The sequence below is a fragment of the Microtus pennsylvanicus genome, chromosome 6 (assembly GCF_037038515.1).
Source record: "Microtus pennsylvanicus isolate mMicPen1 chromosome 6, mMicPen1.hap1, whole genome shotgun sequence".
NCBI lineage: Eukaryota > Metazoa > Chordata > Mammalia > Rodentia > Cricetidae > Microtus > Microtus pennsylvanicus.
The window spans coordinates 70,292,306-70,364,394 of NC_134584.1; the positions used below are offsets into that span (position 1 = coordinate 70,292,306).

General features: G+C 43.5%; 2 protein-coding genes across 3 annotated transcripts; one reads left to right on the forward strand and one right to left on the reverse strand.

Moving 5' to 3' along the window:
• Positions 1–20,031: 20,031 nt before the first annotated feature.
• Positions 20,032–48,514, reverse strand: LOC142852063 (uncharacterized). Its single transcript, XM_075976413.1, has 3 exons — positions 47,730–48,514; positions 21,311–21,475; positions 20,032–20,133 (listed from the first exon to the last, which is right to left on the reverse strand). Exon 1 carries the CDS (start codon positions 48,512–48,514, stop codon positions 47,801–47,803), a length of 714 nt encoding a protein of 237 aa, XP_075832528.1. The 3' UTR covers positions 20,032–20,133; positions 21,311–21,475; positions 47,730–47,800.
• Nr2f1 (nuclear receptor subfamily 2 group F member 1) lies at positions 48,499–58,433 on the forward strand. 2 transcript variants are annotated; one of them, XM_075976411.1, is made up of 3 exons: positions 48,499–49,430; positions 51,860–52,387; positions 57,395–58,433. In XM_075976411.1, the coding sequence occupies exons 1-3, from the start codon at positions 48,977–48,979 to the stop codon at positions 57,673–57,675; spliced, it is 1,263 nt and encodes a 420-aa protein (XP_075832526.1). In that variant the 5' UTR covers positions 48,499–48,976; the 3' UTR covers positions 57,676–58,433. The 2 variants fall into 2 exon arrangements, with proteins under 2 accessions (XP_075832526.1, XP_075832527.1); XM_075976412.1 differs by lacking the exon at positions 48,499–49,430 and adding an exon at positions 49,507–51,186.
• Positions 58,434–72,089: the final 13,656 nt, after the last annotated feature.

The following is a 72,089-nucleotide window of genomic DNA, read 5'->3' on the forward strand; positions in this document are numbered from 1 at the left end:
AAATTTTGTACCTTTCTTGTATTTCATCCAGCAGTAGTAACAACAGCTTTCCCAAATGTCATTTATATTATTGAGAAATCAATAATCCTTAGCATTACAAATCCAGCATGTACACACACACACAGAGTATAATTTCTTCTTCATGACTTTCTAATTTGAACTACATTCAATCAGTAGTAAGAATTGTCCTTTTATAATGTTTATTTCTATTAATGATTGTAGTTTTATGATAATTAGACATAGCTATACTCTTTAAATTTATGAGCAAGCCGTATACAATATTGGAAAATCATACTATTGAGTTGTTCCTTAATTAATGGGTAATTAGAAAACATAAAATACAAAACATTTGTAAGTATTATCACCCCATCTGATTATTGATAAAGTATTGTGACACTTCCAAATGCTTACTTTATAATTTTCATTGTTCTTTTTGTAAGAATATAAACATCATTTTTAAAAAAACTTGGAATTTGTAGAAGCATTATTTTATTTATTAAAATTTTTATTTTTACTTTTACTTTATGTATATGAATACTACGCCTACATATGTGTATGTGTAACACTTGTATATCTGATGCCTGTGGGGGTCAGAAGAGGGTGTTAAATTCCCTGGAACTCTAGTTACAGATGGTTGTGAGTTGCCATGTGGATATTGGGAACCAAACTTGGATCCTCTACAAGATCAACAAGTGCTCTTTACTGAACACTCTCTCCAGCCCCAGAACCATTATTTTATACTTTCGCAAGTTATCTGCATATCTTCTTTATTTTGAATGAATAAGGAGAATCTTAATTCAAAAGAATTAATGTTGCATCTGTTTTGCTTGACCTCATTAAAACTTCAGTGATTTTTGTATTGTCAAGGAACTTGTGATGTTGTCAACATGTAATGTAGAAGGAGTGGTGGGCTGCGTTTCCGGCGCATGGCCGCCTGCATGGCTAGCTTTACACCCGAAATAACAACACACAAATTGTATTCTTTAAAACACTGATTGGCCCATTAGCTCTAATCTTTTATTGGCTAACTCTCACATCTTGATTAACCCATTTTTATTAATCTGTGTAGGACCACGAGATGGTGGCTTACCAGGAAGGATCTTAACCTGTGTCCATCTTGGAGAGGAGAGCTATAGTGTCTGTCCCATTTTCCTTTTTTCCAGCATTCTGTTTGGTCTACTCCACCTATCTAAATTTTGCCCTATCAGGCCAAGCAGTTTTCTTTATTAATTAACCAATGAAAGCAACAGATAGACAAATGACCCTCCTCTATCAATGTAAAAAGGAAACAGGGCAGATCTAGGTGGATAGCAGGTGGGGAGCAACTGGGACGAGTAGAGGGAGGAGAAACTGTATTCAGATATAAAAAGAATAATGAAGCCCATTGGAATGGCCAACTAACCCATGGCTGCCTCCCCAGTACAGACTGAACAGAATCAAGTAGCAAACTGTGCCTTGGTTCCATTCTAACAGGCAAACTGTGCCTGCCTCGGTTCCACCCTAACAACAGGCAAACTGTGCCTGCCTCGGTTCCACCCTAACAGGCAACCTGTGCCTGCCTCGGTTCCACCCTAACAACAGGCAAACTGTGCCTGCCTCGGTTCCACCCTAACAGGTAAACCGAACTTCCTATTGAAATGAGTTTATTTTCCATTCAGCTGGGTGATCTCTTTATAATTGATTGCTAACATTAAAGGAGTGTACTCATAGTAAAAGTGACTGATGCCTCATATTTTGTGTGGAGATATGGATCCTTAACCACCCTTTCACGGTCTTTCACCTCATCATTTTCTCCTTAAGAAATGTACAGCCAGGAGTTCACACCTGTATCCCCAGAATTCTGTATTGAAACAAAAAGATTGTGAGTTTCTAGCTAGCCTAGGGTACTTGGTCAACAAACAAAAAACAAAAATCCTTTTTTCTGGTGTAACAAGTCATTATTAAAAGATGACCACAGATCCAGGTGTGAAAGTATGCCAAAACTAACCAAAATAGAAGTTGCGACTGTAGAAATCTACAAACATATGAGAGAAAATAAACCAATTGGCCTATTGAACAGCCACCTAACTAAAGCAGCCTTTGAGACAAGCACTAACATCGGAGAAGGAACACAGAGTACTTAGTTGGATTGTCTGTTTCTCCTGCTCTTAAAATGCATGCCTACACAAAACAAAATTAACAACAGCAATAACGATATAGAAAGGAAAAGAACCTCTAAGGAATCGTACTTATCCTTCTTCCTTCTAAGTCACACCAAATCGTGGCAGTCAACATATACTAATAAATGACCTCCTAAGAACCATATGAATAATAAATAATAATTAAAATTTTAATTAATTAATTAATTAACATGTCTCAGTAGATTGTTCAACTGCCTCTAGTAGCATATGTGAGCACAGGGAGAATTCAGTTTTAAGAACCTTACAATTAACACAATAACATTTTTTCCATTGTTTTTAATCTTCTTTATTGTTTTAATATAGTTACTATTTTTCCAAAATGTCTTTTTCCATCAATTTTTCAAGAATATATCATCAGAAATCCAATTTCAGGAACTCTGTTTCTAAAAGAAAAGCCTCTCTAAACTTATTTTATACAATAGCCAAATTGACTTGGTTATTTCATTTACATAGGTGGTCTGTATAACACTCCTTGTATTTTTATAAATTTCCAAAGGCAAGACAGAGAGAGAGAAAAGCAAAGGAGAGGATTTTTGTGACAGGATCCTGCCTAAGCCAACTGTCAGTAGTCTGTTGGCAGAAGGCCTTTGTGTGAACTGTTTCCAAGAGCTCAGCCTGAAAGGCAGCCAAAGGCCCTGCAAGAAAATAGACCCCAAATAGCTTGCTACCTTTCACCTTTGACCCTTGACCCAGCTGTCTCATACTCTGAAAACTCGTAGCCTTGTGAGACAAGGCGTAGCAATTCTGTTTACAAACACTGTGTTTATTTCTGCAGAACAGCTTGGCAAGACGTATTCAAGTCACCTGGGCCTGAGTTGTCACAGAAACCATAGGCCACAGACTTCTTACAGCTGAGCCAACACTGCCACATTTTGACTGGTTGGAATCAGCCTTGGATTATTCAGCAATCCCCAACCATTTAATTTGCTGTATAGTTCACCCAAGTACTAACCCATAGAAAATGACAGCAATCTGCTGACTGCCAAGTGGTATAAGTTATGGTTTCTTGCATGAAAGAGAGAAAAAGCAACAATTTTCAACATGAGTATTAAAATTCAATCTTGGAGTGAGAGAGTTGTCTCAGCGGTTAAGAGCATGTGCTGCCCTTTCAGAGAATCCGAGTTCAGTTCCTGACATTGTCATGGTAGCGCACATCCTTTTGTAACTTCAGGTCGAGGGGATCATTTGACAGTCTCTTCTGACTGAGAGCACAAAGTATGAACATGGCAAGCATACATACGTGGAGGCAAAAGACTCATACACTTAAATAAAAATGTGTAAAATTTGAAGTCAATGTCAACTGCTACATTGTCCTACATCTTAATAAGTTGTTACTATGCAGCAAACTCATACAAATGTTTTACCTATTTGCATTTTCTAAACTCTGTTCTTTTAGTTAGATAGTATATTATGTATATATCAAAAAATTACTTGACTAAATCAATTATTTCTAGCACATACAAACTGATCCCTCACAGTTGCAGCTTTAGTCATTTCTTTGTTAATTTAAAATGAATCAATTAATTAATGCTCACAAAGTATTAATAAGCTCAGTGTAGCCCGATTTCCTTTTTACACTGTGAAAGGTTATTCTAAGCATGGGCAATAAGTAGTTCCTATACAGCCAGTCAAGGAAGTACTTACCATATAAGCATGAAGACCTATGTCTAGATTTGCAGGACCCACATAAAACACCAGGTATGCACTGTATCTGTAATAGCAGAAATAGGGAAGCAGAGATAGAAGGATCCCCGGATCTCACTGGCCTGGCTAAATCTGTGGTCTGTGAGTTCAGTGAGAGATACTGTGTCAAGGAAATAAGCTGGGAAGTAATTAAGGACGGTAGCAATGTGTTTCTCTAGCCTTCAACTTCATGCACATGCATGAACACTTGACCTTGATCTTCATGCATACATAAGTATAAGCACTTTCACTTGGTGTACCCATGGTTACATAAGCACTCCTTACCTTCATCCACATACACATGTATGAGCACTTCAATTTCATGTACACATGCATCCATGTGCGTTGTCACATACATGTACATATATTACTCAACCAACATCCACACATACAACAAATAAAACAGTGAGTGAACACATTCCAAAGCTATTTACTGAGTAACTAATTTATTATCTGAATTTCTTCACAGAGATCACATATCAAATTTTACCAAAATAATATGTACACTTTATCAAAACTACTAGTTGAGAGGTTGAAGGTAAATCCCTATAGCTGAAGAAACCACACACTTCAAATACAGGGCCCAGAGTCCCCTTTGCCAGAACTGACTTAAATGCCCCCTCCTTGAAGACCGCCATTCATGGTACCAGACAGGGCCATGAAGGCTTCCATAAGAGGGAAGCAACCAACAGTCCTGAACATTTTTGATTCCTGTGAACTACAAAATCCCCATCATGACATGACAACCCTAAAAGTGCTGTAGGGGCATACATATATTAACAGTAAACATCACCCAAATGAACTTAAGGTCCACTCAACAAGAGAGATATCAGGCCTGGCACTGGAATCTAACCAATTACTCAGTGCTCGTAAAGTCATGGGAATCGGAGGAGAACCTGCCAATTGGTACTGTACTAAGTGAGCATAATTCCTACCAACAATCTTTTTTTAATTCTTCTCTCATACAATCCATCCCAACTGTAGTTGTTCCTCCATCCATTCCTTCCAGTGTCCCTACCTCCCCCAGAACCACTTCTCCTCTATTTCTCTTTAGAAAGGAACAGGTCTCCCAAGAATATCAACTGAGCACAGCATAACAAGATACAAAAAGACTAGGTACAAACACTCATATCAAGGCTGGGCAAAGTAACCCAGTAAGAGGAAAAGGGTCCCAAGAGCAGGCAAAAGAGTCAGAGACAGACCCACTCCTACTGTTATTTTTCTTTCTATTAAAAATGGGCTTTTTTCACCCCAGTGCTGCAACAGAACACCACTATACCATCCTTTCCCTCTCTCCATGCCTCCTGTAGATTCCATAAACCAATCCCTCCTCGTATCCCTCCCCTCACTCCTCTTATCATCCCAGCCTCCAATGTCAGCAAGCAATCACTGTGAACAAGCTAGCTGGACAGGTCAGAAGAACAGAAAACACATAGCCATAATAAACTCTGAAAATCTAGAGAGGAAACAGAAACCAAGGAACAAAACAGCCAGCCAATAAAAGAATATTCAAAAATCTGTAACTAGACCTATAGTCACTCCAAACCCATGCACCTAGATGCCAGCATAAAAACATGGTCAATAACAACCAGGGCAATATGTCTCCACCAGAGCCTCACCATGCTACCATAGCAAGCCTTGAATATCTCAATATAACTGAAGCACAAGAAAAAAGACCTTAAAACCAACTACATAAAAATAAAAGCGGTCCTTAAAGAAGAAATGAATAAATACAGGAAAACACAAATAAACAACTGGAGGGAATTAATTAAGCCCTTAAAGATAGGAAAACACAAACGAACAATTGAAGGAAATAAGTAAATCCTTTAAAGGAAGCAAAGAAAACAAACAGGTAATTGAAAGAAATGAAGAAAATTGTTTAGGACATGACAATGAAAATAGAAGCAATAAAGAAAACACAAACTGAGGGAATTTTGAGGTGGAAAATCTGGGTAAGCAAACAGTAACTACAGATGCAAACATCACCCACATATACAAGAGATGAAAGAGAGAATCTAAGGCATTGAAGATATGATAGAGAAAATAAATTAATCTGTCAAAGAAAATGTTGAATCTTAAAAAAATCTTGATGCAAAATATCCAGGAAATCTAGAACACTATGAAAAGACCAAACCTAAGACTATTAGGAACAGAAGGAAAAGAATCCCAGTTCAAAGGCACAGAAAATATATTCAACAAAATCATAGAAGAAAAGTTTCCCAACCTAAAGAAGGAAATTCCTGTAAAGATACAAGAAGTTTTACAGAACATCAAATAGACTGGACCATCTATGACCCTGCACAAAACTTAAGTCCAAGTGGATCAAAGACATCAACATAAATCCAGTTACACTGAACCTTATAGAGAAAATGAGGAATATCCTGGAATACATTGACAAAGGAGACAACTTCCTGAATAAAGAACACTATCAATACTATAAAGCAGCAGCTTATAGAATGAGAAAATAACTTCACCAACCACACATCTTATAGAGGGACTATTTTCAAAGTATATAAAAAAAACTCAAGAAACTAGTCATCACAAAACCAAATAATGCAGATCTAAACTGAGAATTTTCAAGAGAAGAATCTCAAATAGTCAATGATACACTTAAAGAAATGTTCAACATCCTTAGACATGAGGGAAATGCAAATTAAAAGTACCATCTTAAACCTATCAGAATGGCTAAGATCAAAATCAGAAATGACAGCTCATGCTAGTGAGGATGTAGAACAAGAGGAGTACTCCACAAAAATGGAAATCAATCTAGCTCAAGACCCAGACATACCACTTTTGGACTTATACACAAAGGATGCACAATCATAATACAAAAGACACTTGCTCAACTATGTTCATAGCAGCTTTATTCATAATAGCCAGAACTTGGGAACAACCTAGATGCTCCTCAACCAAAGAATGAATAAAGAAAATGTGGTACATTTAAACAGAGGAATCTTCAGCAGTTAAAAATAATGGCATCTCACTCAAAACAATGTTTTGTAGCTCCATCCATTTTCCTGCAAAATTCAAGATGTCATTATTTTTTTCTGATGTGTAGTACTCCATGTGTAAATGTACAACAATCCCAGAGAATTTAGACAACAATGAGGACACTAAAAGAGACATACATAGAACTAATCTACATGGGAAGTAGAAAAAGACAAGATCTCCTGAGTAAATTGGGAGCATGAGGACCTTGGGGAATGGTTGAAGAGGGGAGGGGAGAGACAGGGAGGGGAGCAGAGAAAAATGTAGAGCTCAATAAAAAAAAATCAATTAAATAAATAAATAAAGGCATCATGAAATATTCAGTCAAATGTTTGGAACTTGAAAAAAATTAACCTGATTGCAGTAACCTAAATCCAGAAAGCAAACATAGTATGTACTCACTTCTAAGTGGATATTAGCTGTAAAGGATAACCGTGCTACAATCCACAGACCCAGAGATGGTAGGTAACAAGGAGGACCCAAGGTGAGATGTATGGATTTCCCTGCAATGTGGAACTAGAGGAGATCCTATTGGTGGCCTGGGGACAGGTGGGAATATGAGGAATCAGAGTGTAGGAATAGATGCAAGGGGAGTACTGAAAGATATGACTGGAAAAAAGAGTGGATATGTGAGGGTCAGGTAGAAACCTGGTGCAAGAGAAACCCCCAGGAATCTACAATGATGACCTAAGATTCTTAGCAAGAGCAGATATGTAGCCTGAATTGTCCATCTCCTGTGACCAGGTCAGACTTTCAATGGAGGGATTGGGACACTCACCAGCCATACAATCTTTGACTTACAGCTGGTCCTTCGTAATGGGAGATGCTGGGGTAAGGGTGGCCGACAGATTGTGGGAGTGGCCAACCAATGGCTGGTCCAGCCTGAGACCCATGCCATTAAAGTAAGCCCACCCCTGACACTGCCTGTAGTGCTGGTACTCAGAGGATGGATGCCCTAGAGACCTAGGATAGAACCAAACATGCTTGGGGAAAAAATGTCAATGTAAAATGATGTCCAATGAAATTCTGATATACTCATAGATTTTTGACTACCCCAATTGTCATCAGAGAGCCTTTATTTGGTAACTTATGGAAACAGATGCAGAGACCCACAGTAAAACATTAGGCTGTTCCTGGAACATCCTTCTGAAGAGAGGTGGAAAGGATTGTAGGAGCCAGAGAGGTCAAGGACATCACAAGAAAACACACAGAAACAACTAACCTGGGCTCACAGCAGCACACAGATACTTAACAGACAACCAGGGAGACTACATGGGACCAACCAAGGCTGTGTGTGTGTGTGTGTGTGTGTGTGTGTGTGTGTGTGTGAGAGAGAGAGAGAGAGAGAGAGAGACAACCAGGGAGACTACATGGGACCAACCAAGGCTGTGTGTGTGTGTGTGTGTGTGTGTGTGTGTGTGTGTGTGTGTGTGTGTGTGTGTATGTGAGAGAGAGAGAGAGAGAGAGAGAGAGAGAGAGAGAGAGAGAGAGAGAGAGAACCAGGGAGAATACATGGGACCAACCAAGGCTGTGTGTGTGTGTGTGTGTGTGTGTGAGAGAGAGAGAGAGAGAGAGAGAGAGAGAGAGAGAGAGAGAGAGAGAGAGAGAGAGAGAGAGAAGAGGGGGGTAATACTTTGGTCTACTTGTGGGACTCCTAACACTGGGAGTGGGGTGGATTCCTAATGCTGCCCGTTGTACTTTGGCTGGCTTTGGCGGCACTATTACTCATACTGGGTTGCCTTGCCCAGCCGTAATACAAGGGGAGATGCTTAGTCTTACTGCAACTTGATATACAATGCTTTGTTGATATCCATGGGAGGCCTGCCTTCTGAACAGAAACACAGGAGGAGTGGGTTTAGGGTGGGAACAGAAGAAAGGTGAGGAGAGGGAATGAAAGGAGAGGAGAAATGAGAAACTGTGATTGAGATGTAAAATAAATACATTTCATTTTTTTAAAACAAATAACATCATGAAATTTGCAGTCAAGTGGACAGATTGGAAACAATCATCCCGAGTGAGATAAGACAGGCCTCAAAAGTCAAATATGATAATGTATTCATTTATACATGGACATTAGCTGTTAAGTAAATAACCAGTCAACAATCTGTAGACCTAGAGAGATAGGTCAAAAAGAGGGCTCTAAGGGGTGAGGCATGAATGTTCTTGTGAAAGGAAAATATATTTTGCTATTTGGACTGGGAACTGGTGAGAATGGGAGCAGGGTGGATCAGGTTGTGGGGAGAGATGGTGTGGAGGCAGAGAGTGTAGGGAGAGGCAACTGGAAATGGGGGAATTTGGGAAGCAGTGTGGAAACTTCCAGAAATCTATAAGGGTGACACCAGTGATGATTTCTAGTAATGGGAGATATGGAGTCTGAACTGGTCATCTATTGTAGCCAGGCAGGACTCCCATTGGTGGGACTGAGATGCATTCAATTGAGTTGTTAGCCACGGGGGTCCTTTGGAGATCACTAAACAACCAGGGCTGAAGCTAGGACAGAGAGGTGCTGTCTGCAAACTGAGAGCCCTTTGCGGGTGACAACTCCCACACAGTTCACTAAATGTGAAGAATTCAAGTTGGTACAGGAAGGTACTTTGAAGGCTACCAAAAGGGAAACATGGACATCAACCCAGTCATAAAACCTTTGACCTACAGTGTATCCTACCTACAATGCCCTGGGACAATTGCAGTGCAGAATTGGTGAGAGTGGCCAACCAATGTCTGATTTAACTTGAGGCCCACCCCACAAGAGGGAGCCTGTGCCCTATTCTGTCTGGATGGCCAGGAACCAGAGACTGGATAATCCAGACCCCTAGATAAAATCAAAAGTGACTAGTCTAGGGCTGCAGAGATGGCTCAGCGGTTAAGAGCATTGCCTGCTCTTCCAAAGGTCCTGAGTTCAATTCCTGGCAACCACATGGTGGCTCACAACCACCTGTAATGAGGTCTGGTGCTCTCTTCTGGCCTGCAGACATACACAGACAGAATATTGTGTACATAATAAATAAATAAATATTTTTTAAAAAGTGACTAGTCTAAAAAATTCCTAAAAATGTTCTGCTATACTCACAGATCATGGATCTAGATCGGTACCTTGTACAGTCAACATCATAGAGGCTTCCTCCAGTAGCAGATGGGAGTGCAGAGACCCACAACCAGACATTATGTTGAGAGAGAGTCTAAACTGGAGGTTTATCTCTCCCCTCAGAGCTCAGGGAATCCCACAGAAGAGGTGGAGGAAAGATTTCGGGAGTCAGAGGGGATGGAGGACACCAGGAGAACATGGCCCAGTGAATCAACTAAACAGGGCCTGAAACAGCAAGCACAGGGCCTGCATGGGTCTTCACCAGGTCCTCTGCATATGTGATATTAGCTTGATGCTTTTGTGGAACCCCTAGCTGGTGTTTCCTTGACTCTTTTGTCTGCTCTTGGACTCGCCTCCTCCTGCTGGGATGCCATGTCCAGCCTCCATGAGCTCTCATGAAATTGAAAACCTAATGCAAGGCAAAGGATACCACCATTCACACAAAGTAGCAGCCTACAGAATGGAAAAGATTCTTACCACCTACACATCTGATAGAGAGCTAATATTTAAAGTATATAAAGAACTTCAAAAAACTGGACATCATGAAAACAAATAATGCAATTATTGTCCTACTATATATTTCCTACTACAATGACACTTGCTCAGCCACGTTTATTGCTGCTCTATTCATAATAGCCAGAAACTGGAAACAACCTAGATGTGCAGTAACCGATGAATAGGTAGTGAAAATGTGGTACATTTATACAATGGAATGTCACTCAACTATTTAAAAAATCAAAATCATGAAATTATCAGGTAACTAGACAGAGCTAGAAAAAAATCAACCTTAGTGAGGTAACGCAGACCCAAAAAGATAAACATGGTATTATTCACTTACATGTGGAAGTTAGCTGTTAAATCTTTGATAAGCAGGCTATACAATCCCCAAATATTAACTATAGAGTAAAGCACTGGGGGAGAGAAAGATCTCTCTAGGAAAAGGAAAAAGAATGTATATTATAGATGCATGGAACGAGGGAGAGTGGAACAGGAGAATTACAGAGGGGGAAAGAAGATGTGGAGAAGAGAGAAAATGTGGGGAGAATAAGACTAAGGGCCATTGAGAGGTCTATGAAACACACTACAGTAGAAGCTTCTTAAAATATATACAACTGTAACGGAAATATAAATGGAATCACCAAATAGCAGGGAGACATAGTCCCAGAGAGACATCTCTCACCATCAACTGAAACCTCCAGTGCCAGACATGGGTCACATCTAACTGAGTTGTTGGCCAAAGGGGCCCATGGAAACCCTAACCAACTCAGGCTATTGGGTTGCTCTCTACAAACTAATGTAAGGCCCTGTAGCTGAAGACAAAGCTGCATAATTCACTGAACATGAGAAGTTAATCTGGGGCACAGTTTCCATGGTACTCCACACACCACCAGAGGAGAAAGGGCAGCACCAACCCAGCTACAACTCTCCTCTGGGTTCTCAGGGAGCTGGTAAGAGTCAGTGGGGATGGTTAACACCAAGGAAACAAGGTCTTCTGGACAAAACAGGACTTACACACACACATGAACTCACAGACTGTGGCAGCATGCACAGGCCCAGCACAGGTCTAAGGCAGATGAGGTCAGCTCTGAGAGAAGAAGTGGACACAGTCCTATCCCTGAATCAGCTGCCTGCAATGGACAACTGACCACAAAAGAAAGTCAGTTTTCTCCAATGGAGTCTCACTGGGTACGCAAAACACACTGAAAGGCAGGCCCATGTCCAGCAGTAGTCGATCAACACAATGTGAACCCAACTGTATTTTTAGAGTTTTTTTTTCTTCTCCAAAGTTGTCTGGGCATGTTTTTAACCTTACAGTTCTCTTGCTTATATATTATGGTTTCGGATACTGTTTTATAGGTTTCGTATGTATGGATATGTGAGTCTCTTTTGCTTTTTCTTTAGCTCATTTTTCCTGTTGGTTTGCTTGTTTTGTCCTATTATGATTTGTTTGTTTATTATTTTTATATGTTATCTGTTACTTTTTAATAAGAAAGAATTTGGGTGAGTAGGAGATGGGTAAGATCTGGGAATATTTGGGGTGGAGAGACTGCAATCAGAAAATATCATATGAAAAAAATCTCTTTTTCAATGAATAAAGTGTGTGTCTGTGCATGTGTGTGCAGTGTGTGTAAATGTGTCTGTGCATGTGTGTGCAGTGTGTATAAATGTGTATGTGCATGTGTGTTTGTGTATGTGGGGGGGTATGTGTGTTTGTGTGTGTATTATGTGTGAATGTGTTGTCTGTGTGCAGGGATACACGTGCCATGGTGTAAGTTTCAGGCATGAGTTTTCTTCTTCCACCATGAACTCCTAGGATATAACTCAGATTTTAAGGCTTTAAGTATCTTTACCCACTGGGCCATCTTGCCAGCTGGCATTACCTAACATTCTAAATGTTCTTTTTAAAAGCTTAAACACACACACACAATTGTTTTTACTTTATAAACATTTGTACCATATCAAGATTTTTTTTTCTTGGGCTGGAGAGATGGCTCAGTGGTTAAGAGCACTGGCTGCTCTTCCAGAGGGTCTGAGTTCAATTCCCAGCAACCACATGAGGGCTCACAACCATCTGTAGTGAGATCTGATGCCCTCTTCTTACCTGCAGATGTAAATGCAGACAGAACACTGTATACATAATTAATAAATAAATAAATAAGTAAGTAAATAAGTAAATAAATCTTTAAAAAAAATATTTTTTTCTTTTTTTATTCACTTTTCCATACAATTTATTTTGATAGCATTTTTCCCCTTTCCCAGCTCCTCCCAGATCCTACTCCATCTTCCTACCTATCCAACTTTATGTTCTTTCCATATTTCAGAAAACAAAACAGAAACAGAAACTAACACAACAGTGGAAAGCAGAGAGAGAGAGAGAGAGAGAGAGAGAGAGAGAGAGAGAGAGAGAGAACAAAAGAGTCTCTCCTGATCACGGGGCCATCCCGAGAGTGTAATTGATGTACCCAGTGTCATTCTGCTGGAGAAAATACATATTCCCTCTGCAACAGGTATGGATTGCAGAGAGAATTTTTGGTTGGGGTGGGACTTTAAGCCCACTTTCCCTTCTCTCCAGTGTGGTTTTTTTCTGACTTGAACTGTGCAGGTCTTGTGTATTCTGTCATCATCTCTGTGAGTTCATATGAGCCTCAGTTCTGTTAAGGCATATTAAATCTAATTACAGCTATTTTAATTAGCTTATTTACATACCTCAGTGAACAGGAAGAAGATGAGCTGTGCCTACTTCAAGTTGTCACTCCTGCTGACTAGTGTTCATGGTGCTGAAGGTACTCTGCATGCTACCAGAAGACAAAGATAAACACCAACTCTGTTACAAATCCTTAGATTTGCAATGGTGACCTGTTCACATGATATGCTCCTTCAATGGTGTCACAAATGTGGGAATAACCAACCACTCTCTGATCAGGAACTCAGGTTCACTCCATTACATAGTACCCACATCAGGCTCAGGTGGCCAAGAACCTGAGCTAGACATTGATCTAGATTTTAAAAAAATACTACCATTCTGCTAAACGGACATAGCAATAAAATGATTCCTAATTATATTTTGTTCTACCCTTAGGATAGCATCTCACTCGGCCATCTATGGAGAAGCTTCCTCCTGTAGTAGATGAGAACCTATATAGAGTTCAACAAATGGATGGTGTGCTGAGGCTGAGAGACCTTGGAACAGTCAACCCTAAATGGAACGGCTTCATCAAACCCCTCCAATCAGAGCTCAGGGAACTAGGACAAAGATGAGGGGAAAAGAGCCAGAGGGAATGGAGGATGTCAAGGAAGCATGCCTTCCAGACTCAATAGATCTGAAGCACATACATACTGCCAGAATCTTGGACAGCATGCACAGAACCAGAGGAAGTCCAAGCTAGAGGGGAACTAAACACTAGCTCCCATTCCTAACTCAGAAGCCATCTCCAACTGACAACTGCTCACAAAAGATAATTCATTTTTCTCTACTGGAGTCTTACAGGGCATATAAGTAGATATAAGTAGATACACTCTTTCTCTTTGGGTTGTTTGGATGTGTGGAGTTAAACATACAATGTGAACATTGTTGCAAAGAACTTTTCTGCCAGCATCCTTCTGTACAAAGAATTACTAAAAGTCAAAAGAGAACAGATATATTTGAAAGTACAATTGACCTTATTGGTTCGGTTTTACAAATGTAAAAACTCAAGATTCATGTCACTGGGAATCTTTTGCCCTATTCAGAAAGAGACCCTCCCTATTAACCATTAAAATATTCCCTCTTTTTAAATTTGCAGTATCATGATATCTTTACAAATTCAACATTTACGGGAAACTACACTTCCATTAGCAAAAGAATTTCTTAATGCCAGAGTTCTTCCCTGTGCATTTTCTTTGATATTAAGAAAGAAAAACAAAAACCAGGTAGTGGTGGACCAAGCCTTAAATCACAGCACTCAGGAGGCAGAGGCTGGTGGATCTCTATGAGGTCAAAGCCAGCCTGCTCTACAAAGCAAGTTCCAGGACAGGCTCCAAAGATACACAAAGAAACTCTGTCTCAAAAAGAAAAAAAGAAAGAATGGAAGAAAGAAAGAAAGAAAGAAAGAAAGAAAGAAAGAAAGAAAGAAAGAAAAGAAAAGAAAAGAAAAGAAAAGAAAAGAAAAGAAAAGGAAAACAACTTATTTTTACAGCCTGGGTTTAGGCAACTGCCCAAACGGCCTATAGAACTGATACCATTTTATAGAAATTGTATGAATATTAACAAATCACCCTAATGATTTCTTTATCTGAAAAGATAAGTTCATCATCATAAATTCACTTTGAAATGCAAAAGCAGAAATTATACTGTTGTTAGAATTTTTCAAAACAGCGCTTCATTTTTTAAGTCAATTTACTTTTTCTGAAATAAAGAGTTGATTGTACATCTTATTCTATTAGAAAATTTGATATATCACAAAGTAAAATTACAGCATGTACAACAATTGATCGGGTAAAATGAATCTGAGACATAATTCCTTCTAAGAATGTCTAGTTAGCCAGTCGAGTGATCTGTAATCATAAAGACTGCCGGAAATTGAATGAATTCTGGGCCCAGTAAGACCCTCTGATTTTTCCTCCTAGTACTGTATTTCATTATACCTTTCATTGTTATTTTTGAACACTGTTTCTTAACAACTAAAATTAGAACACACATATTTACTTAAAAGTTTTTTTAGCTATAAACTAGGCTAAAGGATATAAAAGTTGAATGCCCTAAGCATATAATATCTTCCTACAAAATTAAGTCTTAGTATTTTTGCTTAAGCAAGTTTCCTTATTTTTAAACCATTTCCCCATTGATTTTTAAATTAACTGGTGAATATGTAGTTCAGAAAAGTTCATTTCAGTTTTGTATAACTCATTAAGTTACTTCTATATACTCTAAAGTATGTCATTTAATATAATATAATTTTTATATTACATTAAGCTTCCTTTTAACGTCATTATTGTACATTCTTTCTTCAGTCAGGATTATAACATAACCAGATGCTAAAAAGAATATTTAACCATTAATTAATATACACTTGTTCAATTATAATAGAGACAAAATACAAAGCCAATGTAAAACTTCACATATTGGTAATAGAATAATGTGATAAAATGGTGGTTTTAAAATGTAAAACTATTGAATCATGCAAACTGTGTCATTTTAGTAATTCTAGACATAATAGTCACTTAATCAAGACTGCATAATATCAGGATGGCAACTTTAAAGCAAATGAAACTTTCAATGTGATAACAAATGGGACGTCCTTCAACTTCTCTTTTATAATTTTCAAACAGAAATGTCCTTTCCCAACTTGAATTGATTAATACCCAAGCATTTGGAAACCTTATTCAGAAAAACAATAGCGTTAAGGTCTACAATCTTTAAAACCTAATATCTATTAAGAAAATTAGCTACTGAAGTGGAACACGACAGATGGGGGAGGGACGCGAATCAAATAATCCCACGCTAGCTCCAAATAGGGTATACTAAGTTTTTTCTTTATTTTAATAAAAACTCACAGAACAGTAATGGGGGTCCAACATCCAGGTGTGAAGCACGGGAAGAGAGGGGCAAGCGGGCGAGAGCAGCGGCTTTTTTGGTACCGAAACTGAGCTTTGGGACCTTAAATTTGTTGGCCATTTTTCAATCACAAATAGTTGTTCAAAACTGCCAAGTTCTGTGCAAGGAGTCCAAGATGCTAGTATGACTGTAGCGAGACCTTGGGAGCACAGTTTTTACACACTGACGACTCAGAAGAACCTTCACAGCTCCCTTCGGAATCCGTGGTACACACTTCATCGCAGCAATTGGTGCTCCCTTCTCTTTTCTAGAGAGAACATCCAGACTTTAATTCAACAGCTGTTCATTAAACATCCTATGTCATGGATCACACCAAAGATGAAAATGCAAAAACCCATAACAAGTGACTTTTGTGCTTACCTTTAAAAAAATCTAGTCCAGCAAAAAAAAAAAAAAAGGCATACAGCTATGAACAATAAACTACAATTTCTGCAACAGACTTGTGAACTGGAAATCTCAGTGATAAAAGTCATCAAGAAAACTTGCTGGATGAAAAGTTGCTATTTACGACTGGGAGCTGCTTAGTTTTCCTGGAATTAGCTAGTATGCAAGGACTGCCGGTGATGTGAAATGATAAAACAAAGGGTTGTCAGAGTGAGGCTGGAGCAATCTGTAGTGACTTATAGCAGAAAAGCCAAATGAAGACTAAAAGGAATGGAATTCATATATTTTTATTTTTGCCAATTTTTTATTTCTTTTTTTATTGATTTTTATTGAGCTCTACATTTTTCTCTGTTCCCCTCCCTACCTCCCCTCCCTCAACCCTTCCCCCAAGGTTCCCATGCTCCCCATTTACTCAGAACATCTTGTCTTTTTTCTATTTCCCATGTAGATTAGATCTTTGTAAGTCTCTCTTAGTGACCTCATTGGAATTGTGGATTGTAAACTGGTTTTCTTTGCTTTATGTTTAAAAACCACCTATGAGTGAGTACATATGATAATTGTCTTTCTGTGCCTGGGTTATCTCACTCAAAATAATGTTTTCTAGCTCCATCCATTTGCCTGCAAAATTCAAGATGTCGTTATTTTTTTTCTGCTGTGTAGTATTCCATTGTGTAAATGTACCACATTTTCCTTATCCATTCTTTGGTCAAGGGGCATTTAGGTTGTTCCCAGGTTCTGGCTATGACAAACAAAGCTGCTATGAATATAGTTGAGCATATGTCCTTGTGGCACAATTGAGCATCATTTGGGAAAGGAAACACTTCTTCCTTGCTGGTGGGAATGCAAGCTGGTACAACTCCTTTGAATGTCAGTGTGGCGATTTCTCAGAAAATTAGGAAACAACCTTCCTCAAGACCCAGTAATGCCACTTTGGGGTATATATCCAAAGGAATCCATATATTTTATGAACAAGAAAAGTTATCAAAAAAAACTTTTAGTATGAAAATCACAGAAACCTGGGCCCATATTTGAGGCAGAGCACTATCCTTGCATGTGCAAGACCCAGGATTCAATACACATAACCACAAATGAATAAATAAACCTGGGCCATATTTGAGGCAGAGCACTATCCTAGCATGTGCAAGACCCAGGATTCAATACACATAACCACAAATGAATAAATAAACGTTACAGAAATACAAGTTTCAAAAATTTCTAAACAAGTATGTACATTTTGTTGACAATAGTTGTGCTGGCTAATTTTATGTCAACTTGACAGAGGCTAGAGTCATATGACAAGAGGGAATCCCAATTGAGAAAATGCCTCTGTAAGATGGGCTGTAGGCAAGCATGTAGAGCATTTTCTTAATTAGTGATTGATGTGGGGGGTCTCAGCCCACTGTGGGTGTGACCATCCATGGGCTGGTAGTGGCCCTGGGTTCTATAAGAAAACAATCTGAGAAAGCCATGGGGAGGAAGCCAGTAAGCAGCATCCCTCCATGGCCTCGGCATCAGCTCCTGTCTCCAGGTTCCCAACCTGTTTGAGTTTCTGTCCTAAATTTCTTCAAGGATAGACTATTGGAATCCACAATGTGGAAGTGTAAGTCCAAGAAAACATTTCTTCCCCAACTCCTTTTGGTCATGGTGTTTCATCATAGCACTAGTAACCCAAACTAAGACAATGGTCAAACATTTCATATTTCATGATATATCTGCTAGGTTACCATCTAAGTGGCTACCATTTAGATGACCTGTTATAATTTTTATTTTTTTATTAATTTTACATACCAACCACAGTTCTCCCTACTCTTGTCCCCCTCCTCCCAACCCCATTAACCACATCTCAAAAAGGGTAAGGCCACTCATGAGGAGTCAACAATGTCTGGCACATTCAGATGAGGCTGGGACCTGTCTTATATTTAAATGTATTTCCCATAATCCTAATCTCAGCCTCGAGAAAACTTGAGAATTAACTACTTGTTCTACTACTTGAAGACTACTCTTAAATATACAAAGGAGATACCATGAAGGTTCTGCTTAAAGAATTCTAGCCAGAAACTGACTTGAACTCAATAGTCCTATCCATAGCTAGTCATGATGCCTATGAACCACAAAAATAATCAGCATGATAGAATACCCTACCTTGTTTGTGACCAACAGCTCTCTAAGAGGACTTTAGACCCACTCAACAAGATGTAAGCCATGCCTAGTACTGGGAACCTAGCCAACTCCCCATACCTAGTGAAGTCATAACTGTTACTTTCCTAAACCAGCATACTCCCTCACCACATTCTAAATGTTTAGAATTATATCCACAGATAAGTAGTCATCACCACTCATAAATGAAACTTCTCTTTTCAATAGATGGAGACTGCCACAGAAAACCATAACCAATCAAATGCAAAGCTTCATGGATGCAACTATAGAAAAACTCCCCTACCTAAGACTCAGGGAGCCACGTGGAAGAGGAAGCCCAAAGATTGGAAAAGTTACAATCAGAGAGTTTGCTGTGAGATTGTATCTCCTACTGGTATAAGAAGCTACACACATAAAATATCACTAACATGATTACCTAAACATGAGCCTAATGAGAACAGCTGTAGATCTACTAGACAGGAGAAGACCACAGGCCTCAGCATAGACAAAGAACTATAAGTAACTAAGGAATGCAGAAGATGGTAGAAATAGTCTGGTCCAGTGAGAGCAATCCTACTGGTCATCCAACACCAAACGGGCAGCCCAGAAAACAGACATACAAATAGCATTATGGAGACTGAACAGGTTGTTCTTATATATTTAAGAGTATGGATTTAGACCAGTTGGTGTGGCTCATGCCTTAAATCCCAGCACAAAGGAGGCAGAGGCAGGTGAATCTCTATGAGTTCAAAGCCAGCCTAGTCTGGAGTGTGAGTTCCAGGACAGCTAGGGCTACAGAGAAACCCTGTCTCAGAACAAAAAGAAAAACAAACAACAACAAAAAATAATACAGATGTATATACGTGTGTGTGTATAAAACCCATTTTGCAAAGGTTGATAAGCAGTCCTCAGTCACTCTCCATCTAATTCCTCTTCAAATTTGTGATTTTATTTATCCATATGTGTCTGAGTATTTGCCTGAATATGTCTGTGCACAATGTATGTGCAATGTCCATAGAAGACAGAAGAAGGCATTAGGTGCCCTGGGATTGGAGTTACAGGTAGTTGTTGACTGCTATGTGGCTGCTGTAAGTGGAACCTGTGTCTTCTGGGAAATCCGTCAGTGCTCTTAACCACTTTGTCACCATTCCAACATTTTACCTTACTAAGAGATGGGTTCTCTTAGTGAACCTGAGGCTCCCCATTTTGACTAGTCACTGACCAGTTAGTCCCCATCCAATATCAGTACTGTGTTTCTAGACATATCACCACATCTGGCTTCCTGTGACATCTCAGATCTGTGCCACAAATAGTCTCAGTTTATCCACTGGGCACCTGCCTGGGCCCCACTTCTTTCTTTTTCAGTCTTACTTTGATTGCTTACACTCAACTGATGAAGCTCATACATCAACATCCCAACAGTGCATTGAGCGGAGTAATGTTCATAGCATTTCTGATGGATGAATGAGGCTCTGACTCACCATCCATAGGGATGAGTTTCCAGCTGCTTTCCACAGTAGAAATGGACCTGCTAGTTGGTTACTTCTATTGTCAAAGCTCCTTTCTCAACAACAGCCTATTATCTGTAAGATGAGCATTGCCAATGTCACAGAAAAAAAGACAAAATAATTACTATAAGAATAAAAGTCACCTTTGATTCCAAACTATTATATTCTAATAAACTAAAAAATAACAGAAATGTTTAAAATGTGTCTAAGAAATAAAAATTTACAGTTGTGTTTATTCTGAAACATTTGTTATACTCTAAGATATCATTGATACAGATATGGAATAATCAACCCTGACCACTATCCCCATCTGAAAATGTTATCAGCTGTCTTAAAAAGAAAGATTGTCTCTGACACGTAGAATCTTGCTCAAAACATGGATGTATGCCAACTTCACATCCCTCATCACCAGTAGCAATAACTGGGAAAATTACAGAAAATTTTTGTTAATGTTAGCAATATTCTCAATAGCATTAAATGCAATATGACTGTAGCCAAAATTACTTAGACATTTCCCAGAATTCTGAAAAATATCACAACTTTTTATGAAGAAAAAATACTTTAATTTTTCTACTGTATTTATTCTGCTTAATACAGAAGTTGTGTTATAAAGTGCTCCTATCAATTCTTGAAATTGAATATTACCAGTTTCTAGTTGACTCTGCTTCATGGGGGTTGGGGAGAGAATTAGACATTATTGAAAAACGTTGCAAGTAAAATTAATGTTATGCCTCTATATTACATAAAAGAATAATATATTCGAGTGAAAACTGTTTTTAAAAATCCTTAAGAGCAGTTAACAAATACAACTCGAAATCCTGATGCTAAAATCATAGCACTGTTGAGAATTCTGTGAACAAGGGGGTTTGCTGGACAACTTCAGAACAGTAGCAGTATAGATATTACTAAAAGATTTGTCTCAAAAAAAAAACTTTGAAAAAATCAGATGAACAAATCCCAAGTCTGTCATTAGCACAAGTGAAATCAAATATACTCTTACAGGCAGGAACTGAATTTATACTGAATTTATATGTTCTTAAGAGTTTGAAATAGTTGATATTTGTAGTAGACAAATATATTGTATGTATTTTACTAATGTAACCATGCAGGAGAACATTAAAAAAGACTTGCCTTTGATCAAAAGAATGACACCTGTGAATCTTAGGAGAACCCATAGCTTTAAAATATATAATTTAAAAATTAATAAAAAATGTAGGTTGAAAAAACTTCTCAGCTATGTATAGCTACTTACAAAAATAAAAGACCAAATTATAGCCAAGCTTCTCAGCTTGCACAGGAAGAGTTCAGTGGGAAAGTAGAGTGTCATACTAGAAGATAACAATGACCATAGATCAAGTCTGGGGTTCCTCTTGACTGCACCCATCTGCTGCAACCCGCGATGCAAATCCATAGCCACCTGTAAACAAATCAACTCTGTTAGCATTAAAGCACTGTAAAAATATGCACAGTAACAGTTGCATATTTAAAAGATTTCCAGTTATCTTCTCTTTATCAATGAAGTCTTCTAAATGCCCTTCTCCACCATCCTCCAGGTCATAGAAACTGGGAGTCCCCTACTAGGGTACAAACTCTGAATGCAGTTCTTCATTTGGTTTCCAATTTCTACAATATCTGGAAGAACACTAAACAAAAGAGTCTATAAGATCAAAATATATCATATTCATGTTTGCATTAAATTCTCAAAGAACAAATTAAACATGTTATTTTTTTAAAGTCCAGTAAGAACAAAAAATATGAAAACAGGATACTATATCATCATATAATCAGTTCCAAGGCAAGTTTTATACATAATACTATAGATACTAAAAGAAAGAAAATCTGGCCTACAAATCTTCAGAGGGAAAATATCACTTGAAACAAATACTAAGAAAGTGCGAGCTGGAATCAAGAGTGCCAAAAGGCCTTCTTGGTGGAGGAAGAAGCAAAAGGTGTGGCAGTGAAAAAGACTGCACAGTACCTGAAAATGTCACCTACCTTTGGGAGAGTAGAAGATGGGATGAGAAAGACATGAGAAGGGTTGCGGAAGTGCGCAACAGACCAAAAAGCTAGACCTCTGTCCGCATAGAGCAGTTAAGCCAGGAGAACAATGTGATCACTAAAATGTCGGGCAGAGGCCTGAAAGTAAGAGGGACCAGACGGATGGCAAAGAACTCAGTCCCACAAGGCAAGGCTAACTTGATGCTTGAAAATACAGTGACACAACCCACCACCAATGACCATCAGGTTAATGACCCAATGGATATTAAGTTCGGATATATATTTAGAGTACTATGGAATATAACTTATTTTAGAAAATTGTGTGTAATATAATCTTCAATGAAAAATGTGTCAAGAACTTGACAAGTATTATATGATGATTCAGAAATATTAATAACATCTATCTTTGAGGTATGTGTCACGCTTTTTCTGGTTAAAGACATGATACAACTACTAAATGTAATGATTTCATTGTGGATGTATGAATTGAGTCGAAGCTCCACAACTCTGTATTTTGTTTGCTTGTGATTTTCTGTAATGGTCTCCATAGGTTGCAAAGAGAAGTTTCCTTGATGTGGGGCAAGAACTACACTTACTATGGGTATAAGGAGAAACATTTAGAATGTAGTTAGGGACGGTACTAGTTTAGAAAAGTGGCAGTGGTAGGTTCTCCTTCAAGACACGTGATTTCCCTAGCCCTGAGTAGTTGCCTAGGTTTCCCTCTTGTTGAGTGGGCCTTCAGTCCAATTAGAGACCTTTGGTTACCTTTGGTTAACAACAAGAAATATACTTAGCATTAGCATGCAACTCTAGACAATGTTACAGTTTATAAGTGTCATAGCTGAGTGCAGACAGGACTGTTCTTTGCTCTCCTCCTTTGGAAATGTGTGGCACTTTCAGATACCATGCAAGCTAGTCTTCAGGGAAGGGACTTTCAGGTTGCAGGCAGCTTGGCTCCTCTGGTTCTGTGTCTGATATGTTTGACGTGTTCAACAATAGGAACTTACTTTCTGCCTTTGGGGATACACAAAGGCAATATAATGACTTATAATGTTTTGGGAGTCTCTTTGAAAACAGTGGCCAAGCATTCAAAAAAGAGATTCTCATACCTGGTGATGGGTTTTTGTTAGTCTATGGCTCCTGAGGAAATTGTCAGTCAAAGTGGAAAAATCTTCTTTTAAATTATGCGTGCATAGAGTTTTTCTAAGAACATTCAAGTCCTGTCTCCAGAACAAATATTCATATGTGATTCATCAATTGGCACACACTCATATAATTATACCAATGTTTCGACAAACTTCAAGCTTACATATAAAGCCACTACCAATGAATTTTCAAGGGTACCATCTCATAAATATTACATACTGTTAATGGATTGAATTTTATCCTCTCAAAAGATGATGCTGCCGTAACCTCTAGTTCCTGTGAACGTGCCCTTAACTGGAAATAGAGTCTTTGCAAATGATCAAATTCCAATGAAGTCGTAAGAGTGGCTTCTATTCTAATAACACTTAGATGTTTATAAATAAGGAAATAGGGACACAGAGGCAAACATGTACATGAAGGGAAAGCATGTGAAAATGAAGGCAGAGACCAAAGTAACACATCTACAAGCCAAAAGTACCAAAGCTTCCCAAACAGACTCCAGGAAGGAGCCAAGAACAGAGTCTCTGGGGCAGCTTTAGAATAAGCCAATCAACTGACATCCTGACCCTGTATTTCTTTTTTTATTGATTTTTATTGAGCTCTACATTTTTCTCTGCTCTGCTCCCCTCCCTGCCTCTCTCCTGCCCTTCAACCCTCTCCCAAGGTCCCCATGCTCCCAATTTACTCAGGACATCTTGTCTTTTTCTACTTCCCATGTAGATTAGATCAATGTATATCTCTCTTAGGATCCTCATTGTTGTCTGGGATTGTGGTTTGTAGGCCGATTTTCTTTGCTTTATGTTTAAAAAACCATCTTATGGGGCTGGAGAGATGGCTCGGAGGTTAAGAGCATTGCCTGCTCTTTCAAAGGACCTGAGTTCAATTCCCAGCAACCACATGGTGGCTCACAACCATCTGTAATGGGGTATGGTGCCCTCTTCTGGTCTGCAGGCATACACACAGACAGAATATTGTATACATAATAAATTTTAAAAAATTTAAAAAAATCTTATGAGTGAGTACATGTGATAATTGTTTTTCTGTGTCTGGGTCACCTCACTCAAAATGATGTTTTCTAGCTCCATCCATTTGCCTGAAAAATTCAAGATGTTATTTTTTTTCTGCTGTGTAGTACTTCATTGTGTAAATGTACCACATTTTTCTTATCCATTCTTCAGTCGAAGGACATTTAGGTTGTTCCCAGGTTCTGGCTATGACAAACAATGCTGCTATGAACATAGTTGAGCACATGTCCTTGTGACACGATTGAGTATCCTTTGGATATATACACAAAAGTGGTATTACTGGGTCTTGAGGAAGGTTGTTTCCTAGTTTCTGAGAAACCACCACACAGACACTGAGAGAAACGACTAATTAATAGGACCTCCTGAAACTGAAAAGTTTCTGTAAAGCAAAGGTCACAGTCAACAAGACAAAACGACAGCCTACAGAATGGGAAAAGATCTTCACTAATCCCATATCAGACAGAGGTCTGATCTCCAAAATATAAAAAGAACTCAAAAAATTAGTCATCAAAAGAAAAAATAATCCAATAAAAAATGGAGTACAGACCTAAACAGAGAACTCTCAACAGAGGAATCTCAAATGGCTGAAAGACACCTAAGGAAATGCTCAACATCCTTAGTCATCAGATAAATGCAAATCAAAACAACTCTGAGATTCCATCTTACATCCGTAAGAATGGCCAAGATCAAAAACACTGATGCCAGCTTATGCTGGAGAGGTTGTGGGGGAAAGGGAACACTGCTGCATTGCTGGTGGGAATGCAAGCTGCCTCTGCATTTCTATCCTTCAGTACTGAGGACAAAAATAATCGCTGTTGTTTAGCTCACGAAGTCTATGTGACTTTAGCAGCATGAAAAAGATAATTTACTTTTTAGGCCAGACTATGCTTTTACTTTCTGAAAGTCAAGATAGAAAACTAGAAATGAAAAACTTAGGCAGGCAGAATAGAGCAGCGCTTGCAGAGGAGAGAAGGAGAACTAGAGGTGTAGTGGCCTTGACAGGGAGCATAGCTGCAGCGGACAAGGGAATATGTCATTACCTAGTGATGCCGGGAAACTTGGGCCACCACCACTCCCCCTTTACCCTGGAGACACCACTGCTGCTCTTAAAGCTATTGAAGAGAATCCACATTGGGCCACAGCTTATGACCTGCAGTGGCCATGTAGAACACGGTGCACAGATGAGATGAGACCATCAAACCAATGCCCTCTCCAGCCCTCACCATTCAGTCGTGAGCTGCTATGGAGGAGCCAGAGCACTGCCCTGCTGTGAGAAGGAATCTGAAGAGCCCACAGTACCTCCAGAACAACTATGAAAAGGTAGGTCTGATAAGAAGATGCTTTTAAAAAGTAGACTCGCAAAACTGGAAGGAAAGATGTAGACAGCAGCGAAGGGTATGGGAGCCATATGGGAGAGCACAGACATGGTGGACCAAGAACATATCATTACTGAATAGGGCCCACTCTAGGCTCACTGAGCAGCTCCCAGCGTGAAACCTCTGTGACTGCAATCTTTGCTTACCCTGCTGGGAGACAGAAAGCATGGGCCAACAGCACTGCCTACAGCCTACAAGCTCAACAGCCATGCATGCTGAGCCTCGGGAGGTAGGCACCAAGGACAGGGTAGAGTGTGGTAGCCTGAGTTACTCCTACAACTGATAAACACCTTCATCAAAGTGACTGGATACAAGATTAACTTTTAAAAAAGGAATGAGTAGCACTCCTACACACAAACAATAAATGGACTGAGGAAGAAATAATAGAAACAATACCCTTCACAATAGCCACAAATAATATAAAATACCTTGGGGTAACTCTGACCAAGCAACTGAAAGTCTTGTGTGATAAGAACTTTAATATATTGAAGAAATAAATAGAAGACATCAGAATATGGAAAGATCTTCCATGCTGATGGATCAGTAGGGTTAATATAGTAAAAATGGACATCCTATCAAAAGCAATCTACAGACTCATTGCAGTCCCCATCAAAATTACAACTCAATTCTCTACAGATCTTGAAAGGGCAATACTCAATTTCCTATTGAAGAAAAAAAACTCAGGATAGCTAAAACAATCCTGAATGATAATAGAACCTCCAGAGGTATCACCATCCTTGATTTCAAGTTCTACTACAGAGCTATACTAATTAAAAAAAAATGGTGTTGGCATAAAAACAGGTTGATCAATAGAATTGAATTAAAGACCTAGACATAAATCCACACACCTATGGATATATGATTTTTGATAAAGAACCCAGAAATAAACAATGGAGAAAAGAAAGCATTTTCACCTAATGGTGCTGGATATCTGCATGTAGAAGAATGTGAATAAACCCATCTTTATCACCCTGCACCAAACTCAAGTCCAACTGCTTCAAAGACTGCAGCATAAAACCAGATACACTAAACCTGATAGAATAAAGAGTGGGGAATAGCTTTGGTCAAATAGACACTGTAGACAACTTTCTGAACAGAACATCGATAGTGCAGGCACTGAGGTCAACAGTTAGTAAATGGGACCTCATGAAACTGAAAGACAAAGGACACCATCAATAGCACAAAATGACAGCCTACAGGATGGGAAACCTATGTCAATTCCACACTTGATGAGGACTTATATTGAAAATATATAAAGAACTCAAGAAACTAGATATCAAAAAAACCAACTCAATTGAAAATGGGGTACATATCTAAACAGAGAATTCTCAATAGAGAAGTCTCAAATGGCTGAGAAACTCTTAAAGAAATGTTCAACATCCTTAGCCATCAGGGAAATGGAAATCAAAACTACTTTGAGATTCCATCTTAAACCTGTCAGAATGGCTAAGATCAATAACACAAGTGACAGCTCATGCTGACAAGAATGTGGAACAAGGGGAACACTCCTCCATTGGTTGTGGGAGTGCAAACTTGTACGGCCACTATGAAAATCAATATTGTGATTCCTCAGAAAATGGGAAATCTATCTACCTCAAGACCCAGCTATATCACTATTGGCCATATACCCAAAGGATGCTCCATTCTGCCATGAGAACACTGGCACAAACTATGTTCATAGAGGCTTTATTCATCATAATAGCCAGAAACTGGAAACAACCTAGGTATCTCTGAATCAAAGAATTGATAAAGAAAATGTAGTATATTTATACAATGGCGTGTTACTAGCTGTTTTATAAAAAAATGACATCATAAAATTTTCAGGCAAATGGGTGACACTAAAAATAACCATCCTGAGTGAAATAACCTAGATCCAGAAAGACAAACATGGTTTGTACTCACTTATAAGTGGATACTAGCTGTTAAGTAAATGAAAATCATGCTACAATCCATAAACCCAAAAGACTGACTAACAAGGAGGCCTCAGAGGACACATGGATCCACCTGGAAGGGGGAAGTAGGTGAACTCAGGGAGAGTGGGCATGGGAATAGGAGGGATCAAGTGGGTGTAGAGGGAGAGGATATGGGGAGAGACTATTTGAACTGGGGGTATTTGAGGAGCCATATGGAAAACTAGTGCAGTGTAAACTCCCAGGAATCTATGAGAGTGACCCCAGAGAGGACTCCTAGTAATGGAGAATACACTGTCCTGCCCTGTCCATCGTCTGTAACCAGAAAAGGCTTCCAGTGGAGGGACTGGGGCATCAACCAGCCACAAAACTACAATCTGCCCTGCCTGCAAGATGTGCTAGAGCAATTGTGGCCCAGAACTTGTGGAAGTGTCCATCCAATGTCGTATTTAACTTAAAGTCCACTACATGAAATGGAGACCAGGCCTGACACTCTTTGGATGGCAGCCCAGAAACCTCAGATAGAACCAAACACGACTTTAAGAGAATCCAGTGAGATGATTCCTAATGATATTCTGCTAGACTTAGAGATTCATGCCTAGACCAGTTATCATTAGCGAGGCTTCCCCCAGCAGCACATGGGAGGGGATACAGAGACCCACTGGCTAACATTAGAGGGGGATAGAGAAGCCAGATTTAGTTCTCCGTTGGGTCCCTCCTCGTAGCCTGGAGCTCAGGGAACCCTGCAGAAGAGCAGGAGAAGGAACTGTGGAAGCCAGAATGAGGGACATTGGTGGGCACTGACCAAGAATGGAATCAGCTGCGTAGGCTTCATGAGGGCTCAAAGAGACTGAAGCAGTTTAGAGCCTGCATGGGTCTGCATTAGGTCTTCTGCATAGATGTTATGTTGTTGGCAGGGTGTTTGGGGGAGACTCCTGACAGTGGAAGTGGGGTGTCCCTGACTCTTTTGCCTGCTTTTGGGACTGTTTTCTTCCTACAAGGTTACCTTGCCCGGCCTCAATGTGAGGGTTTGTGCCTGGTCTTATTGTGTCTTGTTGTGCTGTGTTCATTTGGTGTCCGTGGGAGGCCTGCTTTTTTTGGGGGAGGGGGTAGATGTGGGGGAGAGGACAGGTGGGGGAGAGTAGGAAGAATAAGAGAAGGGAAGCTGTGGTCAGAATATATTGTATAAGAGAAAAATAAATTAAAAAATTAAAAATAAAATATATTGTATAAAATTCTCAAAGAATAAATAAAAAATCATTTTTAAAAAGAGTATGATTCATAGTTTTATAAGTTCCCGAGTATATGTCCATGTGGAAGAAAGCAAATAATTTATTAAACCAGCTATTTGATTTTGAAGGAAGAGATTAGAGAAAGGTGAACTTTAACTACAGTTTTGTTCATAAGAGAATCATGGCCCTGTGTAAACATTATGAGTCAGGTTTAGTCATTCAGCTAAAAATGAATTGAATTTCCAGGAGTAAAAGACTCAAAAACAAAGTACATACATGTGGATCTACATGGCTACATTTAGAAGATTTTCCTCCAAAGAGACTGTAAGAGCAAATTTGAAAACCATCTCACTGTGCTGTTTTCACTGTCGTGTGCCTGTACTAAAGAAGAAAACCCAAATGCTTTCCAAATAGACAGTTATTTCTGCCATGAACATAGCACAAACTATAAAAAGGGAAAAGTAATTAAAGTCCTGACTGACAAAATATATCAAAAACTAGACATACATGTGCGTTTTTCTGGTCCAGTATTTAAAGAGGTCAGAAAATTGACTGAAGGTCAAGAGACTAGTGAAAACTCTCTTAGTATCCAAATTATCATCTTTTTGAAAAATACAAAGCAATTCAAAAGCTCTGGAAGACACATGGTCTTCTCATTCTATATGAAGCTCCTAAGTTGATAAAGCTCTGCTATTTTTTCCCAAATAAGTATTAAAATATTTGGGGGGAAAAACCTCTTTTCTTCTCTTGCCACACCATCCCCTCCCTTTCTATACCCCTCTGTCTCCTTAAGGAGGAGTCTGCCCCTTCTCGAATGTGTGAGCATTGTGCCTTGGAGTGAAAAGGAGGGTCTGAACGGAACTTGAAAGAGGTGAGTCTGGTTGTTGCTCTTTGACTTACTGTGTGGTTTGGTCAAAGTAGCTAATTTCTCTAGGCTCCATCTTTATTTCTCCATTTTGTTTAATAATATGAAGAGCACAGGATAATTTGTGTTTTCTTAAGTATAGCTTCAGTAACAGCAGAAACCAGCTTCCTGGATGAAGATGGCAAAGCAGAGACACACCTACTCAGGAGTGATGAGCCCTTCTAACAGCAGCCACAGATCCAACATTTTTAATTCACTTGTTTAAGCACAAATCACTGATGTCACATTTAAACTGTATTTTTTTAAGGCAAATAGACAATAAGAATCAAACTTAGAACAAGGTCATGTCTTTAGAAGCCATATGAGAACATATTCCAAAGGGCTTCAATTTTATTGGTAATATTTTATTTCTCAACCAAGTTTAGAGTAGATGAATATACATAATAGATAATCATACATGTACATTCAATCATGTTTCATATGAAATTCTTTTTAATCATTTTTACATAACCACCAAAGCATCTGTTACCAAAAGGTAAATAAATGAAAACATTTCTCTGGAATTTTAAAGGCCAGGGGAAATAGTTGTGTGTGGTTTCAAACATTCTCCTGCTGAACTTAAAGGTAAATATTGGGGGTAGGGATGCCATTCACTAAGGCATGTGCTCAGCATGTGTAAGAACCTGGGTTACATTTTTAGGGGTAGATAGTATATGATATGTTAACTTCCTCTCTTCCATGTGGTAAAAACAAAAAGTTTGCAAAAGGCATAAAGACAAAATAAGCTGTACTGGTAGCTTGATAAGCCCTTTTAAGAATACTGAGAGAGTTGATGGTCAGTGAGCTGCATTCTAAACATATGCCTGAGCAAAACACGCGAGACCCACGTCTGAATTGTTTTTACTAAGACAAGTCATGACTGCGATACTTTACCTTAAACTAAGCAAAGCTCTTCTCAGCGTCTACCTGGAACTACCTGCAAAACCCAAGTGCCTCTGATAGGTCTAAAAATTTCCACCAAGGAAGTATAGATCATTCAGCAAAATATATTGACTGTATACTACCATAATGACTGATTAATTGTCGTTATGATGCAGATACTTAGTGGAAACAGATGTTTCTTTTTCCTCTCAACAGTACACAGGAACGTGTAAATCTGCTGACGCCGTGTGGACACCTCAGCACAACAGAGGCGAAAAGACATTAGCACATGGCAATATTAGTTTTTACTGCACAACAAATTGCACAGAAAGTATAACTTGAAGCTTTCCAGCTCTACAGAAGGGAAACAAATAGACTTCTATAACCGGACGCTTCATTTCACGTCTGCAGTTGGCAAAGCCCTTCTGAGACACTAGGCATAATCATTGCCACCATTGCTTTCTTAACACAAGGAAAGGGAGGTTGTCCTGTCATCTTTGCTCCTGCAGCATGAATAGAACCCTGCCTTTACAGAGAACTTTGTTTCTGGGCCTTGATATAAAGGCTAGAACTTTTCTGGAAAGTAGCTTGGCAATCAATGCGAAGAATTGACGAAACAGTCTGTACCTTCAGTCTGAGTAGTTACTTTTCTCTACTAATATATTGTGGGGAAATGGACATACATGATTAAAGATGTGTTTAAAATGCACAACTTTATAATAATGGAAATTAGAAATCCTATTTCTCCAAAAGTAGATCAATGATTAATTACAGTGCATGGTTAAAACACAGTCAAGCAAATATAAGTGTCCTTCATAATAATTTAATCATATTTAACTTCTTGGAGGAAAATGGGTTGAAAAACACACAAAAATGTCATTTTTAGTTTTTACAAATTCTCTATAATGAGGACACACTAGTTTTTAAATCAAGAAATGTTGTGAGTCTCTTTTTTTCTTTATATGTTGTATTTCTATGTTCTGATACAACTGTCATTGTCCAAAGTTTCCAAAATATTTTTGGATCAAATAATTCTACCAAAAAAATTGATAAGGTAAATTGACTCAAAACTATGCAATATGTAATTAATTTCTAAGTTTAGCAGAGAAACAAAATCATGTGCCAATCACATAGGTAATATACATTCTCCCCTTAATGAAACAGGTTGACTACAAATTATAAAACATTTACAGAACAAACATGTTTACTTGCAGTCTACATGTTCTGTTATATGTCATCAATTCTAGAATTTGTCTAATTAAAAGTATTTCTAAAACCAATAAAGCAGCTTATTAATTGCTCTCCTCTACAGGCCAATAAGAATATTTGCTCTAGCTTTCCGAGGACTCTTGGTTTCCTTGTTCTGTTTTACAAGAAGGGGTTGATTTGTCTTAGACTATTACTGTCTATTACTTCTAGAAGTCTCGAGGAAAGGTGGGAAGCAGCAAATTCTGGCAATCTGCCTAAAGAGAAATCAATGAAACAAATTAATCCTTCGCTGGCTGCAATGACACAGTAATCCATCACTCAGAGCTGCTTTCCACACCAAATCAGAGAACAGCAAAAAGAGCCCTGGGGGACATCACAGACAGCAACTTATACCAACACTGGGAACACTGAAGAATCAGTTGGTTTAAAGAGAAGAGATTTCAGTTGATTGCCTGTTTTGTCAAATAAATATTTTTCTTCCACAATGGGATCAACCTAAGAGCCATGACTACATCTTTAGAGTTCAGTACCATATACTATCTGACACCTATAGGGGATGCATACTAAGTCATTTGCATTGTTAATTAGTATGGTCAAATATCTAACGAGAAATCATACCATTCTATTCAACTTTCATGTGCGTCCCCTTCTCAGTAGGGTTTAACTGTAAATTTACATACAAATCTGCAACTTACACAGTATTTCTTAGGAAGCTCCATATGAAGTGTTTATACATCAAGTGTAATGTTAGAAATATATGTAATTTTCTAAGTGCTATGTAAAGTTTAAGGAGTTGAGATTTTTAATTACATTTTATAGTGTGGATTTCACAAAGCGAAGCAGATTATATAAATAAATAGAACTTTAAAGTGACAAATAATCATTTTGTTTATAATAGTTAATGGTATTACAAGATAAATGTATAAATCAATGTAAATGCCTGTATCTTACTTGGCTAATGTCTTCTAAGGAGAAGTAGTGGCAGGAACATGGCATCACAGCATACTACTATTGTTCCATGTAGGCATGAATTCTGTAGTTATACACGAGGAGTTAGTGAGGATATTCTAAATAACAAAACAAATAAAAATAAAAAGCACAAACAAACAGCACTACATGAGCTCCTGGAACGCTGAAACCCTGGAATACTTTATCATAGATCCAAACAGAAAATTAGATTCAATAAATCCTAAGCATTTAGTTTTTGAGTGTCGTCTTCAATCCCAAGGTCTGCAGCCATGTGATCACAATTCCCGACCATGCTGATGCATTTTTAATTCAATGCATGAATCTAGTATTTATTGATTTAATAAGATTAGGGGAATTACCTTGTTGCTGCTACTGATGAACTGTCAGCAATGTAATCTAGTGAAATCTTACAGGGGATGTGTGTGTAGGACTGAGAGAGATGGAAAAGAAGCGATATTCATGTGTCTTTAGGACTGAGAGAGATGGAAAAGAAGCGATATTCATGTGTCTTTAGGACTGAGAGAGATAGGAAAGGAGCGATAGCCATGCATACAGAACCACTCGCTGCTTATGATAGTGGCAAAAGCAAAAACTGTTCTTTCCCAATGGCTTTGAACTTCAGACATTTTGTTTTTCTGAGGATGTTGTCTACAAATTGATTTAACTGACAGTGAACAGGCTGCTGAATAATTTTGCTGAGACCCTTCAACATTGAGCGCACTTCCCTTCTAGCCTCTCCTCACACATTATTTTGTCTTTGTTTTCCTAACAGAGCAGGCCAACCAGGCCTTGAACTCATGTGGCTCAGGCTGCTGCCCAGGCTGACTGTAAACTCTTGGTCCTCTTGAATCTGTCTCCCGAATGCTTGATCCTTGTCAGTTTGGTTTTTACACACACAAGCACACACCTAAACTTTGTCACCTAACAGAATTTCAAGGAGTCAATCAATGTCCTCTTCCCTTGGATCCTAACATTTTCCACAGCAATACTACACACATAAAAAGAAGACAATGGGGGAAATCGATTTTTTTACAGGCAGTTCTGACAAAGTAGAGTCAAAGAAGAGAAGTTCTTAAACGAAGTCAGAATCAGAAAAGGGCCAAACCCCATCAACGTTTCTGAAGCAAGCACTCAGGCTCTTGGTACTGTGACACCCTGCTTGTCTGCTTATTTCCCCAACCAGCACCTGGGAAGCAGGGTGTGCTTCAGGTTTTCTCTCACTTTGAAAAAATGCCTAGTCTAAGAAGGGGTGCTGCTGCTGAGGTCAGTAAAGCCATGCTAATTGTGAACCTAATTGCTTCAAGCAGTCTTGCCTCTAAACAGGGAGAGCCCAGTTGATGGAGTCAGTCTGTTCCTAATAAAATGAAGAAGCAGTGAATAAAATTCCCGAGGAAGGCACTATAAAAGTTTCCACAGTGTAACCAAATGACTTCACCTCTGCCATTGCCTCCGAGATGACATCTTTGAAGGAACACAGACCCCAGTTGGGCTCCATATTCATAAATTGGCTGTGCATAGGCCTGTAAATCTGGATTGATTTAAAAGGCTTCTTCATCCTTCCACTCAAATGAAGTCATTGTTAATTAGATGTTTTTTGTTAACAATGTCACTCTCTCCGTATTACCTGCTCACACTTGCAGCCCCTCTAGTGAAACATCTGGAGTTCCATTTCCCCTGCAATCATCCTTGAAGCACTTCAGTTAGTTGGAAGGTGGTGGTGTTTTGCACTCAATACCGGTCTGAAGAAGGATGCTATCCACTGTGTTAGTGTGCCCTACAGACCATCTTCCTAAACTGAGATTATAAAGCCGTAACTGGAAACACAGTAAAGGTCTGGTAGTTCTTGAACTACGTTGCAGGGTTTTCTTGTTTTTTGTTTTTGTTTTTTCTGTGTTGACCCTAACTGGCAAATGAATGCCTTAAAGTATAGAAGGACCACATGAGATAGACGTCTTAGCTGATAAAAAGCCATTTGCCACCAAGCCTGTCCACCCGAGTTCGAACCCCTTGGAAGGAGAATGGAATACTGAAAGTTGTCCCCTGAACTCCACATAGTACCAAGGCATGCCGTGAAGGTGATATTAAAAAAGAAAAACAAAAAAGAAAAAAGGCTACAGTTAACTTCCACTAGCTCTCCAATTTCTTAAACCCAGGATCTTCCTTAAAATAAAAGATAAAATATGTTTTGTGGTTCTCCAAACGTGCGCTGACACCGAGCTCCCCCCACCACCACCACCACCACACACACACCACCTAAAAGCTGTCTGCCCCTAGAGAGTCAAATTGCAGAAACTGCAATGACTCGCAAAAGCAGTTTCAGACAAGGCGGATCTTTGAATACTATGGGACTGGGCTGGGACAGCTCACACTCCCTCGGGCCCTGTTTCTGGGCGCTTAGCAGTAATAACCCAAGAAGTTGCAAACTGGCAGTGAGGACCCAGACGCCCTCACGGGGTTTGGGGAGCGTGCGCCCCCCCCCACCTGGCTGGGTTCCTTTCTGAATCCCTCTTAGCAGGCTGTCTTTGTCACTGTGCCGGTTCATCCATCCGCTGGTGGCCTTCAGTGCCACGGAGGCCTAGCATGCTGCTGTTCTCTGGCAGGGGTGGATCCCTGCCCTGCTGGGCGCCGCACAGGCACCCAGGGCCAGTGGATAACCCTACGACTAAGGCGGGATGTGGATCTCTCTTGCGGAAGCAGCTCTTAGCAGAGTGACATTTGAGTCTGCATTTCTGCTGGGGCTGGAAAAGCCTGATCCTCAGACCAAATCATTCGCCCCAGGCCTGCCCTTTAGGGATAAGAAGACACAGGAGAGCAAGAGCCCTTGTCTGTGGTCCGAAGGGGTCTGGATTTGCCAGCAGCAAGGATGTTCTGATTCACCACTCCAGTTTACTAGGATGCACCGCAGGCAGGTCAGGACCTTGGCCTCCCAAAGAGCATTGGGCCTTCCCGAAAGCCCTGGATACCCTGGTCTACGCAATTCTTCAGAGAGAGCCCGCCCCGCCCCCTATTTCGTCTTGGGGGAGAAGTGTTCCATCGGAGCAGGAGTTATGAGACAGGGCATGAATTTAGTCTTGGGGCCGTATTCCTAACCCCAAGAGCCTGAGGACCGCACCAGGTCTTAGGAAGCAGCTCACCATCCTGCCCATACTGCTGCGGAGGGGTCCGAAGTTCAACACTAAGCTACAATGGACCTTGATTTTCTAGTGGGTGGAACCACTCTAGGTGAGGTTGGTTAGCGACCACAGAAGGACGGACCACTCTGAGAAAACACACGCCTGGGGGTAGGATTCTTAATTGGAGGTCTTCAAATTCTTGACCTCGAAGATTTGCTGGTCCCGCAACATGTACTCCCTCCGGAGACAAGAGGGTCTGGGGGAAATCAGTTTCTTGGCATTCTTTGGTCCCTGTTATGTGTGCTTAAGGTATACAATGGCTGCAGCCTAAACACCTGGGATCTCTTACAACAATCACTTTGAAAAGTCATTTCAGTTGTTTCTCATTCCTCATCCAGAGGGAGAGAACCCTGAAGCAGTGAGGTTACCTCTCTAAGATGTGGACAAGAGATTTGCAAAAAACAGCTAAAGACATTGTCGCCCATATCCTGGGTAGGTTTCCCCCTTGCAAACAGAAAAGGGGAGACAGTTTTTTACCCCATTTCTATTTAGTGCTTATGTGACCCTCACTGTCCTGTATCCTAGGAAACATTCCTTTGACCCTCGTGATTCATCTGGAACTACGCAAAGGGAAAGTAGTCCAAAGACAGGCAATCTGCTACGTAGAGGGCAATGAACAGAGGTCCTAAGAGGAAGCTGGGGTTGTTCTGACCCGGCTTCGGAACCTGCCCCCAGAGCAGGTAACTCCTTGTGTGCCCGGCCTCAGGGCTCTGTCACACCCGGCCTAAATACCGCCACGTGCTCAGGGCTGCTGTGCCCCAGCTCTGCATTTGGGGGCTGTTTGCGCGCGCAAGCACTCACACGGCGCGTGCTTCTCGGTCCCAGCGCCTGGGGCCCATTTAAGGCTGTCTGGACAGCGGAACTTTGCGAGGTCCCGCAGAGCACCCACACTCGACCATTTCCCTGGCGTTAGACCCTAGGTCACCCTGGCCTAAGAGGCCCGGAAGGCGTGAGGTCATTCAGAGCCTAGCAAGAAACAGCATCTTCCCGCCTTTGGCTTCCTCCCTGACAGTCAGCCCCGCCACTAGTCAGCCTTAGCTAACTCGGCTTCAATTACCTCCCAGCAACTACAAGACAACACCGAGCCAGACCGACCTGAGCACAGGGTCAGCTCCCGAGTGCGTGGGTCCTAACAGTCAGGACTCACAGGTGCCTCCAGGTAGGAACAGCACCAGCGCACTTTTCCAGCCTCAGCGCTTCACCTCTCCCCCTCCCACACACACCCGACCGAGCGAGGACCCGCGGGTGTTTGGGGTGGCTGTTGTTCTTTTAAAAGTATATTAAAGGATCATTGGCGTCTCCCCGTCAAGTCATTACGCCTTTATCCCCATCAATTAAGCACACCTCAGAGGACTGCTATTAAGAGCTAAATTGAGCTGCAAAAGTAGGTATCCCGTTTCAGGCAGATGTTGTTATCTCCCGCTGAGGCGCGGCCGGCCAGGCTCTACCTCGGCTTCCCGCTCCCGCCCCAGCTAGGACGAACCCGGCTTTCGGCGCGGCGCGCAGTGAAGAAGCTGAACCGGAGGTCACAGCCAAAACAAAGTGCTGGTGCTAGGAATGGACCCTAGGCCATCTCAAGTAGTGTAAGTGCTGTGCAGGTCAATAAGAAGTGTCTTCCAGAGTTGAGTGGAGTGGACGACGCCAAGAGCTAGCTGAGCGGGGTTTTTTGTTTGTTTGTTTTGTTTTTGTTTTTTTGCTCCGTGAAGTGGAGAGTATCTGTTCATAGTCGGCTTTCAGCTGGAGATGCAGAAGGAGGAGGTTGGGAGGGAGAGGGCAAACTAAGTGTGGCTGGCCGACTCCTACCGCATGCCCTTCTTCCTTCTCCATCCTCTGCAATCTCTTTCCTAGCTAACAGGCCCCAGAAACCCAGAACACATTGTGGATCAAGGCGCGGTGCGGTGGAGACAGGGGGTTTGGAGCCTCAGAATCCCGAGCAGAAAGGTGCACTTAAAACAATGGAGACTAACTTGGGACTCCTGTGGCCTTCCAGCCAGATGTGTCTTCCCACCCTTTCACACTCCAGGCCCTGGAGGCACCACTGTCTCCCACAGCTGGGAGACCCTGGAGCGCTAAGGAAAGAAACAAAGGGACATGGCCCTTACTTCAGTCACAGGGTTTTCTTCGTGACACTATCCACAATAAATTAAGCCAAGGCTAAAGGAGATTAATTTCCCAACATAATCCAATTAAAAGATTTCTAAACTAATCTTTTACGAAAAAAACCTTTAAAAGTGTGAGGTTAAAAAGCGGTCTGGTTTTGATGACAGTGATATACTACCTTCACATTGAGCCGCGAGCAGGGAACGCTTGCTCTTCTCTGCTCAATTTGACCGCAGCACCCTGGTTGGCTCCTTCAGTCCAACCTGTACCTCCCAGAAAGTCACGTACCACACTAACCTGGGTCTGGCTGAAAGTGAAGGGGCTGGGGTTGCTTACAAGCACCGTAGACTTTTTAAAGTGCTATTAGATTTATGGTCTCTTTGTCGACGCCCATCTAGAGTAATTAGCACATATGTTCTAAATAGATGATAGTTTTGTGAGCAATAAAGCAATTACCCATCGTTGGAGCTGACAGTTCCTCCAACTAAACTCCAACCAGCAGCTAATTGGAAAAGTCATTTCAGCTACATTGTCTGCAATTAGTCTGCTAAACTACTACACTCCAACTTGCTGGTTTGAGGTTAATTTATTCAGCGTTAAATTTGCATGGACAAGTCTTTGCCACAAAGGGACTTGCCTTTTGCCCCCTCTGAACTGCACCCCGGAGCCAGAAAAGCAGGTGTGAGCAAACAGATGATATTTGGGGGCCGGGGTGGCTCTGGGACCAAGGTGAGGAGGGGGTGCCCCTTCCGGTCTGAGCTTCAAGGTCAGTGTCCATCAGGCCGAATACCTACAGAGGAAATCATTGTTTCTTCTGCTAAGCAGTAACCAGAGGAAGCAGTTCGTGCTACCAAAACCTCCACTAAAATTTTTAAATCAAAATACAAAGGAAACAATGAGTTCTAAATCACGCCCCATCTCACATCCCCCCCCAGGACCACCCCTACTGTCCCAAAGAGATAAATGTGAATCAAATAACACCCACCCAAGAAGAGCTCTGAGCTCGCATCTGGAGGAAGCAGTCTCCAGTTCCCAACGGGACTCCAGGAAAGAAAAAGCTAGAAAGGCCAAGATGCCTGGTTTCTGTCTGCTGCGGCTCTGAGCATAAAACCATGTACCCCTTGAAAATGGGATTTATCCATAACTTTTAACTTTCTTTTCTTGGTTGTTTCCCTTTCCGCTGTTTTTTTCTTTCTAGATCTTTTTCTTCCCTCTTTCCCAAAGTTAAACCCAATTGGCCCAGGATGTATGTACATTGAGTGGAAACAATGTGTTAAATGTTGGTTTGACGCCCTACCAGCGGCTTCCAAGTACCCACAGCTAAGAATCTTCTACTTCATTTAATCTTTAGTGGACAGGGTTGCCCCTGTGCTCTTATTCCCCAGGAAACCCCAGGAAATATATCAGTTGGGGTTCAAATCCTGGGAGGGAAAGAAGAGGTAAAGAGAGATTAATCTGCCCCCACCCAGTATCTAACTTCTGAGCTGCAACCTCAGCGGGCTGATAGACAGAGAAGGGCAGCTGGAGCTCCCAGTATCTACAGCCAAGGGTATCTGTATCAGGGAGCAGAGACTGGCAGTTTGACATGAGAACTTGTAGCCCTGGTAACGGAGTATTTCCCTAGAGGAATTTATAGCAGTGTCCCAGGCTTAGAATTCTGCTTAGAAGAACATGGAGGGGGGTGCTTCCTAGGGAGGGAAAGCCCAGTTGCGGTTGCTTTCAGTCCTAGAAATCACATGTCCTTTTCTAGATAGCTAATCGTATTTCTTTTTAAAGTAAATGTAGCAAACCCAAAGGAAGACGCATTCAGTTCTGTTTTACTCAGCCTGAGTTTTACTAAATAATTCTAATTTTAAAATAATTTATAATCAATCATCAGCTTCAAGGAGTTGAAAATATAAATATAAAGAAAGAAACTGTTTAATGAGCTTTATGTTCAGCTTTTTTCCCACTTATTTATTGTGTTTTGCCTAGTTGAATTTGAAGCAAGAGAAATTGAAAGTAAAAGGCTTGCTACCAGTCTGTCCCACCTGTAATATCATCTCCACACTCTGAGAAGAGACCCTTCTATCAGGTAACTTCTGGTGGAAAACAAAAAGGAAATAAGATGTCTTTTCTAACAGACTAACATTTGAGTTCTTATTTGTGTTCGTATAATGCTTAAATGTGGCCAGAAACTGAAGACAAGAACAAACTTAAGGGAGAGTCAGCTAAAAGTATCACCCGATGTGATAGAAAATTAAAATGTACACAAAGAGCAACAGAATCCACCCAGCCCCTGCAGTGTATGAGATATGTACACACATCCATAAAGAACCCCCAAACACCCTAAGCTCATGTGTGCAGAGATGAAGCCCTGTGCAAGCTCAGCTAGCTATCTGCAAGCATGTATTCCCTTCTGGAGCAAAGGCATTTTTGTTGCTCCCATAGTTTCTTTCCATTAAGAGCGATTAGATGATGTCTATTCAAAGTTGCTGATCCAGAGAGAAAATAAGAGTAGATAAAAGGAGATTTCAAGTGACCTCCTCATCCCTTTCACACCAACCTGAGCCCTAGAATAGACTAGGATCAACTAACACAAAAGCCCTTTACTTTCTCCTTTCAGCTTCAGAAGATTTTGTGCAAGGGGTTAACAATAAAACATAGAACTACCCTGAGTTTTGTTAGGTCATGCATTTGGAATACTTTATTAACTCCTCCTGTGGATGAGCTACATGGATTTTCTACCTCTGACATGGGAAAATAAAATATACATATCCTCTCATAGAACATAATTATTTACTGTTCTGTATGGTTTGTATCAGAGATGTACTGTATTCATTCTTTTTTATTTAAACTTTACCTGAACCTTTACCCCCTCAAACATGTAAGCCACTGTAATAAACATGTCTTTCTACTGACAGTTTGGAAGAAATTGTTAGGTTTCCTATTTTGATCAGTTTTCTGGTAGGTAAACACAATTGTAATAAGAATGCAGTTACTAGATTTGCTGGGCTTTTCCTCCATCACTAGTTTATATTATAGTCAGTGAAGAAAATGGAATTAGAGATTTAAACATATTCAAGCCGTCTTTAGTTAGTGAAATGTCCAACTCAGCTCTACCTCTGATGAGCTAATCCTGTAGTGAGAGAAAGGGGTGCTCTGACAGGTAACTATTAAGGGAAATGATTATATAGTACAGTCGATTGTATTGTCAGGATAGTCTAACAACCTTCAAACTCATTTCAAAACTTCATCTTTTCACTGAAACCAACCCATTTTCTCTGGAAAGACTAGCCGTGCAGTTATTCTTCAGCCAAGTCATGCATTTAAAAATAAAAGAAGGTGTATTGTAACATTAAAAGGCAACCTTTCTTTCTTCCTTCCTTCCTTTCTTTCTTGCAGTATTTCTTAGGCTATACTTGGATTTTATAAAAGGTAAATATTTGACTCTGACTTCACCAATGTTCTGGAAAAGACTGTCTATTTTCCTCTTGGTTTGCATCTAAATGTCAGCTCTTGCTTTACCCTCTTGCTGTCCCCACCCCAAAAATTCTTAATCCTGGGCTCTCTAACTGAACCCCCCTGCACACTGGGATGTCTCTCTCATCTTTCCCAAAATATGTTTTATAAATGTCTTGGTTTGAGATAGAACACTAAACAACTTACTAAGGTAAAGTACTTATTTCTGAGCCTTTTTTTTTTCTCAAAGATGACTAAGAAGAAATGCCTGGACTACCAGAGTGACAATGGATATGGAAGCCTAGTATTTCCAAGGCTCATTGAACCCTATGGGCTACTAGATCCATTTCCTCACATCAGCCGAAGCCCAAATCCTAGCCTGGACTTGTCACCCTGGCCTTCATGTTGACAGAGGCATAACTTTTTTTACAATAGGCAGCTATAATGCAGACTACTGTCAGTCTTGGGAATGGGAGGGTAGATTTCTGATCTAGCTGGAACATAATTTATTTACGTATTATTTTAGCTTTAGTAATCCTAAAACATTGGTTGGGCATTCCTGTACCTCTCCCCATTGTTTCCCTCCAAAAGATCTATTCACTGTTATGTTTATATCATGTCTCTTCCACTGTGCTCTTCCTGACTTTAGCCTCATGCCAAGGGAGACAACTTGATTTGGAAACTTTAAAACAAGCTCTTTGGGAAAGGCCTACATCAGGATCAGAAGCACTGACCTCTCTCGAAGGGTTTGCAAGCATGTTCATCACTCCACATGAGCTTGGTAAAAGGGTTGCTTCTGTCCTGTGGTTTCTCTAGACAGAATAATACTGTTTTAACGACTTAAGGATACGAACATGGTGGACAGGAGAAGTTTCTATACACATGTGCCATTGGACAGTCTCATTGGCTCTTGGGCTAGATTTATGAAATGTCTCTACAAAGCTCTCTTTTTTCAGCGTAACTTAACAGAAACCTAAAATGTGTGTGATCTGTGTCTTTCTAGAGAACAAACTGACAGTGTGAAAGAAGCCAAAGGATTAGAGAAGAGTAGGTTGGCCTATTTACTACCTGGTAAAAAAATCTATGGAAGTTATGTAAATGGGGTAAAGGGGCCATTTGGAGTCAGAAACTTGGAACACCAGTTCCCACTGTGTAGGTAGCCACAGACTCAGCATCCCTCCCCCTCTACCTGGCACTCACCAGAAAGCTGGCTGGGAAATCAAGGCAAACTGACTAAGACCCAACCATCATGCTAGAAGAGCATAAGGAATGGAGTAAATTCACAGCTTAATTCCCTGCCCAAGCAGAGGACACCTTCTCATTTAATCTAGGTGAATTGCACTGGAGCCCCTGTTTGTTGGACAGTTCTCCATAGTCTCTAGGAAAGTAGAAAAAAGCTACAAAAAAAAAAACCCTCTGGATGAGGCCTTCTAGAGGCCTTCCTGCAAGGCCCTTAGAGTCTCCAGACTTGTCTAAGCAGAGGGAGTGACCCTGGGGAAAGCTAAGCACCATGTCCCTGCCCTCGACCCCACACTAGCAAGACCCTTAGGGTGCTGAGGCAAAGTTCACAACGGGTGCCTGTCCAGCAATCACTTTCAAACTCAATTTAACTTTTCCAGGGAGCTGGCTGGCGTGGGGCTGACAGTGTGGGTGAAAAGAGGGGGAAGAAAGCTGAAAAAGAGAATGGGAGGGAAGCGATGGAAATCGCAACTGCTCTTTCTATTCTAGCATTTCAGCATTTGAGCGTACCTGGGTATGTGTGTGTAATTTCACAGTTTGAGGACTCTGGTGCCCTTGAAAAACTATAAGCATTTTTCTGAGGTGCCCTATTTAGCCACAGATACTAGGACCAGGGGCGACTGTGGCAAGTTAGACTGTTGTCAAACCACGGTGGCTTTAAGAAACAAGGCCAAAAGTTCCCAAACCCTGGGCTGACCAGCAGCGCCTCTACGGAAGCCATTTTAGTGGAGGCAGTACTGTGAGCTGAGCACAAGTGGGACTGGGCCGATGTGTGTCTAATCCGAAGAGCACAGACACTGGAGACGTTGAGTCCTACGTGCTGCTGGACTATACTGTGTCCCAAGGGTGGTCAAGGCCCTCCTCAAAATCTCTGCTTGATGCTAACTCCTCTCAAGAGACTGGGTACACTTGACTCAAAAGAATGCAAGCATTTCCCCCTTTCCAAAAGCTTGAGACTTTGCCTACTATGGGCACCAACAAACAGCCTCCGGTGCCTACTCCTAGAGCTAAGGCTGAGAATTGCGACCTCATTCAAGAGGAGCTGGTAGCTTCACCTAAGGCCTGAGGGGGCCGATTTCCTTCACTCTTGAGGGGGAAGTGGGAGTCACTCAGGGTCCCAGAGGGCTTTTGGCGAATTTGGAAGCTTGGGGCAGAGAGGGAACGCGGGAAGAAAAGGCCCACAGTAAGGATCGGTGGGCGACGTCTCTCCTAGTGAGTCTCTGCTAGTCCTTGAGCTTTGTTGACCCCCCACTAGCCCTTCTAAGCAGGGCTGATTCATTCAAGAGCCCACCCAGCCCCCAGCCCCGGGACGCGGTACCGAATGTCAGCTCCCCACCCCCACCCCCGCCCGGCGAGCCCGCCCTGCGCGCCCTCTGACGCAAATGCGCGCCCCTGCCGGGCGAAGGTGGGGGATAGAGGGAGCGCTCCTGTTGGTTTTAATTGAAGCTCTTCCTTTCACACTCTCAACCTCGGTCCTCACTCCTGGGAGGCGAGCCCCTCCCCGCCCCCAAGCCGCCTGGCTCCGCGTGCGGAGTCTAGCTTTACAACCTCGCTGCTCTCCCGCGGCCGCCGCTGGTTCTCTGCTTGGGAGAACCGCTGATGTCCCCTTTAATCCGCTGACACAATCGCCCACATCAAACGGGCAGCCATCGATTGCTTTACTTTACTCGCGCAGACCGTGGGCGGGAGGCTGAGCGCGGCTAGCACAGGTGCCCGGGCCAGCCGACTCCACCGCAGCTCCCGCCTCGCACGCTGCAGGCTGGCCACGCGGGTTCGAAACTAGACGCAGTCTCGGGTCCCCTGCCCACGCAGCCCTTCCCACCCCCGGTGGGAGAGGCTAGTGGGGGGGGGGGGGACCTGCTTTGAATTTGGATTTGGCAGGGATCCTCACCTCCAAGGAAGTGCAGCGGAAAGGAAGGGCGAGAGTAGCTTCTGAGCAGGCCCAAGCAAAAGTTCTCCCGGTCCCACCTTGGCCGCCTTGACTACGCTGCGGAGGTCGAGTGAAGATTGCCTTACGACCCGACCGCGCTATTGAAGGTTACAGACCCCCAAGTTCCAAAGAAACGATTATCGTTGCGTTACTCGCCTGGGTAGTTGCCGAGTCTCGCTTCCGGTGCCCACAGTGTACAGTTCAGAGTCCTAGGACGGCTGGACTAGGGGACCCGGCATCCAGCAGGCCTCCAGTTCCCAGACGCTTGCTTTTTGCTTCCTCTCCCACTCTTTTGCGATTCTCAACCCCCCCCCAACACACACACACACACACACACACACACACAGACTCCCTTTCTCTGCTCCGTTCAGCTGCTCATGACTCAGTCTCTGATTATTTGGGGAGTAAATTTTAGAATTTTTATATAAACAGCGCTCTCTACTCTTTCTCCCTCTTCCTTTCTTCTTCTTTTTTATCTTGGGGGGGGGTATTTTTAATCATATCAATTTCGCCTTTTAATTTACCGGGAGACTTGAACATGAATATTAGGGCTGAGGGGCTAAGGCCAGGAGCCCCTGTCACCCCCTGTCCGCCTCTCCATCAGCTGCATACAATGGGCCGCAGCACACAGAGTGCAGTCTCCATTATTAGAGATAGAAGAGCTGTGGGGCACACATAAGTCTTTATTCTGCTCTTTGAAAAAAAATGGCCACTAAACGGTAGATTCCAGAGACCACGATCCCCGTAAAGCGTACCGCAAACACGCAGCGCCTTCCACCTCCCGCCGCCCCCCCCCCCCCACACACACATAGTGAGATTTAAAATGGGATCCAATATTAAAAACGAAACCCTACCTCTTCAATACAGCTTGGCCATTACTTCCACCTTTACCTGGGGGCGCTCAGAACGCTTGAGCAGAGACAAACTTTTACGCTCTCACGAGTCAAGGGGTGGGCTGGCAAGAGGGACTCCCACTCCGGGCGGTGGCAGCCGCGGCTTTGTCACCGCTGTTCTGCGCCCGCCTGAGCCTGCCTAGGAGAGCGATCTTAAAACCTGGGGGGTGCTAGTGAGGGATTGGAGACTATGTAACTAATAGAAGTATCGTTTTCGTTTTCTCCCAGTACGATCTTTCAAGGAAAAAAAAATCCATTGAAAGAATTTTCAAAGTGCTGTCTTCCTTTGGAGAAAAGACACTGGCTGCCTGTAGGGAGGGGAGGAGGGACTCGGTTGCTTGCCGCCTGGGAGCCAGCTCCCGTCCGCTAGGTGGCAGCCGGACCTAGCGATTCCTGCAAGTCCCACGGCGGGACCCGCTCCTCCCGCCTGCCCCTCCTTCTGCAACCAATCACCTTTGGAAATGGGGTCTCAACAGCCCCCCCAAACATACACCACACACGCACACACACACACACACACAACTCTGATTCCTTCCTCTTCCTCCTCTTTCTCCTTTTTCTCCTCCTCCTCCTCCTCCTGCTCCCCCTCCTCCTTCTCTTCTTACCCTTTCTTGTCCCCCCCCACCCTCTCTCTCTTCCCCGTCTTCTGTTCCTTTGCTCTTTTCCTGTGAGTCTGAGTTGTCAGCACTAACAGCCGCCCCACGACAATATGAGGACTAACTAATGCTTTATTAATAATTATTGAAACACTATTTAGAGTTGGAGCGTCCTGGGGATAAAAATGATGAAGAAGAAAAAACAGGATTGATTGGAAAGTTTATTTTAAGATCATATTTGGGATGAATAGGAACCATCGATTCGGATCGAATTTGTGGCAGTAACTGCAGTTTTGAGAGAGCTTTGTAGTAATTACGCCTCCAAAACTATGATATACTACAAATTTTTTAAATGAGGAGACTTTTTAATAATATCAAATTAGCAGGATCCAGACTAGGATTATGTTGAATGTGAACGAAGACTCTAGACCCATTATATTTCACAAATCATTAAAATGGTGGTTTCATTCTCATTAATTTTTCTAACGTTTTCAGTGACGCTCATAAAATCTTATTTTAAAAAGTTTTCAGAAGATATAAAATAATTTCTTTCTCATTCTCGTTTTTTTTCCCATAGCAACGCATTCTCTCCCTCATCATCCCTTCCCCCTCTGGTGTGTGTGTGTGTGTGTGTGTGTGTGTGTGTGTGTGTGTGTGTGTGACCATACACGACCCATACTAATCAGGTCTCAGAGTAAATAGCAGCGCAGGGCGATCTCAATGTAAATTGTGCTTGTCAGAAGCACACCCCCCTCCCTCACTTTCTCTCCTCCTCCCCTCGATACCCCTTACTGTAGGTAGCTAAGGGGGGAGGGGTAAGGGATTTCCAACCAATGGCGTGCAGGAGGCTTGGCTAACCTTAGCCTCCCATTTTCTCTCCCCCCCATTCAGGGCTCTGACCAGTCAGTCGCCTTTGATTATCAGTTGCCAGCAGCCCTTCTCTTGGCTCCTTGACACGAGCTCCATATAAGGCAGCGATCTCCATAGAAACGTGTCAGTTTCAATAGTAGTGTCAAAGTTCACTATATACAGACATTCGCGCAGATCCCCCTTTCGGAAACATTGCTCTGAGTGTCCTCCCGTTTAAACGCCTTCAATTTTTTGGTCCTTCTCCTCCTCTCCTCTCCTCTCCACCTCTCCTCTCCTCTCCTCTCCTCTCCTCTCCTCTCCTCTCCTCTCCTCTCCTCTCCTCTCTCTCCTCTCTTTGGCCCCTCTCTCCCTCCTCCCTCTCTCTCTCTCTCTCTCTCTCTCTCTCTCTCTCTCTCTCTCTCTCTCTCTCTCTCTCACCCACTCTCCTCTTGCTCCGTCTCTCCCCTTTCTTTTTCTTACATAGTCTACTAGTTGTCCCCCTTTCTCTTTCTCTCCCTCCTCCTTCTCTCTTTCACTCCTTGCCTGCAAAAGAGAGACTAAACTTGAAAAAAAGGAGGAGGCACCCCCTGCGTATTCTTCTTATCGTTATTTTATACATATATGATTTTTTTTGGAGGGAGGGTGTTGGTTCCCGGCTGAAGAGCACTTATTTAAAATACTAAAAAAAGAACATTTTTGGGCGATCTCCAGGGTTTTTTTAACTAGCTCTGTGTGTTATAGCAGAAGAAGCAGAAGAAGCAAGAAAGAGGAAAAGAAGAGGATTATTTATTCGACCTACTTTGGATGTCTCTCTCGCTTTCTTTCTTTCGTTTTTTTCTCAAATATTTTCTTCTGATTTTTATTTTTTTCCTATTTCGCTGTGAATTCGTCGCCGGCGTGAATTATCTCGTATTTTTCTCCCCCTTCCGTCTCCTCCCGAAAGAAGAAGGCAGAGAGAACCCGGCGCCACCCGCACAACAAAAAGAGCAAAGTGTGTGATCTTCCTTGCCGGCTGCCTCCCGCTCTCCAGCGCTGCCTTCCTGAATGGCTGGCTGCGTCCGGCCCTGGACCTGGCCCCCCGACACCCGAGCTCCCTGATCGTCGCCTGCATCTTCGCCCCGCATCCTGCTCGGCTCTCCCAGCTCCCGGCACTCTTGAAGCCGGGCGAGGGCTCCCGCCGGGACAGCGGCGGCGGTGCGGGCAGCCCCGGCCTCGGCTCTCACTCGGGCTGCGGCCCCTACTCCAGCTCGGACTCCGGCCCGGGCCCCAGCTCCTCCAGCGGCGATCGCAGCAGCAGCCGAGGCGGCTCCTCCAGCGGCGCCTGCAGCCGCGACCTCCTCCTCTGCAGCCGCCGCCGCCGCCGCCCTCGCCGCTTCCTCTATGTCGGCTCAGCCCGCGCGCTGCGCGTAGCCCGAGCGGCCGGCGGGCGGGCGGGCGCCCGGCGCGGGTGAGCGAGTGTGTGTGAGTGTGTGTGTGCGCGGGGGTGCGGGCGAGGCGGAGGGCGAGTGTGTGCGCGCGCCGTGGCCCATGCCCGCCGCCCCCGGCGCTGCGCCCCGCGCCGCTCCCGGCTGCCGCCTGTGCCATTTCTGATTTTGCAACTTGGGGAAGAAGAAAAAAGCGAGAGAAGGGAGCTCGCTCGCCGGGGGGTGGGGAGGGGGGAGAAAGAGCGCGGCCCCCCCAGGAACGGAGCGCGGGGGGAGCGGGCGAGGGGAGCAGGGGTGTTGGGGGGGGAGCCTGAGAGCCTGGGGGGGCTGCAAAAAGAGAGAAAGAAAACAGCAGGAACCACAACAAAACGCCAGCAGGGCGGGCGGGCGCGCAGCAGCAGCGGGGCGGCAGAGGCAGTAACGGCGGCGGCAGCGGCGGCGGCACAGGCAGAGGCCGGTGCCCGGCTCGGGCTCGGCTCCGGCGACCCCGGGGCGCCCGGTGGGCCCCCCGCCCCCTCCCCCTCCCCCCTTCCCCTTCCCCTTCCCTTCCCAGCGCTCCCGCGCGCCCCGCGGCCCTCGGCGAGCAGCTCGGCTCCCCCCAGCGCTCCCCGGGCCCAAAGATATGGCAATGGTAGTTAGCAGCTGGCGAGATCCGCAGGACGACGTGGCCGGGGGCAACCCCGGCGGCCCCAACCCCGCAGCGCAGGCAGCCCGCGGCGGCGGCGGCGGCGAGCAGCAGCAGGCGGGCTCCGGCGCGCCGCACACGCCGCAGACCCCGGGCCAGCCCGGAGCGCCCGCCACCCCCGGCACGGCGGGGGACAAGGGCCAGGGCCCGCCCGGTTCGGGCCAGAGCCAGCAGCACATCGAGTGCGTGGTGTGCGGGGACAAGTCGAGCGGCAAGCACTACGGCCAATTCACCTGCGAGGGCTGCAAAAGTTTCTTCAAGAGGAGCGTCCGCAGGAACTTAACTTACACATGCCGTGCCAACAGGAACTGTCCCATCGACCAGCACCACCGCAACCAGTGCCAATACTGCCGCCTCAAGAAGTGCCTCAAAGTGGGCATGAGGCGGGAAGGTGAATATTTCTTCTCTGCTTCTCTCCCTGCGCTTCGCCCGCCTCCCTGCTCTTTCTTTCTCCCTCACCCGGGTGGTTGTGGCTGTGGGGATGGGGCTCCTGTGGTCCCAGCCGGTCCGGGCTTCCCAATCCTGGCTGCTTTCCTCCCCCAACGTCCCCCCCCCTTCCAGCTCGCTGCCGCTGCCTCCCCCTCCCGGCCTGCGCTCCTCTCCCCGGCTCCTCCACCCCTCCCGCTGCCTGCTCAGGATTGTGTCCCTGGGATCGTGAGCTGTGGTTTAAAAATCCCCTCCCTTCCTCTGTTGGATGTGCTCCGTGTGTGTCTCGCTCCCGCCTGTGTGTGAGGATGCTTGGGGCTGTGTTGGCATGAACTTGGGCAGGGGTGCTTATTCCTCGCAGAAAACTGTCTCCGTGTTGGTTGTTTTTGTCTTTTCCTTCATTTCACTTTTCCCTCCACCTTCCTGTACCTTTTATGTACAATGGGAGAGGACTGGGGCTGGAGGACCCTGAACCATAGATTCATTGCTGCCATCATCCTTTAGGAAGCTTAGCTTGGAAAAAGAGGAGTGAGATTTATTGCACTTGTAGGTCTAATTAGGGGGAGGGGAGCTTCTGGCCTGTTCACTGGTTCCCTCTCCTCTTCTGGGATCTGGGGCCGCCTCCTCCCGAGCTGTGGCCTTGTTTTCACCCCTCGACTTTGAAAGGAAAGTTTGTGACTGAACCCTGTCTTCATAGTATTGTCATTTTTAGAGCTTGATACTCGTTTTATTTCTTCATCAAACTCCACCCTCTGCTTAAATACTGCATACAAATTACAATTTACAACGGCATTTACCGATCCTTCTGATTTGGCTATAATGCATAGGCTGCAGCTGGCATGGGCTTTTCTGCATCATTTAGTAGATGTGCTGTATGGGTTTTTGTTTTTTTATTAAACACAACTTTTGATGTTGAATTTGGATATGCTTCATGTTCATATGGCTTGAGATGGAGCACTTTTCTTACAAATGTATTTAGCGGTTTATAGTTAAAGTTTATCTCCTGACAATCATTAAGGATATCTTACAGTCAAATTAGTGAACCAGTCAATTTTGCAGGATGTAGATTACTTCTTCTTGTAATTGACTTCAAAATTATATTTTATATGTCACAAGGAAAGAAATTGAATTCCTTCAGATCTCAAGGAGAAGGCAAATATGACGACTTCATTTCTAGCTCCAGGGAGATTCTATAGGCATCTGGGAAGAAAAACAACTTTGAATTGTGCTCTCATTTAATTGAAAAATAACTGCCAAGTTCAAAACTATAATTAGAAAAAGTATTCTAACCATTGTGTTTCAAGAACGTTAAATTGCACTGGAACTCTCCTTGGAATTAGAACCAAAGGCAACAGTGCCCAACCTGAAATAGGAGAGCTCTGTGGACATGGACCATCTCTACTAATTTGTTGTGGGGTGGGAGGGAGAGTTCAGAAGCCCTAACTTTCCCTCAAGTTGGCTTTGTTTACATGGCGGTTTAAAATGCTGGCACTGTCGAAGTAAAACATACACATTTAAAAAAAAAAAAAACCCTTTGGTCAGCTTTAAGAACTCAAAGCATGCTTACGTTTTGCATTCAGATGGTTAATGAATCCAGTGTTTTTGCAGTTGCAAGCTCGTGCATTCACTGGGCAAAAGCTGGCTGCAGGTTGCAGTGGCACCGCGCAGGACAGACAGACATTAATTATATTTCCTACTTTTTTCAATAATGTTTGGCTACTGTAAGTTCAACTTTTTCTTGAAATATTTCAAATTTCTGTTGCTTTTAATAGGGAGAGCTTTGTATGGGGCAAGCAGAAGGGGGAAATGGGAGAGGGTGTGGGGAGTGCTTACTCTCTGGTCAAAAGTTGTAAATGGTCAGTAAGATATGTAACTTGCATCTCTTTTTAAAGGTAATTCTGTAGCACTTTAGCGATTATGGGAACATTTTATGCACTGAACGCCGCTGCTTTGCAAGAGAAGAGTGCAGTAAGGCTTGTGCCTGGTACTATAGCCTTTTTCAGGCTTCACTTTTTTTAAAACCTCGATTTGTATTATTGTGGAAGGATACATGGATTTTCATTTATCTGTGTGTTGCTTCTTAGTAGCTGGGGGGTTGGGTGTTACTTTCTTGGCCGAGCAGAGCTAAGGGCCTTGAAGTCAGGCCTAGTTCTTCCGTGGCTGAAGAAGCCAGGGGTGCAGGCTATGGATGAACACACCGAGCCGGTGAAGGTAGAGGGCTTCATCGAGAGCTCCTGGAAATACGGTCTGTGAGAGAGAGCCAGCAGGAGAAGATGCTCCTAGAGCTATGACTGCGGGAAAGAACTGCATTGCGTTGGGTGCGCGTTGCGGCTCGGCAATGTTCACAAGCCCCCTGGATGCACATTGCCTCTTTTCTCTCTTTCTTTTTGTCAGCGGTTCAGCGAGGAAGAATGCCTCCAACCCAGCCCAATCCAGGCCAGTACGCACTCACAAACGGGGACCCCCTCAATGGCCACTGCTACCTGTCCGGCTACATCTCGCTGCTGCTGCGCGCAGAGCCCTACCCCACGTCTCGTTATGGCAGCCAGTGCATGCAGCCCAACAACATCATGGGCATCGAGAACATCTGCGAGCTGGCCGCGCGCCTCCTCTTCAGCGCCGTCGAGTGGGCCCGCAACATCCCCTTCTTCCCGGATCTGCAGATCACCGACCAGGTGTCTCTGCTACGCCTCACCTGGAGCGAGCTGTTCGTGCTCAACGCGGCCCAGTGCTCCATGCCCCTGCACGTGGCGCCGCTGCTGGCTGCTGCCGGCCTCCACGCCTCGCCCATGTCCGCGGACCGCGTCGTGGCCTTCATGGACCACATCCGCATCTTTCAGGAACAGGTGGAGAAGCTCAAGGCTCTGCACGTCGACTCTGCCGAGTACAGCTGCCTCAAAGCCATCGTGCTGTTCACGTCAGGTGAGGATGCGGTCGCGGGGGAGGGCAGGCTGTGCCGGGAGCTGGCGCAGGCACCGTGCGGCGGGAGCCTAGCTTTCCGCATCTCCCGCGCAGCCCCTGCCGCTGTGAGGCTCGGCCCTCACCCCACCTTAGGCCTGCCCAGGATCTGCAGCCCCAGTCCGTGGTTGTCGCGGACCGCGCCGCTGCCATCTTGGGAGCTTAGCGGTGCTGGAGCGGAGGAGCTCCGGTGAGGCCGGCGGCGGCCTGGCCTGACGACCTAGACCCCCGCGCGCCTTCGACCGAGGCAACGGTCTGGGGAGGGGAGAGGCAATACTCTGAGGATAGTGGCTCCGTGTGTGTGTGTGTGTGTGTGTGTGTGTGTGTGTGTGTGTGTGTGTGTGTGTGTGTGTGTGTGTGTGGTGTGCCAGAGCTCAGTCTTTCTGGGGGAGGAACGCTACAGAAGGAAGAGAACGTGGGAAGGTGGCTTCCTACTCTGTGTGGCTCTCTCCTTGGATGAGTTTCCCGACAGTGAGACACAGACAGAGGCGGAAAGAGAAGAATACCACAAATAAATCATAAATAATCCCGCTTTATTGCTGCCTGATTTTCCCTTATCGGAAACCATTCATGTTTGCAGTTGCTGGGGTTATTGAGGGTCATAAAAAACGGATTCTATCTAAACAAGAAAGATAAAAAACAAAAGCAATACTGTAAAGCCCGCAAGCATGAGAGGATTCCGGGCCGGGAGATAAATTTCATAGCTATGCAAAACACAAGAACATTGGAAATTTTAAATGATGCCTTAAAAATATCAAATTAAGTGTAGGCGGTGGTAGCAGGCTTGTTAACAATCTCTCTTATGATAGATGGTTCAAATTAACTTCCAGGAAAGTGAATTAACGTTGCCTTTGAAGGGCTCTGGTCTGAGTACGTGAGAATACTACCCGCCTTTTATTATTGGAACCTGCAAGAGGGAAACATATAAACACCAGGGACCGCAGGTAACAGCGGAAGGAAACACAAACAAAGCCCGCAAGGGCTGTGGTGGGAGCAGAGCAGCTTAGATGGGCCTTGGGCCCTGCCCACTGTGAGGAAGGTTAGCTGCAGTTTTAGACACTGCTCTTGGCACTATTGTTTTTAATTTAATCTCTCCATTAGGAGAAGAGTTAAACCATTCTAATAAATCTATCCTAGAGCCAAGCCCTCCAAAGCCAAATTAAAACCATCCTTGAGCAGAGATGGCAAAAATATCTTTCCCAAACAAGGCCTTGTTGAACAGTAAGCTGTCGGATAATATATCAATATTTCCTGACTTCCATGCATGAAGAATCATATTTACATTGTATCAAAATGACTCTTAAATTTGCACAATATTGTAATGTAGCAAATGTAGTATTAATATCGATCAGAGAAGCAGATAATTTATTTAGACAAGAACAGCTCATTTGTATGCAAGGTGGCCAGAGTCTTGGACTTGGGCTGCTCCCCCCACCCCCTTTACTTTCAGCGCAAATGCAGGTCTGCTAGTGAGAGTGGGGTTATTCTTTGCAAGGGGATGAAGTGCAAACTTAAAACAAATGGAAGATTTATTGAACTGGTTCTCGGTGTTTGAATGCATTTTATCTTAATAAGTCTCCTTGATGGAAATGTGTTTTTCAAAAGTGACAAAGAGCCTGGGAAGCAGCGACCAGGATCCTTTGACTCTGGCAGGCCTAGGCCTTGCTGGCATTCTCCTACCCATGGCTTTAGCCAAATCCATCAGGAAGGGAGCCAGGGACGAAAAACTAGGGTTTCAAAATCTCACCCAGTTAAGTGTCTTAAAGCAGAAGTGTGACTTGGAGCTAGCTGGACAGGGGTTTTCTCAGGAAAGGTCTCTCTTCCCTTTCCCTGAAGTCCTTGAAGCTCTTTGAATCCCCTCGACTTTGCTGATCTGGTACGTGTTCCCAGGAAGAGATCTAGGATTGTGCCGGCTTCAGGGAATGTTGCAGAATTATGCAAGCTTCACTTTTAAACTTTCCATCCTAAGGCATTCCTGTGAGAAGTTCTTTTTCAAAAAATCCAAAGAAGTATTTTGAGCCATGTTTTCCAGGTGCAAGGGGTGCTGAGTAGTGAACAATAACATTATTTTGCTGGGAAATCACGGGCAGAATATCTAAGCATGGAAAGAGAACTGTCAGGAGTAATTTACCCACCTTCCTTCCATACAGCACATTTCCACTCTTGACTAAACTTGTTTTGATTGCTAGCCAGAAGGGAATTCATGGGAAGAAGGGAATTCATGGGAAGCCTTCTCAAAAGTCATCCAACTTTTAAGCAAACTTTGAATGATGGAAAAGACAGTTTTAGACATATTGTCCAATGTGGCTTGTTCTGGCTAAGTATTTGAAGCTGGCATGGGGGTCCCCTGTGGTGGTTTTCACATTTGGCCTCCGGATGGTATGTTTAATCCTTAATATTCTGGACAGCATCCAAAGACTAGGTCATGACCTGAACTTGCTTTTAAGAAAATTCTTTAATTCATATACCTAAATATTCCTTCAAATAAATGAGACTGACTCTGAAAAGAGCCATCTAGTTAACATAAATACAATAAATCCATTTTCAGCACAATAATAACTTTGATTTCTAGTTATGGCAGCTGATTACATCTATATTTCCTGAACACTAAACTCTTCTGAATGCACAACATGAAATACATTCTCTGCACTACAAAGGCTAAGCCGGGAGGGCCTGAGCAGTAATGGTTATTTATTTACATAATTTCTTTTCCATATACTGTAGAAGAAATATTGAAGGTTCCCACATTGACACTACCATATAAAAAGTGAGACGTGGATTTTGTATAGTCTGTCTCCTTTTCTTATCTGTAATATAATTCATCAGGTGCAAATATGTACTAAATTACAGCCTTTGCTCACCTCTCTGTGCCACCACAACCCACCAATTGATTCAAGCACTCACACTGCCTGTCCACAGATGAGAGAATTCTGCTGCAGGGTGAACCAATACTCAGTGTGTGAAGCCGGGCCAGAACTAGGACTAGGTGGATGAAAGACAGACCTAGAAATAGGAATTCCGTCTTAAAGGTGGAAGCAGTAGTGCAGGTCCCTAGTATACCTGTCCAGGCTTCTCCTTAGAGTCACCTATACATGAGTGAGGAAAAGACCTTGCACTTTAGGGACTGTGATGTTTTACTCACCTGAGGGCATGTCATATGGATCTTTAAGGGAAAATCTGTTGGGATGTTAATGGATCTTTCTCCTGTTGTGTTGTCTGTGGCTGTGACTATCACATGGTACGAGGGACAGAAAATGTATGTAATGCAAGATCTATGTAAATACAAGTCTGTTTTAGCAAGGCTTTTCTAGAAAGCAGGTCCACGGGCAGATCTCAGAGTCCCCACGCTAAGCAGTGAAATCCCAATGTGTTCCTCTCCTGGCCATGCTGACCGTAATAATCTCCCTGGCTTCCCAACTCAGGCCAGTGTGGATGTACTGCATCAGCTGGATGGAGTAGTTAGCCATCTGAGAGGAACCCAGTATGGACCCAAGGTTAGAGGAGGCTTGCCTCAGAAGTTCTTGAGTTCTCAGTGGTTTTATTTGTATCTTTGCTTGAGGACTTACCCTTGTAGATGAAGGGGGAAGAGGGCTTTGTGACTCCAGCTCTTGAACTGTAAGGATACACAGCATGGAAACAGTCGACACAGATTTGGATTTGAATAAGTTGTTTTCTTGGGGTCACACTTCCCCATTACAAAGTGTCCTTTTACAAGTATGGTCATACGTAAATTCCTTCCTAAATCTATATTTTAGCAAACTCCATCTTTGATCCTTAGTCAACCTCCTGACTGACTAAGGGTTCCTCTGTGATCTTCCTGATTTTAAAATATGTGTTATTAATATTAAGAAATAACATAAGGAGTAGTGGAGAAGCTTCACTCTGTTTCCCTGATTCCATGTTCCTCTCCCTTTGCTTGGCCCTGGTTAGCGGATATAGGGATAATCTGCTGTCTGGACCTAAAAGAGTTTTAGTTGGTTTGAAAGAAGCATAAAGGTTTCTGGTTGCCATCATTGTATGAAGTGCCTTGTCCCATCTCCTTTAGTCCTGCTACGGGAAACCTAGCTCTCCTGCAAAGCCATCCTTAATCCTCCACTCCCCCAGTTCTGAGACAGAGTATCAGCTGCCTCTAGCATAACATTGTGACTGATCACTGTAGATGTTTCTTTTTTGCAGCCTGGAGTAACTGAGCCATATTTCTTCTGGTAATTATATAGCTTGCAGAGATGCGACCAATTTTCATTTACTTGACCTAAGGAACAGATAAGAGTGTCCACCCTCACTGAGGATTTGTTGCCGAGTCCTTGCTTGCATATATAGATGATCTCAAATCCTGTATTGCTATAGCATGGACTTGATCTGATTCTCAGTTCTGACAGCTTGTGATCCCTTACCCCCCCCCCCCCCCGCCATGTGTATTCACTACACAATCTAGGTTCTCCTTGAGCTTGCTGGTTGGGGTCATTTGGGTTTGAGAGGAGACTCCAAGAAGCCTCCTAAAACTGCATCCAAGTCTGCATATTTCTTCCGGGGTTCCAAGAGCCCAAAATCCAGAGGGAAAGGGACAAATGCCTTTTTTTTTTTAATGAGCACAACCAGAAAGGTTTTCCTCTACAGGCGAGAACAGGTTGCTATGCACAGCAAACATGGATTCACCATTCTGCATTATTTAATCCAAAGGTGAAAGAGCAAAAACAAAGGGATGGCAAGGTTGTGCTTCCGTGTGCATGTGTGTCTCTTTCCCGCTTCCTAGGCATGGGGAGGCTCTTGACTTTTATTTGTGTGGTGGATGGGAAAGAGTATAGCCTAGAAAGGAGCATCTTTGCATAGAAGAAAGGACCGCTTTTCTTTTTCTCCTATTTCTTTTTCCTTTTCTCCTCAAAACATTAATGGCTGTGTGCCTTTACTGCTCACTAACCTAATCGTCTGTCCCCCTTTCCCTGTCTCTCCCTCCTGTGGCTGCTCTGGCAGACGCTTGTGGCTTGTCGGATGCTGCCCACATCGAAAGCCTGCAGGAGAAATCGCAGTGTGCACTGGAGGAATATGTGAGGAGCCAGTATCCCAACCAGCCCAGTCGCTTTGGCAAACTGCTGCTGCGATTGCCCTCTCTTCGTACAGTGTCCTCCTCTGTCATCGAGCAGCTCTTCTTCGTCCGCTTGGTAGGTAAAACCCCCATCGAAACTCTCATCCGGGATATGCTGCTGTCTGGGAGCAGTTTCAACTGGCCTTACATGTCCATCCAGTGTTCCTAGACTCTGGGCATTTCCACCTGCTCCTGGCCCCCACCCCCTAGAGACTAAGAGGACTCACCCAGACCAAGGACTCCAAAGCCTTGGGATGCTGGTAGGATGGACCAGACAGGCCAGACAGAGGGGAGGAGGCTGGGGACAAGGGCAACCAACTCTGCAGCAAGGCAGCCTAAGCTGCGAACTAGGAGGAAAAGAGACTTATTTAGGGTCTGATCTATTATGTAAGTATATTGGAAAGGAAAAAGAAAAAGGACCTCATGTCTGGTGAGAAAATGGCAACAAATTTTTCGGAGAGAGGACCTTGAGAAATTTAATAAAATCGAAGGATTCTAATGGACCTTCCAGGATTTATTGTGGATGGATGTGGATATATTCTGTACAGAAAACAACTCATATGGGAGCGGACTGAATTCTATGTAGAAACACACACACTGAACATTGTTATTCATTTTGTAAAATACTAGTCTTTATTTTCATTTTTTGTAAAATTTAAACATCGTATGCACATAAAGAAAAAAGGAACAAGATTAGGGGAAAATAACATTTTCCAAATAATTATAAAAAATGTCCTGTGTCTATGTATCTATATCTGTTTTGTATTTTTTTCTGGTTCCAAACCAGATTTCCTGTGATTCTATACTAATAATTTTTGATATAACCCTTTGCTTCTTACAATGAGTGCGATATATGTTGTCGAGGCTGTTCTTCAAGAATTAAAATTGAAGTGAAAATTTAAACAAAAATAAAAGAATTTAGCAAAACCCATGTGTCTGGTTACTTTAACTATACCATCAGAGAAAGAGAAACCCTTGGATACTTTCTGTCTTGAATATTGTTAGAATCTGGATTTTTGAGAGGGAGAGGGAACTGTTCAGGCCCAGTCGAAGTTGGCTGCATCTGTTTCTTACAACAGTCGCTGCATTACTTTTGTAAAGCTGAAGGAAAGGCCAGGCTGTGTGGGATGTGTCGGAGAGGAGGGCAGGAGTCTCGGTGGCAGACAGCAGTCTTTGTGATATCACTTCAAGGGCAACCCTAAGCACAGCTAGGCAGGCTGCCTTGCCTTTGGGGCACAATTTCCAGGCACTTGGGCCTTACAGACCCCTGCGTGGTGACCCAGTGCTAGTACACCTAGACTCTAACTGCTTTGGGAAACTTGCTGAGCTGGGGAGGATTTGCAAAGGTTTACTTAGCTGACCCTCGATGGGGGTGAAGAGAGACTCCTCAAAGCTTTTGAGTCTGGATGGGTCACTGACTGTCTTAAGCTAGGTGTTGCCTCTCCCTGCCTCTGGGCAAGACCTGAGACGTCAGCACCAGGAATTTTGACTTTGTTCCTTCTTGAGCATCTCTGGAGATCTACATACTTATAGTTTGCCCTTCTCTCCCGGCTCCTGTCCCAGGCTTCCCAGTAAGAACTGTAGCCACCCTTCCACTCCCCCTAACCCCTCCCCCAGGGGACTTCGAAGAGTCCGGAAGCTGGACTGGATTGGGTTCTTCCCGAAAGTGCCTCTCCTTGAGGCGTCTATCTAGCTGGGCATGCGTTGAGGGGCAAGCTCTGTGACAGCCTTCAGCTGAGTTGGGATCTGAGTTGAAGCTGTGAGAACACATACTGCCAAGGGAGCGCTTCCTTAACGTATTAATAACGCCAGATCTTTAAAAATAAAACCCCTCTTTCGCACGCACTCCGCCACCCTTGGCCCCAGACAGGCTTATATGAGGCTAGAGCTCACTTTCAGGAATCCCCGGTATTCTTGTGCTTTCAGTTTGCTGCATGGAAGTTTCCAGGTTCCTACAATTCTTAGGCGCACCCACCTGCTTGACGTTTTTTTCATGATCTGGATGCAGCACAGCCTCTGCGAAGCGCGCGCGCGAGGCCACTGGAGGTCAATGGTCTTAAACCAGGCCGCTAGAGGACCACCTAAGCCGCGCAGCAACTAGACAGGCAGAGCATAGAGTCTTTGGGCCTAAATTCATTTTCCTTCGGGTCTGGACACCCGAGGCAGAGGGGGAGAGAAAGAAGGTCATGTTTAGTCCGGGGAACCCCTAAGAAGTACTGGGAACCCTCACAGACTGGCCAGTGGCAGAGTGTGGGCTCAAGGGTGGGTGGGCTGCAGCTAGGGCACTGAGGGTCGAGAGCCAAGCTGCCAGGAGAGTTCACCGATCTTTCCTGCCTTCTTGAAATGAGATGTAAATATATTCATTACAATGTGATCCCTCTGATGAAAACAGATAAACATTTTTCGCAGTTCAGAAATGTACTTTTCAATTAATTTCAATATGGAGGCCCAAGCACAAGACGCCCAGTGTAGAAAAAGGCAGGCAGCACAGGTCCAAGAGGAGCAAGGCACTTCCTCAGGATTCCAGGCTGTCAGCGGAGTCGAAGACTGGGGTCAGCAGGGTGCTCAGGAATCCCAGAGACTTTTGTAGCCTGGGCCCAACCTCCAAGCCAATCAAAGTGGAAAGAAGCGCAGGCCTCCCTAGAGGCACCTCCAAGAGCCAGGAAACCTGGAATGGGGGGCGGGGGGGGGGGAATACTTGCCCACTGGCCCATTTGGGAATACGTAGCAGTACTTTTTTTCTGCCCGCCTGCAATATACACGGATACAAAGTTGTCTTTCTAGAATCAGAGATCTGGGTCTCTTCTTAAGATAGAGAAGAACTCCATGAGACTCAGGAGTCGCTCATCCACGCTAGGCTGCTGAGCTGCTTGAATCCGCAGAGACTTCCCACTTTTGGAGCATAGGACACAGAGACCACACACACACACACACACACACACACACACACACACACACACACAAATCCGCACACCCTGAGGGAATGTTGAGGAAGCAAGACCAAGATACCTAAACTTCTGCTGGATCCTACTACCCAGAAGCATCCTATGTTTCCTGGCTGGCCTTAGTGGGTGCACATGGGACCAGGACAGCAGCCTCGGGGCTCTCAGCTCCAGGAATAGGCTCCAGTAGTAGCCAGACTGCTTGAGTTGAGCATCTTGTGATTTCTCTGGCTCTGGTAGTTTCTGTGGTTGTGGGCCTGAACCTGAAGCCAGGTGGAGCAGGCTCCTTCTGTTTGGGTGGCCTGGGTGGCCCGCTGAAGGGTCTTCTGTGTTGAACTGAACCACTTTCACGCTAGGCGCCAGGGGGAGCCATGGAAGCAAGGTCTGAGTGTCGAGGTCCCTGTATGGCTCAGGAGAAGTAGCACGAACCTGCCCCTCAAAAGTTGGGAAAATGGAGGCCCCTCACAACGGAGCATGGGAAAACATGGGTTCTCCAGAGTCAGTGGAAATACGTCTTAACACTGGAGGCAGCACACGTAAAATGACTTTTATCTTCAAATTACCCATTTAGGAAGGATTAATGCTCTTTTCTAACCCAAACACTTGCTGGGTACCCGAGAACTTTAGGGACTTTGAAGTAGATTTAAACTACCTTAGCTGAAACTAGTATAAGGCCAACTTTGGGGACATGTTGCTTTGAGAAATCGCTAGGGAAACCAGGGTGTGCCCTCGCAGCTCCTAGGGCAACCACAGAACATACTCTGTTCTTCCCACACCACTTCTAGCTTGTTATCAGGCTGGGTGAAAGGAAGTCCAGGCAGAAATGTGGATCCTTTCCTGTTCACCTTGTACTTCTAGACTCTGCCCCTCCTTATAAGGGGCTTGGGGCCTCTGGCAGTAGCATGGCCCAGGGTCCAGGAGATGCTGGGGAGCTGGAACCCAGACCAACGCCCTTTAGGGCTGTGCAAAAAAATTAAATATATTTGTTTTTGAAAATGTTCTCTCTCCTTTTATCCATGCATAGGCAATCCTTCTATTCCTCCACTGGCTGACTCATGTCTGGGGTGCTGCCCTGTTACTCAGAACACATCATCTGAATGCCCTGCAAACAGAGAAGCATCAGGATGGGGGAGGGGGTGGGGAGGGGACACAAGTGGGAATTAATAAAACTCTTGTTAAAGAGCTTGTTTGGACTCTGTGGCATCACTGGGCTTTTTACTCTGGAAGCCAAAGAGTCCTATTCCTAAATGAGTTAAAGTCCCATTTACCTCTGTCGCGTTCTATTCATCAAGCCACAAGTTGAGAGTTCCTAACATGAAACTATTTGTTTGCTTACACAACCAGCTGGGCGCAATTTCACGTCTGAGATATCTATCTGAAAGCGCCCCTCATTTATTATCTCTTCTTGTCAGGGAATCCATTTTCCAACTCCCCCTCCCCCTCCAGAGTTTATTTATTTATTTATTTATTTAGCTTCAGACTTCTTTGCTTCGGAAGACCCTCTCCCCCGGGAGCAGCCCCTGTCTCCTTCGGGCTCAGGGCCTGCTACACCCAAGATCTTGGAGCGGAGAATAATAGCGGTATGCTGTGATTGTTGCTGTGACCCCCAGCTGACTCACCCCAGGGCTGGGGTGGGTCTGTAGGGCAGACCCAAAGTGGATGGGGCTGCCTTTCTTCGTGAACATTCTCCCTGCTAACTCTCCCCAAGAAAGCTTCAAACACCTGTGCAAGGTTCAGAGGTAGGCAGAGGGCACGGAAGTAAAACCTGGAGTCTTCTCTAGAGATTAGGGTTTGAGATTTGGATTTGAGAGATGCTTTGACAAAGCTTTACCTACTTCCTTGTGGCTAATTTCTTCTTCTGGGGCCAGATCGCAGAGTGAGTAACCAAGATGTAAATAGTAAGCATGATGGGTTGGGGGAGGGGGCAATGCATTTACTGTGTGTGCAGAGGGAAAAGGCAGCACGTGGTTTCAATTTTGAAGCACAAAGAAATAACATGCAATGCAGAAAATAGGTTTATGAATGTAATTGAGAGGAAAGAAAACAATTAACACCGTGGAAGGTTGCACATCAGACTCCCCACCCCTTGTTTTCCCTTCTATCTGAATTTGAGAAGTCCAGATCACGTAGAATAGAGTGGATCGAGGCAGTGGGATTCTGCTGACAAGAGAACCCCCCCTCAGTGACAGCTAAATAATGATTTCTATACATCTTCAGAACAGCTAAGACCTCTTCTAACCAAGCTGAAAGCTTGGGATCAAATCCTTAAGTCTAGCCTATAAAATAGTCCCAATTCTGAAGAATGAAAAGAGGAGGAGGAGGGAGAGACAGAGAGACAGACAGACAGACAGAGAGAGAGACAGAAAGAGAGAGACAGAGAGAGACAGAGAGACAGAGAGAGAGACAGAGAGAGAGACAGAGAGAGAGAGAGAGATTTCTCTAAGAAAGAACAGGCTAATCTCTGCACGCCATCCTACTGTGTTGATTTAGGAAGACATTTGCTGTATATAACGTTTAAGGCTGATAATATCATTGAACAGTCAGATAAATAAAGCTTTGGCCCAATAGTGGGGTCAGCGATTGTCGATTTCTGGGCTCAGAGAAAAACGGCGAGACAAGGTCGGGCAGGATGTTCTGTCTGTGCGCCTGTCAGCCAGCACGCAGGACCCAAATGTGTAGGAGTGTGTGCTGGGTGCTGTGCGAAAGCCAGAACCTAGTCTTGAGCAGGCCAAGAGGCTCATTAGCATTCCTAACCCATGAACCTGCACTGACAACTAACAGAGACATCCTTCCACCACCAGCCCTTCTTTCCTTTTGTCTTCAGATCTGGAAGATGGAAGAGAAAAAGATTTTTCAGTGGAAATTGGAGTCTGAACTTCTCTGTGATTGTTGGATATTCAGGGTGTGTGTGTGTGTGTGTGTGTGTGTGCATTTGCGCATGTGTATGTGAGTATTTCGAGAGAGGCCTACCAGCATTTTGCACCATCTTTCAGCTTGCTTTTAATAAGTTCCTTCTTCAAGAAGGAACTTTTTTTTTCTTTTCTCTTTAAAGGTATCACATGCTTGTTGAAAGTCCGAGTTTAAATGAGAGATGAAATCCCATGGAAACATTTTGCCATTTCTCCTCCTTGACAAGGAGAGAGGTGGCTGTTTATGTGTTTGGTTCACATACACATGTAAAAGTGATTCTTGGTTAAAGATGGCTGGGACACAGCAAGCAGGGCGGTTTGGGCTTTGTCTTTCTTCTGCTCCGGTTTGTTTTGTATCCTAGACTCCCTGTTTATTTTGTCACTCCCCATTGTAATAAAGTAAAGCTCATTTTTCAAAAGTCCCACAGAATCTCACTTTCCATTAGCTCAGGAGAACATAATTGTAAAATTATCCTCACTTGTGCAGTATTAATTGTCCTCATGTTTATGGACTGGGGTCTTTTTTACTAGATCTCCCATAAACAAATATGTACCGATGTTACTATCTTAGATTCCGTTTCTTGAACTCGATAGAGCTGGCCAGATAGTTTTGCATTGGAGCATACAAGTTATTCCATGTTGACAGATGTTTGTCACTTAGTAACTTCTTTCCAGTCCCCCCCCCCCCAACCTTCTTTCCAGCTCCCTTTGTTGTTTTAAAATATGCATGTCTCTCACTGGAATGCTAGTCACGAGTGCAAACTTTGTGTCCAACCTCCCACATGAAATGATCCTTTTAGAAGAAACTCGGTATGTCTCAATCTGCTCTTCGCTCAGAGCCTCTGGGTCCTGGCCACTCACTCACTGGTCCAGGATCCAAAATAACTCAGCAGACACAAATTTCCAACTAAAAATCCCCCTGAATGTCTCCCAGGGAAGAAATATAGCTCCTATAATTAAAGGAGGCCACCGCCGAGGGGGAAAGCAGCCTGCAGCCAAAATCAAAGAAAGTAAGAGTTTTATTCATTTGCTGATTGAACCTGGATTATCTTGGCCGACAGGTTTACCCACACTCAGGTCTGAGGTTTGTTCTGAGTGTACAGGTGAGAGGGGCAAGGGAAGAAGAAGGGGGAGGGAAGGGTGGCAAGAACTAGGAAGGGTAAGAGAGATCAGGCCAACTCTGAGAGGACGTGATCTCTCTCTGTGAGACAACACAGGGGGAGTTCCGACCACTAGATTTGAGTAATATGGGGTGGGGGAGCTCAGAGGAGAGGAGAGTGTAATTATAGTAAACGCTTAAATATGGGTTATCACCAGAAAAGAGAAGACTTGAGCTGTTTTCCTCGGAAAAGCAATGTGACAGCAGGAAAATTATTAGCTGTGCTGTGTGTGGCAATTCAGTATGTGGGGGGTGGACGTATGGAGGGCCGAACTAGAGAAAAGAAGTTCTGGGGTGCAAACCAAAACTGCCTCGGAACCAGGAGTCCTCCAGCCGGCTTGGCAAAGGTTGCTTGGGAGGTGTGGGTGTGCACTTTATTTCCCCCGGTTTCATCCGAAAGAGCCGATTCTTCCATTAGAACTCACACAGGATGAAGAGCGGCTTCCCGCCTCATGGACCACCCCATAAAAGGGAGCGGTGCTGATTACAAGCCCCAGAACAGGAGGGTACCCATGCTGGGCAGCTCATTTCTATTAAAAAGGCAAAAATTTAGCACTGATGAAAAACACATGAAATTTTTTTCTTCCTCTCTCTGCAACAGTCACTCTCTTTTACTGATGTGTAGTGACGTCAGCAATGCCTGCCCTATCCCCTTGGAGAGTAGGAAAAGGGGAGGAGGGTTGGAAGGGGAGCAGGAGAAAAGCTAGGGAAAAAGAGAAAGAGGATCTGAGACAAGAGGCAAGGGGTGCTGGGAGGGGCAGATAATGGAGATGTACATTCGACACTTTTCGGCCGAGAAATTCCACCAAAAGTGGGGGAAACGATGTTTTCGCAGCTGGTGATTCAAAGAACACCTTTCCTTGCTCTCACCGATCTACATGTTCTAACATATGGAAAGCTCACAGGCCCTGTGCACTTATAGAAGCCGATAATGCATTAGCTCTCAGCAATATTTACAGCACCGCTTTTAATACACACCAGATGGTTCGCGACTGTGCCGCCTCAGCCAGCTCACTCCGCGGTTTTACTCGGCGGCACTTTGTTGCAATTACACTCCATGCTGAGACCAATTTTATTGGTGACCTATTTTTCATATTTGCAGCGTTTTATGTTAAAAACCTCCTCTCTGGCCTTTTTGTAAAGGGCAACGCTCAGGAAGAGAGAGTTAGGACGGCGGTGCTGAGAAGCTGGAAAGGTGGATATTAATATTTATCATGATGTTACATAGCTCGGGTTTAAGTGAGCAAACCCGATAGACATAAGTACTCCGGTCATTATGTTTGCTCACTCTCCCCTGTTTGCCAGACCCCCACGGACTATCTAAGAGGCGCGCTTGCCTCGGAGTCAATACATTGGGCCATAAATATTGTATTCCATTAATTATCAGGCCACTCGCTTATCCTGGGCGCCCGGCATCCCTGAGCGTCGCAGGGCAAATGAGGACGTTTCCGGAGCGTACTCCTAGGCTGGGAACCCCGCTGAAATTTCCGCGGTGCCTGGGAATTCCGAGCCCGGCAGGCCTAGGGCGGGAGCTGGGGGGGGGGGACGGAGGGGGGAGCGGAGGAGGCGGGGCAGCCGGAGAAGGCCTCAGCCGCCAGGAGCGCTCAGTACCTGTTATCTTGCCACGCAGAAAGCCTCAGGGAGAATCCCATTTGGCACGCTGGGAAAGGCTTTCAACTTTATCTCCCGCCATGTAAATATCCCCGAGTGCCCGATTGGGGGGGACTTTGTTTTGTACCGAACAATATAAATATCCCATTTTCTACTGCACAGGTGCGCTCTTCCTTCGCAAACTCTTCTTTGTTTTCCTTCCTCGGTCGTTTATACTAACTCTTTATGCCCCTCCCCTGATTAAAAAAAACCCACAGATGTTTACTTTATTGATATAACCTATACCATGGTTAGGCCGAGAATAATATGTTTCAACTAACAGTCATTTAGCAAATAATAGAGGCGCCCTGGATGCCTTCCAACTCTACACATGTACTTGGTCATAAAATGATACGTGAAAAAATTAACATCTGCTTTCCGAAAATAAAGTGTGCCAAGTAGCTTTTTATGAATGCTTTCCTCATTTTAGAAAGAAATATGGAGGGATAACCTGGCACCCAGATGTATAGCATATTTATAATAGTTTGGGGCTTAAAGGTAGCTTCATTGCACAAGGCGTTTCAAAACTGTTTTAAAAATTACTTAACCCTAGACATCTTTGAATTCTGAAGAGTATTCCGAATTTTACTACTTAAAGAGAAATTTACTGTAGTTTAATTGTGCACCAAGGTTTCCGCCTTGGTAAATCCAGCTCCGTGGCTCCCCGCAGAAGCAGCTCTGTCTATTTCCCTCCTTTCTTCCAAGGTTCCCAGGCCCTTCAGAAGGAGAGTTGGGAAGTTTAGTTGGTTTTTGTTGTTGTTGTTTAATTCAACTATTAGGAAATGAGGCCTACCTTTGAATTATTTCATTAGGATTTGGCCTTTTGGGGGAAGGGGTGGGAACTATGATCATTAGTGGCTTTTTATTATTTCTACAGTAAATGGCTTGAATGTTTTGCAGATGTTCCACTTAGAGCAGACCTGACCCTCTGTTTCCTCCCACGTAAGTCGCTTGAAAGCTCAGGGCCCATCCTCTGTAAGCATCAGATATACCCTTTGAAATTTCCACCCAGTTGCACACACCATACCCTTACACACACACACACACACAGAGAGAGAGAGAGAGAGAGAGAGAGAGAGAGACAGAGACAGAGACAGAGACAGAGACAGAGAGACAGAGACAGAGAGAGAGACAGAGAGAGAGACAGAGAGTCGTTGAGCCTGAAGGAAGACTACGGTGGGGGACCCGTAGGGCGGAACGGGAAGGAGAGAAGTCGGCCCAATGGTTACTGCCGCTGTGCGCTGAGGCGCGCCCTCCACTGGGCCCCTCGCCTCTTTGTGCCTTTGGTTCGAAACTTTGGAGGTGGCCCAAGTGATTTCCCCTAAAGGGCTGGGAATCTCGATTTGTTAAGCCCTTCAGAGCACCCACCCAACGTGTTGCAGGGCTATCCTGTGAGCCGAAGCAAAACCAGGGTAGCAGGATCGCCCAGTTGGTTCATCTGTCTGGGTCTGGCCGCACAGACCCCGCCACTGCTTGGGGACCGAGGTGCTTAACAAAGGACTCTGCGGGGGCTCCGGGCGCGGCCACGTGACAGGCCTGAGCTCCGCCGCTGCTGTCCCGCAACCGGGAGGGGCGGGCAGCCCTGGGTGCCTGGTGGCTTCTTGACATAAAAAGAACTGCGGGGGCCTCAGCGGGCCGAGAGAGCGCTGGGTCGGGGTGAGAAGTACTTGTCTGGCTTGGCTAAGAAGAAGCTGCACCTCTCATCTCTACAATACTTGGAAGAAAATTGTGTGTGCGCGCGGGGAGCGCCGCGGGGTGGGCCAGGGCCGGGCTGCGAGGCCGAGCAGAGCTGGCTGGTGGGCGGATGCGGAGAAGTTGAAGAAACGGCTCTTTCTGAGTGACAGGACCCTTTTTCAAAGGGCAAATGGGAAGGGGGGGGTCCTAATATGAATAGATTTTTCAGGGTTTCCCAGTTCTCCTTCCCTTTGTAGAGATTTTCTTTTCTTTTCTCCTTTTTCTTTCTTTTTTATTTCACGTTAGGTTAGCAACGTCTGGACAAACATGTCTTGATGTGTTTTCGGTAGCGTGAGCCATTCACTTAAAATATCTATATATATCTGGGTTGGAATAAATTTACTGCAGCCAACATGTTAGCACGTTTTTGTGTCCTAACTGACTGGAGCAGCCGCAGAGGAGACAGGAACTCACCCAAAAGGTCGTTAAAGATGCTGTGAGCTGGGGAGAAAGGAAAGGGGACTTCTGAAAAGTTCTTCATCCCAACAGCAAGTCTGGTCACATCTTTGCTTTCTACCAGAGAAGACCCCCGTCCTCGTTTTCTCACCGAAAGTCTGTAAATTGGTGTTAGATGTCTCTGTGAGAAATCATGATGGAAAAGAAAACCTTATCTCGCAGGACGATTTAGTCAAAGCCCGCTTTCATCACATTTAGAAGTACTATTATTATGTCCATTCCAAACCTTAGCTCCCCCTCCCCAAACGGAAAGACCATGCTTAGAGAGGAGAAGGCCTTTCAGAGCAGATTTAAACTCATCTTGGTTTGTTGTTATCATGAATATGATGGTTATTATGTCACCTCCTTCTGGCTTTTGATCTGATGGGAGAACTTTATAAAGACTATGAAGTGAAGAACACAAAGACAGTTTATCAGTGAAAAGAAGACTGTGGCCTTTTTTTTTTAAATTAGGAATTAAGCAAAACTCAAATTTAGATGAAGTATACCACCAGACCTGCTTCAAAGTCTACCTAATTCCCTTGGGCTCAGTCATCACCCACATGTGATAGCTGGGAGCTCTTCGTGGAGGTAAGGCACCCATGGGTGGCAAGTCACTCAGCGGCAACTTGCTGCTCTCTAATTCCAGACACATTTAAACTAACAGTCTGCTGTATCACAGGACTCAGATTTAGCAACACCCCCCCCCCACACACACACACACTTGAAACAGTGACCTGTTCATTAAAGTGATCACTTCCCTTGCTTGATTACTTTGCTCACTGAGAGACCCTGGTCTCCCTTCTACCTCGCCTAGCAAGTTGTGTATACTGGGCCATACTCTTAGGGTTTTTTTAAACTATTATTTTGTGATCAACTCTGCTTACTTTTCTATTTATTTTTGGACCTCAGCTTTTTTGGATCACAAATGTCCCCACAAGTAATGCAGCAATAAATCTGAACAAAAATAAGACAGATTTCCTCATCGATGTGTAATAAAGTTAAAGGACATTGTTTTGTCAGACAAGCGCTAAGTAGAAAATAAATCTCAGAGTCTGGGGAAACAAAACGGAGCGCTGCCGGCATGTGTGTAAATTTACTTTTAAAAGCAATAAATCAATGTTAAATTAAACAGCTGGGTACCCGGTCTAGGAGAAGGTTCCATGTTTAAGAAGACCTTGAGGGGAGAAATATGCTATTTAACAACATCCACCTCAGATTTTTGGGGAGGTCCAGAAGCAAGGTATCTCTGACAACATTTCCCTTGAACTTCAGACAGGTAGAGGAAAAGAGAGAACAGAGAACACGACTCTGCAACCCATCCTTAGAATTTTACACACTTTCAGATGTAAGGAGACAAGGAAGCTCTGATACACTGTTTTAGATTCTTCTAAATTGTCAAGCCTGGCTCTGAAATCCTGCTTTCTGGTTTAGTTTGTTGGATATGTTGTGGTCATTTTTTAAATTGCTCTTGCATTTTTCTATAAATAGTTTAATCCCAAAAATATTGTAATGAGCATATGTAGCATGCCTGGTGCTTTTTATTAATGTGTCTGTTTTACACAGCAAAAGACATGGTAAAATATTATTATTTTGTACATATTATGCACATTTTTATCAAGAAAAAGTTGGCATTCAAGTGGTGTTAGAGCTAAACTATAATATTTTAGTATTTCTTTTTCTCCTTTTATTTTTATCCTGTTATAAAAGTCTTCACTGGGAGATATTGTGTGAGATACGGGAAGAGAGAGGGGAGAGAACAATAGAAATCCCAAGCTTTAGCTCTGTGTTCTAAACCAATGTGAACCAATGCATTTTTACAGAGGTAGACATAAAATAGCAGAAAATTAGGAATAGTTTATGGGTGGATTTTTTTTGTAGTCACTAAATCAAATCACAAAAAGGTTTATCAGTTCTTTAGAAGAGAGACATTTTTGAGATGAACTTTCTTAGGCACTGATTGAAAAGGAAAAAAAAAGATGTGATTCCTGCTTATATAGGGCACAGGAGAGAGTTCTTTTTACTCTCTTCATATTGATTCCCAGTAAGTTTTCTTTTATAGCTGTCCTGTTAGCCCACTTCCAAAGAATGTTCCCACAGTTCAGTAACATCGAGATTTAAAAGCTGGAAAGTGCTGCTTCATTCCCTACATTGCAAACCAACAGGGGTAACTGTCCAGCACCCTAGCCGCCTTTGACTTACCAGCTTGCCTGAAGAAGAAGAATAAAAGTTATATTACTTATATTTAGATGGCACCATTCAGTTTCCAGAACCATTTATGGCTTGTTAAGGAAACCTCCTGTCAGTCAGAGATATCTCAGATTGCCTGTCAGGAGACATCTGGGCAGGCTTAGAGACTCAAACGACTTCTCCAGCTCTGCTAGGTTTGTCCAGGGATGCGCTCTCTTTGCGCTGAAGCCCTGGGGATCATTGTAGCTCAAGGTGAACCTTTTGGCCACTTTTCTTTGTCCTTGTTTGGATAGAAGGGTGCTGAAACCATTAGATGCTGGTCTAACGATGGAAAATGTAAGAGAGAGGGATGGAGAGGCTGACAATTTAATTAAAGACAATAAGCAACCCAACGAGGAGCTATCCTTTAGCTCAAGGCAGAAACCATCCTCCTCACCTCAGTTGTTAGTTTGAGTTGGCTAGGGAGGTAAAGAGCAGAAACTTGTAGGTGAACTTGTTTGTGGGTGAGACCAGTCTTATAGCTAAATCAAGGCAAGTACAAGTTGCCTTCAAGTTGCTGTTTCCTCCCTATCTCCTGGTCTCTGGATGTTCGTGCTCTGACACAGACTCCTTTAGATTCTAACTTTGCTTGCTAGATGGCGCTCGGCGTCTCAAGACCTTCCAGTTCAGAATGAAAGTGGCTTTTTAGCACAAATCTGAACAAGTTGTGGGCATTTTGATTAGCACAGTGCTGGTAATGTTATTATTGTCCATGTTTTTCTCAGCCTTGTTCTCTTTTGTATTAAGACAGCACGCAGGTGGGAGCTGTCCATCTTAATCCTTATAACAAAAGAGTAGAGGAATATTCTACCTCTGAATTTATGGCGTACTTGTGGCTCAATTACTTGTTCTGATACATTTTTAAAAAGCATCTAAAGTTTTTCTCTAGTAATCTGTTGGAGGGTTTTAGGAAGAAGATAGATCAGTCTTCTGATTTAAGCAAGTCCAGATACTTGCTCAAAACCCTTGAGGTTGGGCAGCAGTGTCCAAAGTCCACCCTTCACTCCCACCACCCTCACTCCTATCTCATCTGCTATCATGGGTACCATTAATTGACATAAACTATGTTCTGTTCTATTTAAAGCCTAAAGTTAAAAAATCAATGCCTATAGACACATGTGTAAATGCTATTAATGAAAAAATTACCACACAGTTTGTCTTTTAAAAATGAAAGAGCAATTTGTGGATTCTAAAATGTAACCATTAAGCCTTTCTCAAATATTCAAAACATATTTTTTTTTGGGGGGGGAACTCTTTTTTGTTAAAGCACAAAGAGAGAAACAAATAGTTCTGATAGAAAAATGAAGATGGTCCTAAAGGACCTATATGTTGCTTTGCTAAATGAAGGTGCTATTTTTCCAGAACCCTTCTCTGTCCTTTAGACAGAGGGCTTCAGGTGAGACAGGCAGTGCCCACATGGAAGTCCATGCATCTCTGTAAACACAGGATGCTTGGACCAGAGGCTGAACTTGTCTTTAGGCATTGGGAACTGAGTTGTATAGAAGGCTCCACTTTGGAAACATTA

Bases quoted from the DNA above. Each gene is read 5' to 3' on its own strand.
- LOC142852063 (XM_075976413.1), bottom strand. From the start codon at position 48,514: ATGGCACAGGCGGCAGCCGGGAGCGGCGCGGGGCGCAGCGCCGGGGGC.
- Nr2f1 (XM_075976411.1), top strand. From the start codon at position 48,977: ATGGCAATGGTAGTTAGCAGCTGGCGAGATCCGCAGGACGACGTGGCC. The intron at 49,431-51,859 runs GTGAATATTTCT...TCTTTTTGTCAG, and splicing joins AGTGGGCATGAGGCGGGAAG to CGGTTCAGCGAGGAAGAATG. The intron at 52,388-57,394 runs GTGAGGATGCGG...CTGCTCTGGCAG, and splicing joins CATCGTGCTGTTCACGTCAG to ACGCTTGTGGCTTGTCGGAT.